Here is a 66,549-nt window from a genome sequence, read left to right as displayed (position 1 = left end):
GGGGAGGGTCCCGGGGAGCTGCACCCCCAGGAGCTGGGCTGAGCCCCCCGAGCAGGGCCAGGACCCCCAGCCCCGTCTCTGCAGGGAAAGCGGCTCCCGAAAACCCCGGCGCCGGGCGGCGGGGAGCCGTCGGCAGCTCCGGGCTGCGGCTCGTTGGCGCGCTCTCCTTTTCGCTTCCTCTGAAAGGATTCGCAGCTCAAACGCCCCCCTGAGACCCGCTAACCTTTGGATAAGGTTTGCCTCGGTTTATCCTGCTCGGGGTAATTAGGAGTTAGGGGGAGCCGGGAGTGACGCGGCCGCATCCCGCATCCCACATCCCGCATCCCGCATCCCGCATCCCGCATCCCGCATCCCCTCCAGCCGCGGGCAGCGATGGGGCAAGCAGCAGAGGTAAATGCCCCAGCCCTCCCCTCCGCCTCTGCGCGCTTCTCTTCTCCTTCTCTTCCTCTGCCTCTTTCCCCTTTTGTTTTCTTTTTTTATTTCATTTTATTGTTGTTGTTGTTGTTATTATTACTATTATTATTATTATTATTATTATTATTATTATTATTATTATTATTATTATTATTATTATTATTATTATTATTATTAATTTCCCCTTCCTCCTGTGCGGTTTGCCTCCGTTTCTGGCCGCTGCTCCAAGTTCAGGGTTGCTTTTCTTTCCAGGCGCTGCCGAAGAAATTCTCCTTCCCCTTCTCCTTCGGGCCCGGGGCAGGAGGGGCGGCAGGGCCGGGGCTTGTGGCTGGGGGGGGGGCCCACAAGGGGGGGGGACGCGGCGGGGAAATGCGGGAGCGTGAACCCAGGGGCACCCCGGGGCCACCTCCAGCACCCCTCGAGTCCCCTGCGCCTCCTGTCCCCTCGGCATCGCTCACACCCCCCCGCATCCCCTGCATCTCCGCTCCCCCCCCACCCCCTGCAGCATTGTCTCGGTGTCCAAGGCTCGGCAAGGGACTTGCCGGGGGGGTCGGGTGAAGATTTTCCCCCCCCGGCACCCCCGCCCCAAGCATCCTCCCCCGGAGGCACGATCCGACGGGGGGGGGGTCGCAGAGCCCGGCCGGGGCAGCCCCCCCGACGGAGCGGGGCTTCTCCCCCAGCTCTGGGGGCTTTCTTTGGTTTTGGTTTTGGTTTGTTCGTTTTTAATCGTTTTTTTCTAAAAAGGTGCCTCCGGAGCCCGACGCATCCTTACCACGCAGTGAGCATCCCAAAGCCCCCCTCCTAAAACCCCCCTCCCAAAGCCCCCCTCCTAAAACCCCCCTCCCCAATCCCCTCTCCCAAAGCCCCTCTCCCCCACCAGGCGCGGTGCCGGGGTCCCCTTCCCCTCCCCGGGACCTGGGGGCGCTGGGGGCTGCGGGGGGCTGCGGCGGAGCCCCCCCGGCTGCAGCAGGGCAGGGCCGAGGGGAGGGCTGGGGGGGTTGCGCCAGGGCGGTTTTAGGGAATATTCACGCACCAGGCGGCGATTTGGGTGAATTTTCGTTTCGATTTTTTTTCCCCCTCCCCGATGCCCCCTGCAGCCCCTAGAAATAGGTCTCCTTCACGTCCTCTTTTGCAATGAACTCGTCCTAGGCTAAATTAAGAACAAAATCAAATCAAAACAAACAAACAAGGAAAACAAAACGAAGAAGCAACGACAACAACAAAATCGTTGAATTAACCCCCGAGGTGCTCATCGTCGCAGCCGTTGGGTTTTTGGGGTTTTGGTTTTTCTTTTTTCTTTTGCTTTCTCGACCTATTTGTGCACTGATATGTGATAATTCCCCCGCACAGCGAAGGCAGGGAGACGCCGTGCCTCGCCGTCTTCTTTTCCCTCGCTTTTATTATTATTTTTTAACATTTTAAAAAATATTTTTTATATTATTTGGGGTCCGGTGTCAGGGGGGAAGCAGCGGCCGAGAGAGCCCCGTGAGAAACCCTCACTGGGGATGTTTCTTTCTGACGCATTTCAGCCGCTTTGCACCCAATTTTCTTCCCCCTTCCGTCAGAAAAAAAAAATAAATAAAAAAAAAAGGGGGGGGTGGAAGAAAAGAAAAAAAGGGGGGTATTCAAGGCGTTTTCTGGAAGCTCTGCTCGATGCCGCATCCCACCTGCATCCGCATCCCTCCCCTCTCCCTGCCCCGATAGTAGGAAATAATTCAGCGCTGGCTTTTCCCTTCTTCTGTAATTCAAAAATAAAACCAAATAAAGCGGAGGCTCCTTTTTACCTTCCAAAAGAAAGAAACTTGCCCGCTGCCCCCCTTTGGGGAAGGGCCCCCTTCCTCTCTCCCGGCTGCGCACCTCGGAAACACGCGAACAAAGAACCGCGGCCAGGCTCCTCCGTGCCAAACCAGCGCGGGCGTTCGGAGGCGAAACGCAAAGACCGAGCTCTGCAGATGTGTTTTGTAGAGGAAAGGGGAATCTCTGCCTGAAGACCGGGGGGAGCGCAAGGAGAACCCGGCTCGGCACCCCGGTGGCGCGTCGGTGCCACTCCGGTGCCACTTTGGCACACGTCGGTGCCACTCCGGTGCCACTTTGGCACGTCGGTGGCACACCGGTGGCACCTTGGCACATCGGCACGCCGGTGGCACCTTGGCACATCGGCACGCCGGTGGCACGCCGGTGGCAAGCCGGCACACCGCTGGCGCTCCGGTGCCCCCCCCCCCCCCCGGCACGCCGTGCCCCGCAGCTGCTGGGGGCTCCCCTGCCCAAGCTGCCCCCAGCCTCCAAAGGGGCCGCGCGTAATTTTGGGTAGGGAAAATAAAAGGGAGGGCTTCTGGGGAGGAAAATTCCGTTAAGGAGCGGTCGGGAACCCCTTTGTCCGCCCCTTCGGGGGGGCCCTTTTGCCTCGGCCGCCCCCGTACCGGAGCGGGGAAGGGGCCGGGGCGCGGCGGCGGGGGCTGGGGGCCGGGGGGGGGCCGCGCTGCGGCGCTGCTGGCGGGGCCCGGCGGGCGTGGGTGTCGCCGTGCCGCGGGGGGGAGGCTGGGCTTGGCCGGGGCCGCTGGTACCTCCCCCAGAACTGCAGCACTCCTCTCCCCTCTCTTCTCCCCGCGAGGTGGGCGCACTGCGATGGAGACGCGGAGCGCTCTGCCAGGGGCTCGCGCTGCCCGTCTGGTGACAGCCGCCCGCTGGTGACAGCCTCCGTCCGGGGACAGCAGCCGTCCGGGGACAGCAGCCGTCCGGGGACAGCCTCCGTCCGGGCACAGCCTCCCGCCGCCGCCCCCCAGCAGAGCCCGGCCGCGGGGACCGGCGGAGGGGCGCGGAGCGGGCGGGGAGCTGCGCTCCCGCACCTGCCCGCCGCGGGGGCATGCCCCAGGGCCGCCCGCAGCGCAGCCGCTCGCACCGCGCCCGGGAGCGGAGGTAGCGGCTCGGCAGAGCCCCCCCGCACCGCCCCCGCCGCCCTTTTCCCGGAGCCCGGCTCCCGGCCGCCCCCCGCCGCCCGCCCTCCCCGTCGGGTCCGTCCGACCGCCGGGTCCGGAGCGGCCACCATGGCCACGCTCCTCCGCAGCAAGCTTTCCAACGTGGCCACCTCCGTGTCCAACAAGTCCCAGGCGAAGATGAGCGGCATGTTCGCCAGGATGGGCTTCCAGGCGGCCACCGACGAGGAGGCGGTGGGCTTCGCCCACTGCGACGACCTGGACATGGAGCACCGGCAGGGGCTGCAGATGGACATCCTCAAGGGCGAGGGAGGCGAGGAGGGCGGCGAGCCGCCCCTGGAGGGGGACATCCACTACCAGAGGGACGGCACCGGCCCCCTGCCGCCCTCTGCCTCCAAGGACGCGGGGGTCTGCTCCGAGCTCTCCGGGCAGGGCAAGCCCAAGATCACGGCGTGGGAGGCGGGCTGGAATGTCACCAACGCCATCCAGGTACGCCCGGGCACCCGCTGCCACCGGCACCGGGACGCGCTGTCCCCCGCTCCCATCCCCGCACCGGGGTGACCGCAACGCCCCTGGGGGAAAAAAGAAAAAAAAAAAAAAGAAATGGAAAAACCCACCTACCCAACCAAAAAAAAAATCAATCAACCAAAAAAAAAAATAATCCAAATCCGCATCTCCTCGTGTTGCCCACCTCCCCTGCAGTGGGTGGGATGGGGAGGCTTTGGTGGGGGGGGACGCGCTGGGGGGGGCTAGGCCACCCCCCCCATGTGTGTCCCCAGCTTTGGGGCAGTGCCAGTGGGTGAAGGGGTCTAGGTGCACCGAGAGGGGCTGGGGACAGACAGGGTGGAGATTTGGGCAAAGCCCAACCGTGCTTGCTTGCTCTGGGCACCCTGGGGTGTGATTATGTGGGTGTGCACGAGGACACGCGTGTGGCTGCGTGGGCAATTGCGTGGGCGGAGAGAAAAAGGGGTTGTGTGTGATCGTGCGTGGCCGTGATTGTGTGGTGTGCGTGTGGGACGGCTGCGTTGGTGTCACCGTGTGTGAGCAAGGCAGCGTGCGCGTGCACGCGCGTGTGCCTGCGGGTGCCTGGGTGCAGGCGCCCGCCTGGTCCCCTCGGTGAGACGAGCAACATGGTTTCCATTTTGTCTCTTTCTAGGGGATGTTTGTTCTGGGCCTGCCCTATGCCATCCTTCATGGTGGATACCTAGGACTCTTTTTAATAATTTTTGCTGCGGTGGTTTGCTGCTACACTGGGAAAATCCTTATTGCCTGTCTTTATGAAGAGAATGAGGATGGGGAGATAGTCAGGGTGAGAGACTCCTACGTGGACATAGCCAACGCGTGCTGTGCGCCCCGCTTCCCCACGCTCGGAGGCAGAATTGTGAACGTGGCTCAGATCATTGAGCTGGTCATGACCTGCATCCTCTATGTGGTGGTCAGTGGGAACCTGATGTACAACAGCTTCCCCAACCTGCCTGTCTCCCAGAAGTCGTGGTCCATCATTGCCACGGCCGTGCTCCTGCCTTGCGCATTCTTGAAGAACCTCAAGGCAGTCTCCAAGTTCAGCTTGCTCTGCACGTTGGCCCACTTTGTGATCAACATCCTGGTGATCGCCTACTGCCTGTCCAGGGCACGCGACTGGGCGTGGGACAAAGTCAAGTTTTACATTGATGTGAAGAAATTCCCCATCTCCATTGGCATCATCGTCTTCAGCTACACCTCTCAGATCTTTCTGCCTTCCTTGGAGGGGAACATGCAGAACCCCAAGGAGTTCCACTGCATGATGAACTGGACTCACATAGCAGCTTGCATCCTTAAGGGACTCTTTGCCTTGGTCGCCTATCTGACCTGGGCTGATGAGACCAAGGAGGTCATCACAGACAACTTGCCATCCACCATTAGGGCAGTAGTCAACATCTTCTTGGTGGCCAAAGCTTTGCTCTCCTACCCCCTGCCGTTCTTTGCAGCTGTGGAAGTCCTGGAGCGATCCCTCTTCCAGGATGGAAACAGGGCGTTCTTCCCCAACTGCTACGGGGGCGACGGGCGGCTCAAGTCCTGGGGACTCACCCTCAGATGTGCCCTGGTAGTCTTCACCCTGCTCATGGCCATCTATGTCCCGCATTTTGCCCTCCTGATGGGTCTTACCGGGAGCCTCACAGGCGCAGGGCTCTGCTTCCTGCTCCCCAGTCTTTTCCACCTCAAACTCTTGTGGAGGAAGCTCTTGTGGCACCATGTCTTCTTCGACGTTGCCATTTTTGTTATAGGTGGTATCTGCAGCGTCTCGGGGTTCATCCACTCTTTGGAAGGCCTCATAGAGGCCTTCAGAACCAACGCGGAAGACTAAGGAAGGGCCAGAGCTGGCTGCAGGAAGAGAATCGCATCGAACATCCGCATAGCCAAAAAAATCCGCATCCCTTGAATGAAGAGAGTCATTATTTTCGTTACGTGCATCCAACAAATTCTATGTCATAGAAATCTGCAAATTAAATGAGATAAGAAGAGAAGACAGTGTTCGCCCTGCCATCTTTTTAAATAAGCTAAGAGTTAAATATATTTTTTTGTTATTTAGAATGTTTTAAAGGAAAATACGTGGTGCCCCATCCCGATCTCCTCACTAGTTGCCTGAAGCTTGGCCCCCCGCGAAGGACCAGTCGGGAACCGATCGCAGCTTTACTGCTCCTCACAGCTCTGCAATTCGGTGCTTCAGGAGGTGAAACAGGCACCGATCCGATGGGACTGGGGCTTTGTGCTAGCAAGCTGCGGGCGCTGGGAACAGGGACCTTCCTTTCTTTTACACCGGTTGAGAGAGAAGTAAATGAGCCCCGGATTGTGTGACCAGCCCAGCAAGCCCACACACCGGCTGATGACCGCAGCGTTTACACCGTGGCCGCGGAGATGCCAGGACTGCTTAATTCTTCCACCCGGACTCACACCGAGGAACGGCGCTGCCCATCGATCACATTTTGCCTCTGGTTGAAATCACAGACCCGGAGTCCATTTCTCGGTGATTTTGTTTTGTTTTGTTTTGTTTCATTTTAACAATTGTTATTTCTAAATTATGAAAAGAAAAATATATATATATATTGTTGGATTTGACGTCGTTCAGGATACAGAAACAAAACTAAGACAAAACTCATTCTGTGCAATCTACCAGATCCGTGGAGCTGTTTCCAATGTATGTGTGGTGTAATTGTGGTAAATAAGATGAAAAATGTATATCAGAAAAAAAAAGTCTATCTTTAACTTATAATGTGGTACGTAAATATATCGAACAATAAAGAGAAAACCTATCCGAGGAGGCTGGCCTGCTTCGCTGAGCAGGGGGCAGGGGAGGGCGGGCTGAGAGGATGGGGAAGGGGGCGCAGGGAGCCAAACCCCAACACGCCCGAGCCCCTTGCAGACGGATAAAGGCAGCGAAACGAAATGCGGGGCTCGGAGCAGCCCTGGCTCGAACCGAGCTGCCCCCGCGCTGCACATGGGCCGTGCCGAGCCGTGCCGAGCCGAGCCGAGCCGTGCCGAGCCGGACCGAGCTGAGCCGTGCCGGGCTGTGCTGAGCCGTGCCGATCCGACCCGACCCGACCCGATCCGATCCGACCTGATCCGATCAGATCCGACCTGATCCCTTCAGATCCGAGCCGAGCCGAGCCGTGCCCCCCCCGCCCCCCCCATCCCCCGAGGGCAGCCCCGCAATGCGGTACCGGGGGCCGGCTGCCGCACGGCCGCGGCTTGCCGCTGCTCTCCGCGCGGTGCTTTTGGGGTCCTTTCCTCCCCACCTCCCCCTCTGCAGGGCCGCAGCTGCCGCCCCGTCCTTGCGGGAGGCTGCGGGACCCGGCCGGGGTGCCCCCGGGCCGTCCTGCCCCTCTCTGTGCCTCGTCACGGGCCAAAGGGGCGCAGGAGGATGGAAAGCATTTTTGGAAGCTTTACCTTTGCGGAGGTTTTACCTTTGCAATTAGGTTTTAAACCTAATTCAGCATATATTTATATTTTTCCTTGTGAGGAAAAAAAAAATCCAGCTCCTGCTTTGAGTGCACTTGGGGCTGTAAGGCGATTTGTGCCTTTTTTCTTTATTTTTTGCTCCGAGCAGCTGAGGGCTCCTCACTCTGCTCGCCCCTCGGGATGCAGAGAAGGGAAGCAGGAGCAGGCAGCACCCCGCCAGGACCCCCCAAACCCCGAGCCCTGCACAGCAGAGGCACCGCCAGGCCCTAAGGGTCCCAGGGGGATCCCACCCAGCTTCTGTCTTGCCGCAGCTTCCAGCTGCAGGATTATTCCCGATCCCCCCGGGCTTTGTCTTGCTGTCGGTTCAGGCACTTTCGCTCTGCCGGGTGCTGCCGCGCGCTCAGGGCTGACGTGCGGTGAGTTTGGGGAAAAACGAGCCCGCTGAGCGAGCCGAGGCAATAAGCAGAGGTTTGTCCTCTCACCGTGCCCATGGCTGTTGGTGTCTGACTTGGGGTGCACCCGCGGGCAGCCCCCCCAGCCCGCTGCAGCAGGCCTTCGGTGCTCTGCTGGTGCCGGGGGAGCTCCCCTGGAGCCGGCCTTGCTGGGGACACGCGGCCTTTACGCAGGGGATGCGGCGGGGTGAGCAAAGCACAGCCCGAAATAGCAGCGGGTTTAAAGCAGGAATAGCCTGGGAAAGCATCGGGATGGGGAAGTACGAACTGCTCCCAATGGCTTCTGTCTGCAGAGCCGCAGCTCCTGGCCGTGTGCTGCAGCAGCCCTCTGGACCTTCTCACTCTGAAAAGGAATGAAACAAAGGCTCCTCGGCACCGGGAGGGAGCATTTCCTCATCGCTCCGTGTCTTCGCAGCTCCTCAGGCACAACGGGGACCTCTGTTTGGGATAGTTCCCGAGACACGAGGGCAATGTCAAATCCCCTTGTCCTCACGGCCATGCCACCAGGCAGGAACACCACGGGGAGCTGGGGAGGCGCGGGGGCTCCGCCTGCTCCTCGCCACATGCTGCTTTCGGTGCTGGGGCACGCGAGGGACACCCGTGGCTCTGTGTGTCCCCATCACATGGACTCGGTGACCTCTCCTGTGCTGTCCTGACCCCCTGAACCTCCAGCACTTCGAGGCACGTGTTTCAGGCTGCTTCAGCATTTCGGGTGAGGAGCTGGAGGCTCTGCCAGTGGCCAGCAGTGACTCCACCAGTGTGCCCAGCCGGCAGAGCCTTACTTAGGTGCCCACTCAGGGATGTGGTGACCCCTCTGGGGACATCCCAGTGCCAGGCACCCACAGAGGGAAAGGGAGAGGGACAGGGAGCGAATGGGGGAAGGCCAGATAGAGGGCAATAGCTCTGATTTCATTTTTTGGCTTGGATCTCCTGTCCAGAGGGATGTCCCTGTCCTGTCCCTGCCCCTGCCCCATGGGGACGAGGCTCCAGGGCGGCTCCACCTCGCTGTGCTCCTGCCTTGCTGCCAAGCCCCATGTGTTGCCGGAGCACCAGCAACGGGTCCTGCCCGTGCCCAGGGGTTCTCCCAGCTGCCTGGTGCTGCTGCTGGCCTTGCAGAGGTGACACACGGCTCGCGGTGACCCGGCACAGCCTGCAGCCAGGAGCACCTTGGTCTCACCTTTTGCACTTTCCCAGGGGCGAGCTGCCCTCTAATCCCCCAGGGAGGGAATTTCTTCTCCCACCCGGCTCCCGGTTCCCCCGTCCCCTCGTGGCCGGGTAATCATTTACTTCCTACCGCAGGCCACTCCTGCAGATTTCTCCTTCGACCTTCAGACCGAATCGCCAAAACAAAAACAAGGGGAGGGAGGGAGGCGAGTGCTGCCTTCTGCAGCTGCTGCCGCCCCGCGCCAGGACTCCTGCTCCGCGCTCCCCGCAGGTAACGCCGGGCTCCTTTCTCCTTCCTCTGTGGCTTTCCCTTCTTTTCACCAGGGCTTGAGGCACTCTGGGAGAAGCAGAGGTTTTGGGAAGGGGTCGTCCCCTGCTGCTGGGCACAAAGTCAGTGGGCGCAGGGGCTCTGGCCCCAGGGCAGCAGCTGGAAGCGGAGGGCTTGCATTTCCTAAATCGGGCTCGCATTTCCTAAATCGGGCTCATTTTCCAGTTGTGGGGGAATCCCAGCAACTCCAGAGAGGAGCACAGCACTGCTGGAAGCAGTGCTCCAGGTGGAAAGGTTTCTTGCTTTAAATGTGCCTGCCCCAGGACAGGGACATGATGGGACAGGGTGGGAAGGAGCCTCCAGCGCTGCTGCCCCCGCAGCCCCCCGCCAGCTCACTCCTGGGCCCTGCGAGGAGCAGCCCCGGGTGCTTTTAGGTCCTGTCCAGCTTCTGGAGCTGGCAGCTCAGCAGAGGCAGCCGGGGACCGAGCGTCCCCGCACCGCCTGCAGCGGGACAGGAGGCTCGGGCAGCACCAGCACCGGGGGCACAGGCACAGAAATGGGGTTTGGGCCCCGCGAGGCTCCGGGTCGCTGTGTCCAGCATCTCTCCAAGGGGGCAGCCCCCAGTCCCCTCCTGAGCAAGATGGGTTTGGGGGGCAGTTTTTGGGAGCTGTGAGCCCCCATACACCTTGCTAACAAAGCCGTGGCAGTGCCAGCAGAGAGGGGCCGGTTTGGGGTCAGTGTGGCTCCAGGAACCGACTCCTGGCTGCTAAACCCTGCTCAATCCGGCCGGGAAACTGCAGCCCTGCCCTTGTCCCCGGTGACACGCTGCCCCGAGCTGGTGGCGGCCCTGGGCGGGCCAGGCTGGCTTCGGGGGGTGCGCTGCGGGGCAAAGACACGCTCATCCCTAAAAGCCAGGTTATTTTGTAAGGAGAGCCTCAACCGTACAGACTGAATGTGTCCTGGGGCGGTGCTGGGAGGAGAGGACGGCAGGCAGGGAGCTGCACCTGCCCCGCACGGGCTGGGCGGGCCGAGGGGCTGCTCCTGGCTCTGGGTTAGCCGGTCCCGAGGCTGTGCTTGGGGCCAAAGCTTGGGAGCAAGAATGTCCCAGCTGAGTAGTTCAATGGCAATAATCCTATCGGGGGTTATAGCCTCGAGGATGCTCAAGCCCATTTAGCTGTCTTTTGGGATAAAAACCAGATCCCAAGTGGTCTCCTCTTGGCTCTTTCATGGCAACATGGGACCCGCCAGGAGGGACTCCCTGCCAAACCAAGGGCAATGCCGGGGGCACAGCCCTGCCTTTATGAAGCTAAAAGAAAAAGGTAAGGGAAAAAAAAAAAAAGATTTTAGAGAACCTGATCACCAAAAGGCTAGTCAGTCCTTACTGAGTCCTGTCAGAAGAAGAAACAGGCTCAGACCTTTTAAATCCTTTCAGATCCTATCCCTATTCCTATCTTATCTTATCCCCATCCTACCCCACCCCATCGCTCCACCAGGGCACAGGTAACTGGGTGGCCAAACATCCCCCAGGTAGCACCTCGGGCACCTCAGGTCACCTTTCGCTGCAGGGCGAGGGCGACTTCTTGGTGCTCTCTGGAGAAATGTGTGTGTTGCTCCTACCTGGACTTTCCCAGCAATTCTGATGGTTCGGGCCCACGCAGGTCCTCTGGCAGTGACACGTTTATGGTTATGGTTATGGATATTGCCTGATAGGGAGATTAAGATAGCACGCCCTATCTTAACCATACACAATCCTGACATAATAGCTGCATAAAACATTTTGAAATGGAATGTACAGGAGAGAGAGAGGGAGAGAGAGAGAGAAAGTTGGGGATCATCCCTTGAAGGGCATCCCCCTTGTGCTGCCGTAGGGATCCGTAGGGATCTGGCAAATACCTAATTGCAGCCGTGGGTTAATCATTAAAGAGCCGAGTTCCTGAGCTGGTACACCGGGGGCACGGCTGGCACATGGGGACACGGCTTGCAGGGGAAGGGGTTTGCATCCCCTGAGCCTGTGGGTCCTGGGTGGGGAGTGGGACAAACCCATTCCTGGTCCCCTGGAGGGATGAGTGCATCATGCCCTGCAGCACCTATAGGGATGTGTGCCCATATAACACACGTGCCCTGCAGCACCTACAGGCAGCAGCTGCCCAGCTCTCCCTCCTGCCCGTTTCTCCTCTCACCGTGCGCCCTTCGCCTTTGCACAGGAGCCGCGCTGCCCGAGGACGCCCGGTGTGGGACTGGGGACGGTTTCGGCTGCCTTTATCTCCGCAGCCTGGATGGAGCCTTCCTCCACCGCCCTGGGGAAGACGAAGGGTAACGGCCTTTGGGGTGGCGAGGGCGGGCACCAGCCCAAGGGCAGCTTCTCTATCGGTACCGGCTGCTAGTGCTGACAGCACTCCAGGTCGGGTATTTTGTCTTCCAGCTGGTGAAACTTTTCCTTCCAGAATGCTTCCGCTCTCTCTTCCTTGGCTACAAAAATTAAGGAGGAAATCCTTCCCTCTGAGGGCGGCGAGGCCCTGCCCAGGCTGCCCCAGGAGCTGGGGGTGCCCCATTCCTGGGGGTGCCCGAGGCCAGGCTGGGTGGGGCTGGGGGCAGCCTGGGCTGGGGTCTTTCCAACCCAACCCATTTTGTGGTTCTGTGAAAATATTTTTTTAGCTAAATATGCTTCTCTGTAGAAAACATGGTCAAGTAGATTTTGACAATAATACTGAGACTTTTATTGAAAAGAAAAAAAGAAGATATTGATTTGCAAATAGCAGTTAGCTGCTGAATGAGTTCTGAAACATGAGCATTTCAGAGCAAGCAGAGGCAGAAAATGTAGGGGAAAAAAATCCTCCATTAAAAACATAACAGGATATTTTTAAAAACGATGTGCTAACAGCTTGAGGATGGTGGCTGAGCAAAGCCATAAGGCTTTGGCCTGAGACAGAACAGCATTCCCAGCCGCGTGCTGCTGCCCCTCTCTCGGGTGGCTTTTGGCTCCCGGCCGCTGCGGTTTGCAGCCCCCAGCACCTCGCTGGCCCTGCACAGAGCCAGGCAGACCCCGCAGCCCGGGCTGCCTTTCCTCCTGCTGCAGCCACGGGCAGGAGATTTTATAGGAAATGACAACAGCAGCAAAAAGAGACTGCTTTATTTTTAATGATGAGAGAGAGAAGACACCAGCCCTTCTACAACATCTCCCTTTGCTCAGAGCTTAATCTCTGCTGTAGCGAATGACTGCATGCCTCCGACACCAGGTTTTCCTCTCCACGTGTGTTTGTGGTTGCGTTTAATGCAGCTGCAAAGCACCGACCCTGCTGCCCTGAGCTGTCACCTCCCCAGGCCACTGGAAGGAGCATCTCTGGGCTTGAGCCGAACCAAAGGGCAGTTTCAACCATCCTCCAAGCCCCATGACCACAGACAAATGAGCAGCTTACTAAAACGTGCAGGAAATTTTTCTGAACCACCCAAAACGCCTGCTAGGATGCAACTGGCTCCGCCCCACCCTCCCCACCCAACCCCATCACCCCCAGCTGAGTTCCCAGTCCCTGGGTATATCCAGCAGGTGCCTTGCCACCTCAGCTGCTGATCAGTTCCTCCTGCTCTCCTGAAAGGGCTGCAGGGAGCCTGCACAAGCATGAGCACCTGGGGGAGGTGCTGGTGTCTGTGCACCAGTGCAGGAGGCAAAGCTGCTCCCTGCTGGGGTTTTGGAGAAAGCCCAGAGCTGCTGGGCTGGTGGGGCAGCTGCTGGCAGCGGGGGATGAGGATGGGGAGCACAGGGAGCGAGGGGTGTCCGTGCTCATCTGCCGTGGGCTGCTTCCAGTGCTTCCCGACACGGGCTCTGCTGGTAGATGTGCTCCCAGGTGCGTTTGAGGCTTTGTTCTTTGTTCTCACAGGTTTTTATTTCTGTGTGCAATGCTGCAAGCTGTAGCTACCTGCTGTTTTTCCAGGCTTACAAACAGCTTTCCAGGTTTACAAATGGCTTTCCAGGTTTGCACGCAGCTCTTCCCCTAAAACCCAGAGGGCTCTGTGTGGGCTCCAGCCTGCTCTGGGCTGGGCTGCTCTGCGGTGCCCCTTGGGTGCAGGGGATGGGGTCCCCAGGAGAAAGCTGGCTGAGCTGGGAGCTCTGCAGGGACAGCTCGGGAAGATTCCCTAGGTGAAGAAGCTCTTAAAGTCCTTCCTAACCTCTTCCTGGGCTTTTTGTGGTGTCTCAATGGGAATGAAGGTGGAGCTCAGTGCGGGCCTGGAGCTCTCTCGTAGCTCTGTAGCAGAGGAAAGCTTGAGCACTTCCTCTGCCAGCAGAAGCATGTGTTTGCAGAAGTCCTCCTCTCCCACCTCCCCCTGTGCTCCTTCTCCGAGCTGAAACTGGGGCATCCCCCCTATGCCGTGCACATAGGCTGGGAGCTGCCGGCTGCCCTAGGTGCTCCCCTGTAAGCCCTGAGCCCCGTCCGTCCTGCTGTCCTGGGGCCGGCCCTGCCTCACCTGCTGCCAGCCCCTGGCATGGGAGAGGACGAGGAGCTCGCTCCGGGGGGGGTTTGCAATCTAGGTTAGGTGGGGAGCGGTGACATCAGGGAGAGGGTGGGAGGCAGCCCGCACATGACGAGTCTATGAGGTTGCTGCTCGGCGAGGTGCGCGTTGCATTAGTAATGTGTTTGTAGCAAATATCGCTGGGCTGGCATGGGAATGTGGGTCACCGCCGGCAGAACTGTTGGAGGAAGAGGGAGCTGCTTCTGCCGTGCTGGGAAGGAAGCGCACGGTACCGAGGGATGTTCCTGGGGGGAGATCGAGCTGCGGTAACTGCTCTGGCTTGTAAGTAGCAGCTCCGCGGCGTGCCCACGGGTGGCTGCTGCTGGGGGCGCCCTGGGCAGTGTGGTGGGGTGAAGCCCTGCGAGGAGGGGGTGTGGGGTGTAGCAGCTGGTGTTCCCGGGGTGTAATAGTCACATCATGCTGTGAAACTCTCAAAGACTCACTTGCTGATGTTGTCAGTGGCCCTGGCCGTGTCTGGAGCATCCCCGTGCCCCAGCAGGCACGCCGAGGGGTGCAGCCGGGCATGGATAACCACGAGCTCGGTGTGTTTCCCTGACCTAGTTCTGCCTCTGTTGTTCTGCATGTGTGCGCCTGGAGAATCTTTGTGCTTCAGGGGGAGTAGGATTTGTTAGTGATAAGGAAAAGCCTGTCTAGCTTCTGACTGCTCGGGAGGCTTAAGCCAGCCTGGCTTTGCAGGTACGCTCAGGCTGGGGAAGAAGGCTCAGAGTCGGAGTTGAAGGTGCTGCGGGATGGGGATGTCAGTGTCCTAAAGCTGTGCCTCGCGCTTCAGTGGGGAGAGAGGCTCTTGTCTCAGAGCAGACGCTTCATGAAACAGCCTGGTTGGAGAACGCTGCAGGTGAAGCTGCTCCACAAGCCCCTGCTGACCACGGGCAGCAAAGGAGCAGCCCGAGCAGGGTAGGGTGCGTGGCTGTGGTCCCGGCAGAGCTCCCGGCTGTTGTTCAGCAGAAATGCTTCTGCCTCGCTGTGGTCCTGGAGACCCCACCAGAGCAGTGCTGTCCGAGCCCCTCAGGCCAGCTGGGGGCTTGTCCTGCATCCTGCACTGCCAGCAGGTGCCTGTGAGGTGAATGGATGTGTTCCCAGGGCTTGCCCATGTGCTCTGCAAGACCCCCAGGCTGCAAAATGTCCACCTGTGCCTGAAAGGAGCGACTTTCCTCCCCGAGTCTGGGATCGGAGCGGTGTCTAACCTGATTCTAGGTCTAAAAACAGGCTTGTGGGGGTTCAGATCTGGCAAGAACAGGCTGCATCAGCTGGTAGAGCTGCGGGCACACACCAGGAGTGAAGAGCTGAGCTGCGTGGGCTTGGCTGGGCTGCTTTACACAGGGGCTGGGAGACCTCACTGCATCACCCTCTGACCGCTGCCGTTTGCAGCTGGGGGCTTGTTCCACATGCATGCTGCTCGCCTCCTGCGCAGCACTGAGCCTTGGGTTAGCTCACCCCTGTGCTGCGAGAGCTGGCCAGCTTGCCCAGCAGTGTGGGACAGGTGTAGCCCCCAGCTCGGGTGACCTCCAGCGGACCTCGGTGATCCAGGCAGACGGCCAGGGAAAGGAGGACTCTGCCCAGTGGGAGGAGATGGGGCTTGACCTGTCTGGGTGCTGTCCCCCTGGGGGTGCCTGTGGGACGAGCCCTTGCAGCTGCTGTGGGGTGAGTTATCAGGCAAGGTCAGCGTGCCGGTGACCAGGCTGACAGAAGCTGAATGGCTGCTGTTTTTTTTCAAATTGCAGCTTTCCCTGCTCGTTCAGAAACTCTGAAGCCATAGCTTGGCTGGTTCCTCACCGGTCCTGTGCTGTTGGAAAAGCGTGTGTTTCTGTGAATGTTTTGAATCTTTCCTTCCCTCCAGAATCAAAACTAGGGCTGAGCCGGAGTGCAGACAAGCCTTTGAATATTTCTGCTATCTCCTGCTAACCAAAACAAGGAACTCCCCGGCTCGGGTTGTGCTCCCGAGGCTGTTCCACTCGCTCCGTGCGGTGGGCTCGGGGCTTTGCTCTTCCTCGGAGGTGATGATGATGGGTGGTGGCAGCAGCCCACGGGGATGCTCCTCGGTGGGAATCCCGGTGCTGGCTCTGGCTGCGCGTCCTCGGGCCGCTCATCGCGATGTGTGTGCTGGCTCACCTCCTGCGGGGCCCTGAAAGGTCTCATTCATGTCCCTAATTACCCGGTCCTGAATGAAAGGGGCAGTGGATGTGCCAAGCGTGTGACGTACCCCAGCACAGCATCGTCCTTGTGAGCGCTCCCCTTGTCCCTCCTGGGGACTCGGGGCGCCTGGCGGAGGCTTGGTGGCGGTGCTGGAGCCCGAGTCCCCTCCCTGCCCTGGCAGAGGGTGCCTGCGTTGGGGCTCCTTCCCTACCGAGGGCTCCAGGTGGGGGCGGGAGGGGAGCCGTCCTGGTTCCTATAACTCCCTGGGTATTTCAGAATGTGGGTGGAAGGGGGAGGAGGGTGGCTGTGGAGAGAGGAGCAAGGTCAGTGAAGAACAAACATGCCTCTGTGCGTTCGTGCTTGCGCCGCCAGCTGATCGGCTCCGCTTCTCCAACTTTCCCCGCAGAACTTATAAAGCACGGCCGCGAAAGGATAGGACAAACCATCAAGGCGTCCGGCTCCAGGCTCTGCTCGTAGTGAGTACCGAAGCCCCTGAGGGGCTGAGAGCCCTTTAAAAGCCCAGCCCCACAACGCCCAGCCCGGCGGTGGATGGAGCGGGCTGGCACGGGCCAGATGTGGGCTGTCCCCGGGGCGGCTGCCAGCGCCCGCTGCCACCCAGCATCTCCGGCCGTGTCCCCTCTGCTGCAGGGCCAGGGGGCTCTGGGATGGCTGTGGATCTGTGTGTGGGGGTGGCGAGGGGCATCGCTCGCAGGTGAGACCCTGGGGGGCTGGTGGGGTCTTCAGGGCCCCTTTTGTACCAGGGAGGCTGAGGCACAGGGGGATAGGAGCCTATAGGGCCTCTCTGTGGGGTCTTGGAGGTTGGTGGGGCCTTGGGGGGATGGACAAAGCTCTCTGGGGCAGGGGAGAAGGGAACAGAGCTCTTCCCCTCCTCCCCTCTATCTCTGACATCTGTTTAATCCTGGCTTTTGCAAGGGCTGTAGGGGAAACCTTAAAACCAAGGGGGATCGCTGGGGTGGTGGGACCCAGCGATGCTCATACGGGGCAGGTCTGAGCCAACAAGTGCTGCTGAAGCCCCATCCCCTTTTCCTTGCAATTTGACAGCCCCGAGCTGCCCTGCATGGGAGCCTGGGTGTGGGGCTGGGGGCTGCAGCATCCCTGCACGGTGGGGTTGGTGCCTGGGACACTGCTCGGGGTGGGTCTGGTCCTGCCTGGAGGGTTGCAGCCCCGTCCAGCCCTCACCCTGTGCTGCTGCTGGGCTTCGTGTGTCAGTGCCCTGAGCATGGCGTTTGGGAAGGCTGTGCTTGTTTGAGCCCCCTGTGCACCCAAGAAGCTTTTCTCCCCGACCTCCTGTTGGCATGCCCAGTGTGCCCCATGTCCCCTGCCCCCCAGCACGTGTGTGCCCCATGTCCCCTGCCCCCCAGCACGTGTGTGCCCCATGTCCCCTGCCTCCCAGCACACGTGCCCCTACCCCTGGGGGTAGCAGTGCTGCTGGGGGATATCTGGGGAGCTCAGCTGGGATCTTCTCTGATAAGGGGAGCATGCACTGGTCCCTGGTAGGTTAATGGTGGGAAGCTGCCTTTTATTTTATTTTTTTTTAAGTTCTTGTTGTCAATACTTCCTTGCTCTTCTCTTCCCCAGTGCTGAACGAGTTGCTTTTTTAATGGATCGTTCCCGGAGCCCAGACACCAGCGCTCAGGTGAGATCGTGGGTCTGAGCTGGCAAGTCATCCTCACTGGGATGAAGAGGGGGCTGGCCCTGTGGGAGAGGCAAGGAAGAGAGCCTGTGTTAGCATGCTGGGGGGTCTAGTCCTCTCTTGTCCCTGTGGGTGATGCTGGGTGGAGAAAAAGTAGAAGAGGTCCTATACAGATCTTGGGAAAGGCGTAATGCTCCCGGAGTCTGGGGAGAGGAAGCTTCCTGGGGACTGGGAACAGGAGGAAGGCTACGTGCATGTGTGCATAGGTACCGAACTCCTCACTGGAAGAGGGAGGCCGTGATACTGCTGTAGTGCGTAGTTCTCTCCTCCCTTTCCCCTCAATTAGCTTAACGAAGCACCCATCCAATCTCTCACTGATGGGTGTTTCTTGAGGGTGGGGGATGCTGTGCTGAGGCCAGGCAAGCACAACCAGCGGCGTGCTCCTTGTGACTAATACCAAACACCCCTGTCCTCCTCTCCAGCCTCCAACGCCAACTGACAACATCAACCTCGGACCTTCTGCTAACCCAAAGTAAGCTCCCTGCAGCAGCCAGGTAGGGTGTGGAGCTTGCTGTGAAGAGATCTGGCAGGGGAAAGCAGTCAGCTCCTGTGCCTCGGGTGGGTGGCGGTCACGAAGGACCGAACAACTGCATTAACTCTGCCTTTAACCCCGTGGGTAACACCAACCTGCTGGCTTGAGACATCCAGCTGCAGGTCATCCTTGTATTACAATTGTTCTTCAGTCCTCTGTCCCGTCCCTCTCTTCTGAGGGATACTAGGGGAAGACTTTTCTTATTTCTGTTTGCTCCCTCACTAACTTTTTCTCTGGAAATGAGGATAAACTGTGTTAGCAGGTGGGTTGCTGAGAGGTTCCTTGTCATTTTCTCAGCGCACTGGCATATGCGGTGTGAGTCCCCAGCTGGCTGGCCGTGAGGATCACCTGCCCAGTGCCCTTTAATCCCTTTCACAAAAGCTCCTGTTTCCCAGAAGGACCACTGCTCCCACAGAAGTGTCGCTGTTGCATGTTTTTTCTCCCAGAAACATTAACTTGCTTCGCTCTTGCTCAACAGTGCCAAGCCAACAGACTTTGACTTCCTGAAGGTTATTGGCAAAGGAAGCTTTGGAAAGGTAAGTGGGTTTGTGCCGGTGGGCTGGAGCTCTCTGCAGGCAGCTTGGAAGATGTCCTAGCTGAAGGAATTTGTCCTTCGCTTGCACCTCTCCCGAGGAACGTGGCCATGTTCGGAGGGGGACTGAGACCAGATGGGACCTGAGAGAGGTTTTCATTGTCCATTCGTACTTGGAGCTGTCCTGCCATCTCTCTAGACAGAAGCATGGGGGTGTTTCATGCTCAAGGCGGTGATAGCGACCAGCAGTACTTCTTGTTTTTTAAAGTCTCAGATGCTTTAAGTTGATAGAGGATGCCCAGACAAAGCTGTGCTTTGTAAAACGGTAATGATCATCTTTAAATGAGTCTCTCTGAATGCTCCCAAACCACCTTCTTTTGGGTGTGTAAGAGATATTCAGGGATGCTGCGTACCTCTTTCTGGCATTGTGAAAGTCCTGAGTGTGGGGAGTCAGTGGGCTAGAGCCTGGGCTTCAAGCCTTTGTACCTGACCCTCCAAAGTCGTAGTCTCAGTATAATCACTGACAAGAGCGTTCAGCCGGTGAGGAAACACTAACAGCGGCAGAAGATGAGACTCAAACCTGTGTCTGTGACTCTGTTCCAGGTTCTCCTGGCCAAACGCAAGTGTGATGGGACTTTTTATGCTGTGAAAGTCTTGCATAAGAAAACTATCCTGAAGAAAAAGGAGGTATGTCTGCTATCCCCAGCTGCTTCCGCAGGCAGTGGTCAGTGTGTGAGCAATCCTGGTAATGTAATCGAGGCAAGCATTCATGTAGACAGCTCACATGTTAACCATGGATTTCTCTGTGCCATGGGAATATGGAGAAAGGACTGAGATGAATCCAGCTGAGAGCAGAGTGCTTCCCTTCCTGGGGCTGGAGATGATCCACAGGGCTCTCAGCTCCTTTCAAAACAGGGGTGAGCCTGTGCAGCAGGCTGGACTGGAGTTTTGCCTGAAAATCTAATGTCTTGCGTGCTTTTTGCTAGCAAAACCACATCATGGCAGAACGCAATGTGCTCCTGAAAAATGTCAAGCACCCCTTCCTTGTGGGACTCCATTACTCCTTCCAGACCTCGGAGAAGCTTTACTTTGTCCTTGACTATGTAAACGGGGGGGAGGTGAGTACAAGCTTTATTTTTAATCTTCTATTTGGTCCTTCCCAGTCATTCTGCTTTACTGCCTACAACTGTTTCTTGTCAGAAGATAATGATGTTGAAGCATAACATTATTTGCTGGAAAGCACCAGCTAGGAGCTGTACAACTTACCTCACTTATAAACTAAGTGAAGATATTGATGAATAGGACCTGTGCCAGCTAATTTTCATGGCAAGGATGCTGAAAAAAATGTTAGGGAACACTTTAATATCCCCTGGAGAATATGGTAAATGCTGATGTTGGTGATCTTCACAGAAACTCCACTTGTGGCCCAGCTCTAAACTCTAGTCTTGTGCTTAGGTGATGCCTCTGCACTGTGTCAGGCTTCTCTTTCTGACCTGCACAAGCTGCTCTCCTCAGCTGCCTCTTTCTGTGCTACCAGAAACTGGCTGGGAGATGCTGTTAACATGGATGCCTTGTTTATATAGGGGGCCCTAATCCATATAGGGGTCTCTGGGTGGTTCAGCTCTGTATGGGTACTACTCTTCATTGCTCCAGTACAGCTATAATGTGCTTTGTAGCAAGCAAAGAGTCTGAACTAGACCAGGAGATGGCCAGGTTTGGGGCAAAGAGCTCTTAAGTGAGATGGTGATATAAGAAGAGGGCAAATGAAGCTGTTTCTGGAAAGGTGCTTAGAGAGCTAAATAAGACAGCATGATTTGGGCTTATTTGGTGCTGTTCATGTGCCACTTGCTGCAGATCAGTTTTCACTTGAGCAGCTGGCTTCCAGGCTTGCTCCAGATACCCTTCAGCTTCTAGAGAAGACATGATCAACCCACTCATTTGTTTTTAGCTCTTCTTCCACTTGCAAAGAGAGCGCTGCTTCCGTGAACCCCGGGCACGATTCTATGCCGCGGAAGTTGCCAGCGCGATTGGGTACCTGCATTCCTTAAACATCATCTACAGGTGAGGCACGTGCCCCTGCTGGGGGGAGCAGGGGTGGTGAGCCTGCCAGCCAGGCTGAGTGCAGGGCTGCAGGGGGAAAGGAGGTCTTGGGGAACTGCAAACACCGGGACTAGGGTAGCTGAAGTTTCCTATCGGACAAAAAGGTGCGCTGCTGGCATTTTACCCTGCAAGAGGCGTGTGACTGCATGGGGCCTGCTGGGCAGTAAGCACTTCTAGACCAATAGTGGGGAGGAGAGAAAATGGTTGGGTGAGAAGATCTACAACACACCTTCTTAAAGAAGTAAGAAACTCAGTGACAGCTTCTGCATGAATGCACAGAGAAATACAGGCTCACAGCTCACCCTGTGTGACGAGGGCAGCCTTTCAGTGTTAACATATGTATGTTAATATCCAACAGTGATGGGAGGTTGCACTTTGGGAAGGTCCTGGTGAGATGGACTGTGAAGTCTTGGTAGCTCCTGTTCTCAGCTGATGCTGTATCAGATTAGGCTTTTCTGAACATCTAGCCAAATCTGCTCAAGCACCCCTTCTTGTCTTGCAGGGATTTAAAACCTGAGAACATCCTTCTGGATTGCCAGGTATGCTCAGCTCTTATGCTGCCTTCCTTTTTGTTTTTAGAAGTGTTTGGATCATAAACAGAGGGCTACAGTCCTGCAAGCCAAGCTATTTCTCCACTGCATGGGTCTTGTGTGTATGTACCACTGTGTTTCTGTGCAGATCTTGTGACTGGGAGCGAGCATTGCCCCTGCACAGCTGTGTGCAGATCTCTGCTTGTACCCAAGAGCTGGGACCTGGTTTGTGGGGTCTGGGGCTGGGGTGCTAGGAGCAAGTCGCTGCTTCTCTGCTGGTGACCCTATGCAAACTGGCTCTGGGATAAAGCAGTGTCAGAGCACAGCAGTGCTGAATGTCTCTCCAGCTATGTAGTTGTAGAGAAACCTGTGTGGGAAAAAGTCTGGATTTATTTTATGTATTTTCTCTATAGGCTCAGGTATGTGCATGGTAGGATGCCCAGAAGGTGAGGGAGGGGAGATGTGTATTTTGGTGCCCCAGTTCATTCATTAGATGCTGTGTTAAGGCCAGTGCCTGGAAATGCTGTTTCTTTTTTAGAAAGAGTGGGCTGGGCTGAAATTCCTCTCTTCTCAGGGCCATGTAGTATTGACAGACTTTGGACTCTGCAAAGAAGGAATGGAGCAAGAGGAGACTACTTCCACATTTTGTGGCACTCCTGAGGTATGGCCTGTGCTGCAGCTTCCCTGTGACCTGGGGGCTGGAAGCCTTCTGGATCCCATAAAGACCCCGTGGCTGCCCAGCATCTCTGAAAACATGAGCTGTGAGAGCTGGCCAGCCCTCAGTTCCTGAGGTTGTCAGCCTGAAGCTGGAGTAGAGATGAGGCCTTTCCTACTCAGCAGGGACTGTTCTACCTCTAATGGCTGGCTAGTACTTTGAATTTGCTGCATTATCAGGGCAGGGATCCCTGCTCTTGGAATGGCACCGGGGCTGCTCCAGGTGGTTGTGGAGACAACCTTGACCCTGGGAGCCTGGCCCGTGGCAGCTGCAAGCAGGCTGCTTACCTGCGCCGATACCCGGAGCTGCAGAACATGGAACATGCTGGTACTGACACACACAGGCCTTGCTGTACCCTTCGGTGTGTCCTGGGTACTCAGCAGCTGCAAAAATCTCATGTCCTGAGTTGAGGATCTGGCTGTGGGGAGTGCCCCCTTGCTGGGGAGAACTTTTCCTGCTCCTTACTGAGCTGGGGATTCTGGCAGCACTTTGCTCTAGGTATTATCCCTGTCCTGCTGCCCTTCAGATGTCTTGAAGAAGGGTCTGTAACCAAGACACTTTGGTATTCAAGCTCAGTAGAAGGGGCAGGGATTTGCTGGTGGCAGACCTTGGTTTACAGTTGGGACAAACTTATGCAATAGTACAGCATGAACCAAGTGGGACTGTCTGAGCTTTGTTTATTTTTTTTCCTGCCTGAGATAGGGAGCCTGATAGCACTTGGACTAATGCATGAGAGCAGGATTGATGTGCTGCTTGCTCTGCAGGTCACTTAAATTCTTGCCTGTCGCTCCTGGGCAGCGGTTATCAGTAGTGTCACTGCTTTGGACAAACCTACTGGGTCTGAAAATTGCACATTTCTCAAAATTACATGAGCCCGTTACAAATGTAATATGTCAGTGCAGGACAGGTTTGCTGGTTGAGTTGGGGTCAATGGCCAATCCTTGTACAAGCCTTTCCTAGGAAGGGAGCACTCCAGCCCAGAAAAACTCTTGTGGTTGTAGGGGGTAGGTGCCTTTCAAACACGTTATTATGAGGGATGTGGAGAGTCTATCACAGCCTAGTAGGAGATGCAGTGCAGTTGTGTGCTTCCTAGTGTATTTGACTGCAACCAGGTTTGTATGCTTATGAAGGCAAAGCCCTTCCTTTATAATTTGACCCCAATATTTACTCCTGATTCTCCCCAGTACTTAGCTCCCGAGGTGCTAAAGAAGCAGCCGTATGACAGGACAGTAGACTGGTGGTGCCTGGGAGCTGTCCTCTATGAGATGCTCTTTGGACTGGTAAGTTTGGGAGCTGTCTGTTTTATTCTACGAGGTAGAGAACTTAAGTTATTTTCAAGCCTTATGATGTGACATCAGCCTGGTGTGCCTATGGTACCTGATATGGACAACTGAATTCTGAATGAAATTACCTGGTTCAACACCTGGATCAATCATACCCTTGCCCTTGGAACAGCTAGATGGCAGGTTTCCGTCTTCTCCCTGTGGGACTCATTTGGACCTGTCCTTGGTGGTTCCTTATGCTTGTGTTTTGTCTGGCTGCTTCTCTTCTCTTTCATATTAGCCACCTTTTTATAGTCGGGATGTGTCTCAGATGTATGACAACATTCTGCACAAGCCACTCCAGATCCAAGGAAGCAAGACTGTGGCAGCTTGTGACATCCTCCAGGGACTTCTCCATAAGGACCAGAAGAGGAGGCTGGGTGCCAAAACAGACTTTGTAGGTGGCCTCTCTTATGACTGAGGGGAGGATGGATAGGAAGCCTTTCTACTGAGTCTCTTTCATGCTAAGAGCACTGCCTTGGGAAAAGCTTTCTATGCACATTGATCAATTTCCAGCCCCCTAAAAGGGGGCATGTGAGGTTGACTCCTTTCCAAAGGGAAATGCTGTGGTTCCAGATGTGGTGGCAAGCTAGGACATGACATGTAATGGTATCATCCCTTCAAGGGATTACAGGGCCATGACCCTTATGCATTAAGGACTTGTTACATCACTCCTACATGGACACGTTAGCTCCAAATCTTGTTTCCAAAACTTACTGCTATGAAAGCAGGTGGCAGTTGCTGGAAAAGAAAGGTTTATAGACTGACGCTCCCTCCCCTCTTTCTATACAGCTTGAGATAAAGAACCATGTATTCTTCAGCCCAATAAACTGGGATGACTTGTACAACAAGAGGATTACCCCTCCATTCAACCCCAATGTGGTAAGTGGGTATTTCTGTTGGTATCTACTTTAAATACAAAAGGAATTGGGCCTGTGAAGTCTGAGGCACTTCTCTTACATTGACACTGAGGGATGCTGAAGTGTAGGTTATGCACTGCAAATGTGGTGGTGGTGACTGGAAGAGCGGCTGTGTTAGATTGCATACAGGTAGGAGGTTGGGGTCTGATCACTCAGTGATGTGGCTCTCTGCTCCCTGGTTTAGGCTGGTCCAGCTGATCTGCGACACTTTGATCCAGAGTTCACCCAAGAAGCGATCTCTGCCTCCATCACCCACACGCCTGACTTGGCAGCCAGCAGCTCCAGTGCCTCAGATGCTTTTTTAGGATTTTCTTATGCACCAACTGAAGAGGACTTCTAAGTTTTATAAAGGCTTTGAGAAGCCAGATTTTAACTGAGTGGGTTTTATTCTTATTTTTTTTTTTCCTTTTTGAAAGGAATGGCACTGTCCTTTGCTCATGGTTTATGGGAAGGGGGACTAATACACTAACTGGCTGGGATGGAACAGAGCTCTTAATTTGTGCTGATTGGATTTCCCTCCATATGTGTGTTTCCCTGGCAGGGAAAGTGGGACACCAGTTATTATTATTTTCCCCTGAGTGTCTTGTACTACTTGGCAGAATTGTATTCACTGTGGTTGTATTTATGGTTGAGGTATGTATCGTCATTCACGTCACAGCCATATCTGCGTGTGGAACTAATGCTGCCCAGCTATGTATGACTGCTTTGCTTTCCTATAACAAAGGGAAACTCTTCACCCTACATGCAGCACTGGCTTCCTTCAAGTGGAAGTGCTTATTTAAGTGGTTGGGGAACAAGTAGTCTTGTTGCTAGTGGCCAGGCTGGAGTTAAACTGGGGTAGTTCAGTAGGTATGCCACCCAAGCCATTAAAAATCTGGTAGCAGCAGAGGTGTGTGTTAGATTTTAATGCTCTGGAGCAGAAATGCTGGGTTCAGTGGGTGCTGCTGAAGAAGCAGAGCTGCCCCAGCAGCTGGGATGAGCACTGCTACTTGTGGAAGGAAGCCATTTCCTCATCCTGGGCTCAGACACTGTTCATCTTTTACCGCTCCAAAGGCAGCTTATGCGTTTGTAAATTCTGAAGTGGGCTGTAGCCTTTCATAAGAGCCAGTTTTTGCCACTGATCACTGGCTCTCCCTCTGATTCAGGACTGGGGTGCTGTATGTAAAAATCCCAGATAAAAATTGATGTAAAAGGGGCTGTGTTGCTTGCCAAAATAAAGATTTGGTAGGGGGGAGTGGAGGGTGGGAATCCTTTCACAGCATGTGCTTGACTTCTCTGAGGAACACAAACACTGACGTGAGCAGGGGGAACATGGGGCAGTGGGTGCTGGATGGTGGAGCCCCGCAGGAGAGCTGCTTCTCTCCTCTCCACACCACTGCAATGTTGGCTTCCATGCTCCTGGGGTGCTCTGAAACCGCCTGTCACAGTTGATCATAGATGTAGAAGAGTTATTTATTCTGCCTTAATTTAAATGCTGGTGTACTTATTGAATGTCACTTCCTGGTCTTTTTTTTTTTCCGTCCAAGTATTTGTCCTCCTGTGGGGAGGAGGAAGGGGGAGAAGAAATTGTAACTTATGTACAATGCAGGGATAAACAAGGGCATTTCTAAAATTGGGGTAATGCTCACACCGTTGGGAAGCTTGTCTTGAAACTTTTTTAAGTACCAGCCTCTACCTTGTACATGCTGGAGTCATTAGAAAAATGACATGGTTTATATTAAAGTGCATACACGGATGTGTTTCCCTCTCTTGGGCCTGTGTATAAACAAATGCTGGGGTGTGAGGAGAGGAGGGAGGCACGTGGAGGGGTGCTGTGGAGTGGTTAATTTTTAATTATAAGTCCTTATTTGGGCTCGGGGGGCAGCCCCTCGGGGTGCGCAAGCCTCCCTGACTGGGCTGCCTCCCCGTCCCGGCTTGCCCGGCGCCAGAGCTCCCCTCAGTGGGCGGCGGGGCGGAGGGCGGCTCCCCCCGGCCCGCCGCAGTGGTACGGCCCCGCCCCCTGGTTTCCCGAGGAACGGAGCAAACCACCGCAACGGCCCCCGGCGCGGAGGGGGGGCGGCGCGTGCGCGTTGCTGGGCGGCGGGGAACTGCCGGGCCTGGGGCGGCCCCGCTGCGGCTGCGGCCCCTGCCCCCTGCCCCGGCCGGCGGGGCGCGGAGGGTGGCTCCGCTCGGCCGCTGCTCCCGGCCGCTCCTCCCGGCCTTCCCGCAGCTTAACCCCGGGTCGCCGTATGGAGAAGGGCCCGCGGAGCGGGAACGCCATCGTCTTCAACGCGTCCAAGGGGGAGGCCTTCACTCTCACCGGCAGCTACAAGGCCTGGCGCAAAAGGCTGCGGGGGAGCTGGAGGATCCTGAGGTGAGGGCGGCGGGGCCGCCCCGGTGGGGGCCGTGATGGCACCGAGGGTTTCCTCCGGCCGCGGGTCTCCTCCCGAGGGCGCCCCGTAGCCCGGTGCCCGCTTATCGCGCCGGCGGCAGGCTGGGGCAGGAGCTTTGCGGCCGCACCCGGCGCCCGGCTGCCTTCGTGTGGAGCTCTCGGGTGGCCCAGCCGTGGGAGGGAGGCCTTGGCTTGCGCGGGGGGCATTGCGGAGGCACGGTTTAGAGGTTGGGATAAAAAGAAATCGGCCCTGGGGCATGTGGTTATCGCCCGTCTGTCCGCGACGGAGTAAGTCCAGAGGGAAAAGGAAGAAGGAGGAGACCTACGTGGTACAAATTTTAGCAGCAGTTGTGGCAGTCTGTACCAGTTCTGGAGCAAAAAAAAAAAAAAAAAAGTATATCTTTAGAGATTCTTTGCGATTTGATAGGTTCAGATTTCTAAGGATTATTGTCGCTTGAGTTATCAGTTTTATACCAAGATAAAAGGATGTGAGGCAACTGAAGTAGTTTGCTTTATGTTTGTTTGCTGGTTCTTATTTAAAAAAAAAAAAAGTTGTGGTTCAGGACCGTATCCCCAAATAACGTGTTTTCTTACTGATCTATTCGTAGCTTAAAAGATGAGATCACATCTGAGAAACTGTTTGGGGTAAAACTGTGGATAACGGCTGGTCCAAGAGAAAAGTTCAGTGCTGCTGAGGTAAGAAGTCAGTGATTGTTTGCAAGTTTGTTGTATTTAAGATTGGCTTAATGTGAAATAGAAAAGAACAGCAAAGAAGACTTTACAATATTACTACTTTATCCGAATTTACACAAATTAAGATTTGAATGCTTTTCTCATAGGATCATTCAAGTTCATGGCAAATAGTCAGAATCCTTTACCTTCCTTCATCCCAGCACAACTTCTTGCAGTCTTGCTTTTAGCTTCTTTCATGTATGTTTTTCTGGATGTTTGTTGTCTTTTAGTTTTTGGTTCTGAAGAAATTCCTGGAGGATGGTGGAGCCATCCTGGTGATGCTAAGAGAAGGTGGAGAGTCCCGATCTGGCACCAATATTAACTTTTTGTTAGAAGAATATGGAATCGTTTTCAATAATGGTAATGGGGCTTACTGATACCTTTTATTCTTACATTTTCAGCAAAATCAAAAGGGCAGGTTCAGTCTTTGTAGGTATGAGCCTTGCAGATCCCTCTCACAAAGTATGTTTTTTATCTTTTTGAGATACTGTCTTCCGAAATCAGTATGTGCATGGAAGCCTAGTAATGAAACACACCAAGAGGTTTCCATTGGCGTGGAAACTTGACAGCAACAAGTGGCTTGGTAGCAACTCAGTCATCTCTGTGCCTTTGCTATATTTGACAACGTTGATGGTATTTACTAAAATAAAATTACTACTAATGACATTTATTGGTTAAAAGGCCTTTCACTTCAGAAATTTGTTTCCACATGTTTTAATGAGTTGAATCACTCCATGCTCACCCTAAATCAACAGTGGCACTTTCCTTTAGCAGACCAGTAAAATGCCATTTCTTAGGTTTTGTACAGCCAAAGTATATAAATCAGCTGTGTGTCTCAGTGTACATGAAATATTTTTAGGCTCTTTGGTGGTATTTGGTCCCTTAGACTCTGTTTTTTGTTTGTTTGAATCAACACTATGAGCTTCGTGCTTTTGAAAGGTAGATAAAAATAGATAGATTAAAAAATAATTTGAACTTGACAAACTTGATATGTATTCTTTTAATTTGATCCTTTTTTTTTTAATCTGTAGAAATGTGGAAGACATGGAGATGTTTATTTTTCATATTTTTATTTGAACTTGCAAATGTATTCCTGTTCTAACCCCTTAAGTGCAAAAGGAAGTGGTAGTGAAGGCTGATCTGAATGCTGGTCTGAATTCTTTTGAGAGCTGCATGCCAGTGTTGTGGTGTTAGAAGCAAACATCCAGGGAAGCCAAGAACTATACTCATTTTACATTGCTGTGTCTGGCATATTGATCAGTGAAGATGTAAATTTACTGTTTTTTATTTTTTTTAATCCAAGATGCTGTTGTACGAAACGTATACTACAAGTACCACCACCCAAAAGAAGCTCTTATCTCTGATGGAGTTCTGAATAGGTAAATATTTTGGCTATATGGACCTTTACAATGAACTCTGTTAATCCATCGTTTGTTCACTAGGTTCTGCTTTTCAATATGTTTTAGGGGAATCAGTGAAGCTGCAAGAAAAACAGCACTTGAGACAACAGATGAAGATGGAAGCGGACACGACTTGCAGTGAGTGTTTTCCTTTCAGGTAGCTGGTGTGAAAAGATTTAGCCTAATTCAATTAGCAGACTCATAATCTAGCAGGAGTTTATTTGAGTTGTGTTGAAGTTTTCTAATGTGTTTATGTCAGCTTCTTGCTCTTCAAGGTTATATCTGGAAAGGAGACTGTTTAGTAACTCTTGATAGCCACTTAAGGAGCAGGAGTGATAGATTTTGGGGTGAATTATTACTCTCCTGACTAGATCCTTTTTTTTTTTTTCCCCCTCATCTGTAGATTTGAATTTTATTAAACAGCATAAATGTGAATAAGCTCTAGATAGTGGGTGGTCTGGCTGTAGACAAAGGAACCCTACAATTTTTAGAGAGTTTTACTCCAGGGTAAGATAGACATCTGTTATGATTTTTAACTTTCTGTCCGTACTGCTCTATTCTGCAGAGAAGTGAGGAGGCATTGAGAAGAATACAGTTTTTCCATAAATAATTTCAGATGTTTGTATTCTTTCTTGCTGCTGGTTTATAGACTAATAAGTAACTGCGTGGTTGTTTACAAGGAAAAATGTAAGTGTAAAAACATTTAATATAGTTTTGTTTCAGAATATATATTTGTCTATGAGTTAAGTAGCCCTGCACTTCTCTCGGATACAGGAGTAGGCAAACAGAAATCAAAAGCAATCTTTGTTATGTGAGATGAGTTGTCAACCTGGGAATGCCTGTAGAAGGAGACTAAAATGTCATTTTAATGATCTGAATTTTTCAAACCATGGCTTTTGACATTCCACCACCAGTGTACAATTAAACTGTTCAGTTTAGGCAGATAAACTGAGTCTTATAAATATGTCCAGCCTACCTGATACGTGCAGGTACTTCAGGATGTTTTGTATTTCTTTGCAGAGCTCTCACTTTTGTGTATCCGTTTGGTGCCACGTTGAATGTGATGAAGCCAGCGGTGGCTGTTTTGTCAACAGGATCTGTCTGCTTCCCGCTCAACAGGCCTATTCTTGCTTTCTATCAGCATGAGGTATGATTCTTCATGAAACGAACCATGTATTCTGCCCCCGCTCCCCGCAAAAATTGTGATTTTTTTTTTTTTTTCTGGGAGCACTAGGGAAGACTATTTGGATGCCAGAGTGGTATTTTTAGTTCTTCTGTAATGTTTCATTGTTTGTTTTTTTCATAGTTTTAGTGACTGTTTGATGAGATTATTAGTTTCATTAATACTAAGTTAACGAAGAGGATCTGTCCTTTGTTAGCTTATTAAAAATAAATAAATTTTGAAAACTAAGTAGTAGTTGATGGGTACAACAAATTAATATTACTCCTGGATATAATTACGTTAGCACACATTTTACTGTGCAGATGAGTTGCTAACACAACTGTGTTTTTTGATATCTTAGGCAGGAAGGTGATTTTTTTTTTCTGAGGATGCCTTTATTCATTTTTCATTGTTGTTGCTGGAATGCACCCTGTAAATCAAAGACCATGCAGCAGCGTGAAGTGAATTTACAAGTACGCTTACCGTTTGCATTTTATCTGCAGTTGTCAGAAGATAAAATCCCTCTCCGCACACAATATTTGTACATAGATCGAATGGGCCTGTAGGCTCATGCCTAACCTTGCACCCGTGATAATCTTGAAATGATTTGCATTACTGTAAAAAAGCTGTCTTTGTAATGTAAGTCATCTAGGTTATGTAAAGCCATAACTTTTGAAGTGTTACTAAAAAAAACTTTAGAAGTGTTAGAAGAAAGTGTTTTCTTCTGAGAATTGTAACAACTACATTAGTCTGAAAGTCAAATCCACATAACTCGTTTGTACCTTCAAGAGGTCTTTTGCATGGGTTGATCACTGAAATGGAAACCATTACACATCATGCAGGTAGTTCTTCCTGTAATAAAATACTATGATGTGAACATCAAATAGATGGCATCATTTTTCCTTGTCTAGTTTGTGGAAGTTGTAGACAAAAAGGTAGAAGATGAAGCCAGAGACAGAGGTTCTCTTTCAGGCAGAGCAGAGAAACTTAACAGAAGGAAAACAAAATCTCTTGGAGCAAAGAAGAGATACGGTAAAGAACAGCAACAGAAAGTGAAGGAGTGGAAAGGAAGAGCAGAGGATGCTGTCCAGTTATGCTGTTGTGGATAAAGTGTGTAGAATTCAAGTTAAAACTTTGCGAAACATGGAGTAAGAAACATCAGAAATTGTTAGACAGGCTGGAGCTCTGTTTGAGGTATCTTCGAACTCATTACAGCGGTCTTTATGGTTATATTATGCTGCGAGTTTCACAGTTGGTGCGGGGAGCATACAGGCTTTTTGGTTCTGTTGAAAACTTACTATTTTTTGTGTGTGTCCTTGTGGAAGGATTAAGGGATAATCTGGTTAGAGAAGAATTCCAAAGATGTTTCATGAATGCATTTTCATGCATGTTTGATTTAGCTAAATGAAAATATAACAACCAGAATATTTTGCATTTTCATATTAGAAATAGTGAAATTACCAAACTCTTCTCTCATTAACTGATGTGCATATGTGCTATATTGATGTGCACGTGTCACTGTCCTTCAGGTTTGCATTCATTTACTTAATTCTTTTTTGCTTCATGGAAAAAAAAATATTTTTTTTCTGCAAAAATAACCTCTGTGCGGCTACTGTTGATGATACTGGGATTTTGTTGATTGCCAGCCAGTTGTCTTTCTAATGTTATGAAATGCAGATCAGTATTTTTTGTAATTTGATGAGCCTTAAGAGCATATGCTCTTTTAATAATGCTGTGCTCCTGTGAGTGTGCCACGTTTGAAACTGCCTTTGGCACTACTTATTCCAAAATTTCTTATTTCTTTAAATTGCTTTGTAATTGGATGCCATTAACAATTGCCTCGAAAACTATGATTTGGAAGGATTTTTTTGCTATATTGTATTCTTTATTGATAGAGTCAAGGTGGAAAGATGGCAGCATTGGGATCTTGCCACATGTTCAGTGATCAATATTTAGATAAAGAAGAAAACGGTAAGATCATGGTAAGTTTAAAAAGAAGAAAAAGTTTTCACAGCAGTTCTAAAGAAATCCAAGCTTACCAGGTTCCTCTTAAAGCTTAGAGCAAGACAGCTATGAAATTGATTCAGTGCGGAGATTCTGACCCTGTGCTAACATCCTGGGGACTTGGTCAGAGCACAAGTAACAGGAGGAGTTTTTAAAGACACAGCTTATGTTATAGGACTCTGGAAAACTTTTTCTATTTCTGTTCACCACTTTATTGTTATTAAAATGGTCAGTAGATCTTTTTATTTATTTATTTATTACTTTTTCATAGTTTTTTAGTGCTCGATTATTGCGTTATGATTAATAAACCTTTGCGTGTATAGCTCCTGATACGTGGCGATCACAATGCACTTTCCAAAGTGCACTGTATACCATTATGTGTAAGAAGGGTGTTCTCCTGAAAGCGTACATCTCACACAAAGTGTGCTCGTTGTCACGACTCATTGCTTCCCTAAGTAAATACATATAAAGTTTGTATTTTATCCCTAGATATTATTTGACTTATTACCCATTTTTTCTTTTTCACTGTATTTAATTTATTAAATTAAATTACGAGTGTTTAAGTATTATAGTAGATTACTCAGACCTTCCTGAAATTAAAGTTTTACCCTTCCCCAGGACGTGCTTTTCCAATGGCTCACAACATCAGATATCCATTTAAACCAGATGGATATGGAGGACCCTGAGGTAAGAGAGATCCGTCACATGGAAGTAAATAATAGTGTAAGCCAGCAGCACCTGTTTTGCCAAAACATGCATTTAGAGCAAAATGGCTAACAGCTAGGTGAATACTGTTGTTGTTACACACCCCTTATTCAAGGTATGAGGTTGAGTAGACAGATGGACTGGGCATAAAATATAAATTGAAAAAATGTGTGTGTTAGACTTAGATTGGTGCTTATTCGTACAGTTTCAATTGTGAAAGGCTCTTCCCAATTTGCCTGTGTTTATGAGATTATTTGCTGTTCCAGGTTAGTAAGTATGCACTTGAGTTTATATCAAATTTAGTTTAGGTTAGTGTTTTTTTTTACTGGCATATGCAAATGTTATTTTTATTTGGAAATACAAAAAAATGTATACTCTTTATGCATAAAAAGAACAAGTCTTGCACAGTTGACTAGTAAGGTGTCTTTTTTTACTTTAACAAGAATTAACAGAAATTCAGACGCTCCATTCATGTGGCAAGTGGCTCTACAGCTAATACAGCAGAATTTGCACAGTTTCCTGATCTAGTAATCTGCACTGCAAAGGGTCATACCTGGCAAAGAGTGAAATAATTACTTATGGATGAGATTTTAGGTGAGGTATAAACTAGAAAGAGGCTATGTAAATGGATTGCTCTTTTTAAATCATAATGGTGTGTGTCTGTGCGTATGTTCAGATTTCAGACTATACCATGCTCCCAGATACAGCTGCGCTGTCTGAACAACTGCGAGTCTGTCTGCAAGAAGGAGATGAGAACCCAAGAGACTTCACAAAGCTGTTTGATACATCCCTTTATCAGCTGGATACAACTGCCCTCCCTGCAGTTATCAAGTCAGCAGCTGTGAATTTTTTATTTAATTATTCTTGCATTCTGTATTCTGCATTTTCCGCTTGTGTGTACTGTGTCTGCTTAGGAGCAGAAGAGACTGAGCTGTAGGCAGCATTCTGAATATGGATATACCAGGGGTTTGAGCATGACATTGGTTTGCTTCTTCTCTTAGCTGTAGTTTCTGATGTTCTTTTTTTCCTTTTTCTTACTATTGCTGACTCAGTGAACTGATATTTTTAGTAGAACTGTCTGCAGCGACGTTGGGTACTTTCTGGAGTGATAACTGAGAGCTAGTAGTTTTTCCACGTATGTATTACTTGGCATTGACTGAAGCTGAGTTTCATTCACCTTTGCATTTCCCAATAATTCCGGCTTGAGATTTATCTGTTGCTGAGTTTTATCAGTTTTGTAGCACTAGCAGCTTTGTCCCTTATAACTCACGTTATCTAGGTCACATATGAGCACGTTGAATAATAGCAGGCTTAACACAGATTTCATGAAACTCCACTCTTGCAGACACTTTCTTCCTGCTCCATATTTCTTGTATTTTCAGTAGATGCGAATTCATCGTGAGATGTTTCTTCTGATCCCATAACACATAATTTTTAATGGCTTTTGGTTAGGGACTTTCTGTAAAACTTCTTTGAAATCCCCAATCAGCTTTTTTTGAACTGGATTACTTTTTCCTCATGCACGTTCATCTCTTTAAAAGTTGTTTGAAGAATCGAGAGGTGTGACTTCCTTCTTTTTCCTCATCTGATATATCCAGCTATCATTAATGTCTTCTCAGTCGTAATTTTAACTAACTTGTTTGCTTTAGAAGTCAGTTATTACCGATATGTAGTTCTCTGGGGTCCTTCAAAAATTATACGTCCCAGTTTTATGCTATTACTTTGTGCAAAATGTTGACCCTGGTGTTTTGTAAAAATTAACTTCTATAGCCTTTAATGCGTGCAAATGGAAACAGATGGTGTGTTATTTCTCCTGTCATGCTGTGTCGTCTTCTGTGCTGCAGAGCTTATGAACAGCTGAATGTGAAGCATGAACCTCTCCAACTTATTCAGCCTCAGTTTGAGACTCCACTACCCGTCCTCCAGCCAGCTGTAAGTAAAATCTCCATGCTGATAAAGGATATGGAGAGTCTTTGTTTAATATAAAAACTCTCATTTCCGTATTTCTTTTAAACAAGAGAGGGAGAGAAATGCTGTAGTAATAATTAATGACTTCGGAGATGAATACATTGCAAAATCTTTTAAGGAGTTCTTAATTATGCTTTTCAAGTTCTGTTGCTAAGAATTCAAATGTAGCATCTGGTACCATAGCTTAACTTTCCTAGAGAGCTCAGAATGCCTTGCATGTATAATCCCTTCAGCCAACTAGCTGCTCCCAGTCCTGTGAGCCACTGGGGTTTGGCTTTTACCTTTTACTGTGAAAACAGAAGGTGGCATTTCAGAAAGCGATGTATTGTGAGCAATACACTGACTGCTGCCAGGGGAGGTGCCAGTCTGTCCTGCTATTCTTCGATCTTCTGCATCTGTTCAAGAAGCAGAAAGTGAAATAGCTTTTTTACAGCAAAGGCTGGCCAACCTTTTACCAGCAGAGATTAGTGCTGGCAGCAACGGGAGCTAGTGCAGTGTCGAACTTTTCTCAAAATGCAGGTATCTGCCTTTTGCCATCATGGCTCCAACCTTTTTTGGCTTGGCCACTGAGGAAACGTTACTGTGATGCTGACAGCTGCAGGGATGCAACTGAAAGTAGTGTCTCGTGCTGCTTTTTTAAAATGTGTTCATTTAGAAATAAAGTACTCTTTTAAGCACCTGTAAGCCCTGTTAATTGCACAGTTACACTTGTGGCATAAGTGGTGACTGCATAAAAAAGAAAATACCCTTACCAGAATTAATGTAGATACGTTTCAGTGTGAGTTGTTATGGCCTGCTTAGTGCCTTGACTATCTGAATACTAAACTGAATCACCCGTATCTCCTGGGACAAAATTAAAAACAAACCGTGCAAATGCAGTATGTCTAGTTGTGATGCTAGGTGATAACTCTAGCATACTCATGACTAAATTCTTTTGGAATATTCAGTTATTTTTATGAAATACAAACGGAATTTTTAAAAGGTTGTACCTTTGTACTCTGGGCTTTGGAGTTGCTTTTGACTTTATAATAGGTTTCTTGAAGTCCAGTCTAAAACTGTTATCTTAGAGATTTGTGAAGTATAAGAAAAATAATTGGCAATAAATTGTGCTGATTCTCTTCAAGGTTTTTCCACCTGCTTTCAGAGAGTTGCCTCCTCCCCCTCTGGAGCTGTTTGACTTGGATGAAACCTTTTCATCTGAGAAAGCTCGTCTTGCAGAGATTACAAACAAATGTAAGCGGAGCAAACTGATTGTTTACACACACAGTTTTTGGAGGGAAATAGGTGTTTCATGGAAATCCACAGTTGTAATTCTGGGCCAAGATTGCTCTGAGCCTTGGAAGTTGATACATGGTTTACTGGTCTTGAAAACATCGGTTAGCAGCAGTGCAGTTTCATTTTCCTTTCTGTCTATTGTTTTCCTCGTTTAAGTAGACATATGAGTTGGAAGGCGTGCTGTTAGAGAGTTGCTGGCTTCCTTTTCAGTTATTTTGGGGAATGCTTTTTGAAGTTAGCAGTGCAATATCTCGTACTATCGGTAAGTACCTGTTAAGATTATGCTTAACACACCTTAAATTGGAACAAGGAGAGAAAGTACTAGCTGCAGAAATACATCACGGCTAGTCCTCTGAACTTACTTGTAAGATTCCCCAGGATACGAAAAATGAACGGAGATTGGTATTTAGTGTATTTTTGCCCAGGCAGCATGGGTATGTGTGATGTTCACCTGCCTCCTTCCTTGGGATGCTTTTTTAGGTACTGATGATGACCTGGAGTTTTATATACGAAAATGTGGCGATATCCTAGGAGTAACAAGTAAACTCCCAAAGGAGAAGCAAGATGCCAAAAATATATTGGAGCATATCTTCTTCCAAGTGGTTGAGTTTAAGAAACTGAATCAGGTATTTTTAATAACAGAATTACAAGTGAATTATTAGTAGCATCAGCCAGCACTGTGAAGCTGATGCGTCTTCGTAGCACCTGTGCTTGTTACGCTCAGGCGGCACAGCAGTGTGTTGAAGCATTTGATGTATGATAAAGTAAGCCAGTGAAGTTTGATCCAGTACGCTTATGTCTGGTAATCTGTATAGAATGCTCAATTTATTAAGTCTCCCATTTATTTTAATCGGGGGATTAATACATGCAAGTGTAGTTTGGGTAATTTCAGCTAAATACAGTTCATTTTAATTGTGCAGTATGATAAAGCAATGTGGCCTCACCGATGTTTGCAGTGCTTGCTAATGCTACAATGTAGATGTGAAAGCAGCATTGTTACTCCCAGGGAGCATTGTGTCACGCAGTCAGTTTGATGCTTCTGTTTGGCAGGTCAGATGTTTTTGCTGAGTATTCTCAGCTTCTCAAATAGTCTATTTAAGGTGAAAATCTGAATTTTTATAGTTACACTTATTGTATACAAATTATTATATACAATTTCTATAGTTAAAATTCTTCTGGTTTTGTTTCTGCTTTTCCCTTCCCTAAGGAACACGATACTGACACGAGTGAAGCTGGATTCCAGAACGGGAACTGAGACCTGGCTTTCCTCAGATTGAGATAGATCTAGTACAAACATGCTTATCACCTTTCTTCAACCTCTGTGTTCAGTGCATTGATTGGACTGTCTCGGTAGTTCACGGAAAGTTTGGATCAGTTCTGTGTGGTAGTTTGGACAACTAATGCCTTTTGAGGAGGTGTTTGTATTTTACAAGCACTTTCCAAATAATTCCTTATTTTTCTACTTCTTTATTTAAACTGTAATTTTGTACTATATATATATATAAAAATCTTGTGCTAAGAACATAGTTTTGGTCCTTCTTTTATTTTTTTTTTTTTGTAGCAGGGCTTACTGTGGGTTCTTTTGGCGTACAAGAAGCCATTAGTTGCACTGTGGGGAAAGTTTGTTGGTTTGACTTGTGAACTGGAGAAGAAAATACAGCATTAAATTCAGGAGATGCTGAAAAGATGCTGCTCTGTCACCCCGTGGCAGTCACCTTTTGGCTCTCTGCCAAAGTCAACCAAGGTGGGTTTGTTACTGTAGGAGGAAAATATTTCTTGCCAGGGAGGGGAGGACTTGAAATTCAGCACTGATGACATTGCTGCACATCACTGCCTCATGCAAGATTGGAAAAACATCGTGAAAAGGAGGGACAGTGTTTGCATTAAAAAGACTTTAAGATTTGACAGCTCACTATTACAAAAGTGTGATACTGTGCAGAAAACTCAGGAATATTTTTTCTTAAAATTATTCCCAGAGACAGTGAGCCAGGTATTGCATAAAAATGGAAACTCAAGTGAAATTCATTGACCATGCCATGTTGAAGCTCAGTGCACGGCAAAAATAGAGCCAAGGGTATGAGTGGTGAGAGGAACACATTTGGTGTTAATAATATTGACAAGTCTCTTTGTTGCTAAGGTTTTTTTTCTATCAGCACTGCGAGATTGGCCTTTGGCATCCAAAAAAAATTGTATTTAATCTGAACCCAAACTGTGAAACTTGAATTTTTCCTCCACTCAGGCTTTCCATGCAACTTTTGTGAGACTGTGCCTTATATTGCTCGGCCATGTTTTTTAATGTCAAAGCTGCTTTTTTTTTTTTTCCCAGAAGATATGTACATCTTTTTTTCCCCTTAAAACCCACACTTACATTTTACATTCTTTCATGTTTTGGATGCCAACGTGGTACAGACATTCCTAGAGCAGGTTCCCCAAAGCATCTACTCAGTCATTAATGAGATGTGCCAATGTAATATTGACAGAAGTGGTTGTATCTCTGCATACTTTGCAGACATTCCTTTGTCAAAACAGCATGTTTGAAATTTTTCATTTCTTCCTCTTTCATTTATTTTTCTTTAGTGACATGGTTGTGCTTTTCACACACAGCAGCACTTCGTACATTCCAGCTACAGATTTACATAATAAGCTTTATCTTTCCCCTACAGTATCAATACCAACCAGTCAACCGGCACAGACTGCAGTTGAACCAAACAACTGTGTGATCTTCTTGCTAATTATAGATCTGGTTTGTACTGTTCTTTGGTGTTTAGACTTCAAACTGTAAATACATTCTCTCTCTATGTCCCTTTTCAGAGTTGTTTTGTCACCTGTTCCTGATGTCGTAACATGTTTTTTTTAGAAAAAAGTCGTCTGAGCAGCCAGAGAAGACAAGCAGCTCCCTGTTTACTGTTTGTTGTGCTGTTCTAACAGTGAAGTAGAAGAACAGCATTTTTCAGTGAATGAAGGTTTTTTTGGGGGGCCAAAACCTCTAGGGTGAAATATGTGCAGAGGCAATAGCAAGCAGCCTTCTCTCTTTCAAAACCGTCCCTTTGGCCCTCTGGAGGTGTTTAAACTGTTATTCTGAAAACAGAAGTGCTTGCTTTGCTCATGAAAATATGACACACACTCCTTGCTGAGTGACAGAATTTTGAAGGAGTTTAAACAGGTGAAGGCTGTCAAGAAGTGAAGTTGGGCCAAGGGTGAGTTAGGCACCCAGCTCGCCACAGGCTTAACATATTAATGAAATTATCGCTGCACTTCAGAGAAGTTGGGTGCAAGTTACTTTCCCCTTTTTCCTGTATTCTCTCATGGAGTGTTTTATCACTTCGCCTTTAATTTATCCCTGAAAGAAGAGGGAAGAAGAAAAGACTGTATATTGTTTTCTTCAGCAACCTCTAAATGCCCCGGAAAGCTGGTTTTGACAAGAAATTCTCCAGGTCTCCTGTAAGCAGCTAGCGGAGAAGGGAAAAAAAAGACAGAAGTGGACGTGTAAGGTGGGGGCAAGAACACCTTTGGGAGGGGGGCGATGGGTGCGCTTCTTCCCCGGGGACGTGGAAGCGACCGAGCGCGGGCACAGCAGCTCCGGGCTCGCCGGGCTGTGCTTCTCCCCGCGTGCCAGAAGAGGGATCCCCAGCCCCGCCGCCGCCTCCCTCGCCCGAGCTCCCCGCGGGCAGCGGCCGGCCCCGGGCCGGGCTGCGGGGCCGGGCCCCGGCCGCCGCTCCCCTCCTTGTCCGGCCGCCCCCGGGCCCGGCAGCCAGGTAACGGCGGGGGCGGGCGGGCGGGCTCGGCCCCGGCCCCGGCCATTTTGTGGGCGCCGCGCCCCTCCTCGGCCGCCGGGCCCGGCCTTGGGGCGGGGAGGGAAGCGGCCGGGCCGCGGCCCGCTGGGGGAAGGAGGAAGCGATGGAGCCGGGCCCAGGGCCCTCGGCCTGCCCCGGGATGAGCCCCGCGGGCTGGGGGCGAGGGTCGGAGGGGGTCTGGGTGCGCTCGGTGCGAGGCTCGGCGGGCAGGCGGAGCTCGCCGGGCACAGAGAGACAGAGACCACGCGGAGGAGGAAACTTAAATCTTTATTGCGTTAATACAAAAAACAACCGTAGGGGAGGAACGGGGAGTCAGGCTGAGTACCGGCAACAGCAGCTCGTAAGGTGCTGCCACCTGGTAGCGCCCCCAGCCCTTTCCCCTAAAATCTGGCTCCAGCTGGGGGATGCCGAGCTTCACCTCGGTGCCTCACCAGCAAGCAGCAAGCCGGCCCCAGCCATGTGGCTCCCGTTGTCCAGCACAAGCTGCCCACATCCCGCAGAACTCACTGGAGCCGCCAGTGGGGCAGCTCACGGCAGCGTCTCGGGTCTGGAGCCTTGGCAGCAGCAGCAGCACAGGGCTTGGTGCGCAAACGCAGAGACGGGCTCGAGATCGCTCAGCTGGGCCTCGTGGGTGGCAGACCCGTGGGGCAGAGCAGGGTGCCTCTTGAAGGTGCAGGGCCAGGTCAGAGGAATGACGACAGAGGTCTCCAGGGATGGCGTGTCTGGCTTGGAGCACCCCAGCAACCTCAGCTCCTCGGTGCTTGTGTCAAGGGACAGGCTGGTATCCAGGGGGGCTTTTATTTCTGAGATCTCCCATCGGGGTCCTGGAGGCTTCCCAGGGGTTGGGAAGTCGCTCAGGTGCTCAGTGCTCTTGGAAAGCAGGCTCTCCAGCGGCTTGGGGTGCTTTTCTTTCTTGCATGGTGTGGAAGTGTTGCGTGATGCCACATCCATCAGGCAGCCAGCTTGGCTGGGCAGCCCAGAGAGTTCGGAGGCAGCGTGGCCGTAGGGAGTCTTGCAGAAGCAGACGAGGCTGATATCGGAGCTACCCTGGGTCAGGCTCTGCAGCTCGGCCTTCACGCAGCTGCCCAGCACCTCTGGCTGCTTCAGGACACACAGAGAGCTGCCTTTTGTCACGCTCTCCAAGTCCACCAGAAGCTCCCAGGTGCTTGGTCTTGAGGCAGTGCCGGAGTCCGCATAGTAACTGCGGACAGGAGAAGAGTGGGTACAGCCGGGGGCCGCCGCCACAAACCCATTTTCCAGGATTTCCTTTACGGTCAGGATGCTGGCGCTGCGCCTCTTGGTGGACAGCATGGTGCGGCGTCCCGCCGGTGCCGGGTGTCGCTGTTAGAATAAAGCGTTCGTGTTCGCTAGGGAGCTGCAGGACAGCCGTGGGGCTGCGTCACTGCTCCCACTGCCAAACCCATCCCCTGGTCCCACTGAGGGGCTGTGGTGGGTCGGGGCAGGTGGGCACCCGGCCTGTCCTTACCTCGTGGTGTGACACCACCGCACCACAGCCCGTTTATCGGGTCCGTAACTGTGTCAGCCATGGGGGAGCGGCTCACCCTGGCCCTATGTCCTCCTCCTCACCGGGCTGGGGTTGGGGGAAGCACCCCCAGAGCTGCTTTTTAGCAGCTTCAGCCTGTGTGGCGCTGCTCTTAGCGGCCTTTTCTCGGGTGGAGGGGCCTCCGTAAGCCTCCCCATGCGCTGGAGGTGCTGGGCCGGGGGCGAAGGGCACTTTGTGGGGCCAGGGCAGCGCTGAGCCCCCCGGCAGGGCGCAGGGCGCTGCGTGACCGCGCCACCCGCTGAGGGGACGGAGGCGGTCAGAAGACACCCTCTGCACCAGCCGCTTTAAAAACTGAGGCGGAAAGCGCCCGAATTGGCTTTAAGGAGGTCAGCCTAGAGAAGAAGCCGCCTCCGAGCGGCTAAAGCCCTCCGCCCGCAAGCACTGCCGGCAACCCGCCGCGGAGAAAACGCCCGGGAAATACAAAGCGCCACTTGCCTTCAGCGCAGCCTCCCTCGATCCGGGCCTGCCGCCCTCGCCTCTAACGATTTTATACCCCTGCTAATTAATTAATTAATAATTAATTAACCCCCCCCCAGCGGGTGCCGTTCGGTTTCTGCCCGCCCGGGGGCGCGGACACGCGTGGGGGGGGGGGGGGGGCGCCCTCCCGCGCGCGCCTCTTTGTGAGGCGGCGGCGCGCAGGCGCGGCCCGGCCCCGCGCGGGGGGGGGCCGCCGTTGGCGCGAGATAGGAAAAAAAAAAAAAAAAAAAAGAGGGAAAAAGGGGAGAGAAAAAAAAAAAAAAGTAAAAACCGAGAGCCGCCGGGCCCGGCCCGAGCCCGCCATGGCGCGCCGCAGCCGCGGGTGAGTGGTGCCCCCCCGCCGTGTCCCTGTCCTTGCCCCCCCCCCCGCCCCGTGTCCCTGTGGGGGCCGCCTTCCCGCCGGGCTCGGGGAGCGGCCTGCCGCTGCTGGCACGGGCGGATGGACGGGCGGACGGAGCCGCCGACGGACAGAGGGACCGGGCCCCCCCCCGCCCGCCCGGGGTCCCTCGGCGGCGCGGCGTGGGTCTATGAGGGGGAACTGGGGGGGGGGGGAATGGGTGAGGGGGAATGGGGGGAGTTGGGGGGGATGGGGGGGGATGTGAGGTAAATGGGGGGAATGTGAGGTAAATGGGGGGAATGAGGGGCAAATGTGAGGTAAAGAGGGGATCTGGGCCCGGGTTTTGCCCCCCTGTTGGCAGCACGGTGACAGCGGCTGCCTGCTGCTGCCTCCCCCCCCCCCCCAGGAGCGGAGCGGTGCCAGCCCCTGGGCACGGCCCTCACGCAGGGACAGGGGCTGGGAGAAGCCCCCCGACTCCTTGGTGAGTGGCAAAGCGCGGGCTGGGGTCTGCAGGGTGCCCTCCGCCACCTGGGGAAGGCCTGAGGTGACAGGGCTCGGCTCGGGGGGGGGTCTGGAAGAGGGTCTGGGGCTCTGCGTGCTGTGGCCGCTCCGTCCGCTGCGGTTCTCTGAGCAGCGCCCTGTTTGTTTCGGCAGCGAGGACCAAGATGAGCTGCACTGCCAGGACACCGACTCGGACGTGCCGGAGCAGCGGGACGGCAGGTGCAAAGTCAAGTGGACGCAAGAAGAGGTGAGTGAGAGCCTGGCGCTCGCCGAGGGCAGGTGTTTGGGGCAGGCTGCTGGCGTGGCTCCTGCAGCTGTACTCCTCCAGCCCAGTCCTCACCCGCTGGCTGCAGCCCCAGCTCGCGTTGTCTCGCTGCTGGAGAAGGCTGTGTGCCTGAGGTCTTAGTGAGAAGAAGCTCAGGTGAGTTTGAAGTACAGCCTGGAGAGCAAGGGCTCCCACTGCTTCCACACCTCAGCCTTGAGCGAGGCGTCTGCTGCCTGTAGCTCTCTAGTGGGGCCCTGGAGGATGGCCGAGGTCTTCAGCAAGCTGACTCACACAGTGGACGTGCCCTCCCTTTTCTGCAGCTAAAGCAGGGAATGTTGAGACTGTTAGGGTCGTGGCTTAGTTGTTCTGGCTGAAAGCCTGAAACGGTTTGGGGTGTTTTCTGCCCTCCTCCCACTTCCTCCATAATCCTTGTGTTTTGTGTGAAAACTACAAAATGGTCTATCTCCTTTGGAGGCTGAACATGTGTGAGAGTGGTCTTTGTGCAGAGATCAAAGCCTTAGGCTCCTTTGGACAGGGAATTATTTCTTACCTTTGCCCAGCCAGAACACACAGGGAAGGAAGCCTGTAGCAGGCTTTGTGTGAGCGGTAAGAGTAGGCAAACCTGGGCTGTGACAGGGTGTACGAGAGAGAAGATGTAGAGACTCTCAGCGCAGGAAAGCAGTAGGCTGTCTGGCCAGTGGTGATGCACTTCCAGTGGTTGGTTTTCTTGGCCAGGCAAAAACAGTGTCTGAGTTGGGAGATGGGCTGCCTGGTCAGGGGCGTACCGGGGCTGGATAAGCCCTGGCCATGTAGTTTGAGCCAAACTGCCCTGGGATGGAGATGAGGTGGGCCTGGGTGTGGCCACAGCGACTGAGCTCATGTTTTGTGCTCAGCTCTTGTTGTGCACACACTCGTTCAGAGCCCTGAACCAAACAGCTGGGCTCCATGCACCAAGGTGCCGCGAAAGGGCAGTGAGAGCCACGTTCCTCCCTGTAATGCAGACGTACACACCTTGACAGTTAAAAATACCGAGATTGTTCTTGATGCTGTCAGCCCAGGAGTGCCTGTGGCATGTTTTGCCTCAGTGTATGTGAAAGTGGATGTCTTTGTTCTTTGCAGGATGAGCAGCTGAAGATGTTAGTAAGACATTATGGGCAGAATGACTGGAAGTTCCTGGCCAGTCACTTTCCTGTAAGTGACCCCTTGCCCGGTTGGGAATCGTAGTGTTTGCATGTTGTTTCTTGTGCTCAGGGCGCTGGTTCTCTGTGTGCAATGCCTTTTGCAGTGGGACTCTGTGCTGCGGCTGCTACTGTCAAAGAAATCGGTGCTCCTTCAGGGCAGGGAGACATTTCTTGCTTAGAGGACTTTCAAGGGCACGTCTGTTGGAGCCGGGACGAGAAACTGAGGTTCCTGTCCCTGTCTTCCATGCCTAGTGCCCTAGTCATAGTATGCGTTCTCTGTGCATTTGCAGGTTTTCCAGGGGGCAGGCTGCGTGTGTGGGGAATGCTGTTACAGGGGCTTGCGGAGCCTCCAGTCTGATGCATGGCTACTCTGATTCCTTTCCCCAGAACCGCAGCGACCAGCAGTGCCAGTACCGGTGGCTGAGGGTGTTGAATCCAGACTTGGTTAAGGGCCCTTGGACCAAAGAGGAGGACCAAAAGGTAAGTCCAGGAAGGACAGGGTCTGAGCTGGGACCCTCCGTGGAGAGGGCGGAGGTATCAGACCCGCAAGTCTTCCTTGAAAACAGCGGGTGGTTCTTCCCAGTGGTGGTACCCACAGGAGCAGTACTCTGAGCTGTTCTGAGCAGCTGTGGCCGTGATGAGCAGAAGCAGCCCCTTCTAGGCCTCTTCAGCTAAATCATAGAATGGCTCGGGTTGGAAGGGACCTCAGAGATCATCTAACTCCAACCCCCTGCCGTGGGCAGGGACACCACCCGCTGCATCAGGTTGGCCACGGCCCCGCCAGGCTGGCCTTGAACACCTCCAGGGGTGGGGCACCCACAGCGTCTCTGGGCAGCCTGTGCCAGGGCCTCACCGCCCTCTGAGTGAAGAGGCTCCTCCTAAACTCTCTCTGTTTCACGCTGTGCTGCTGTAGTAGGCTGGCAAGGGAGAGAGCAGAAAAGGGAATTAATTCATCCGGCTGCTGGTAGATTTCTGCCTGACCTGGCCATGTTGGGCCTGAGAGACAATAAAACTGGCTTTTTGTGTGCCACAGTAGACAGCCTAAAGTGGATCTCTGATACGGGCCAGGTGAATTGTGACTTCTGAGTGTTCCTCCCTGCTGATTTGGGAGTGAACCGGGAGTGGCTAGCTTAGACACACATCGTCTTTATGTGCCTAAGAAAATTTGAAAATAATTCCTAGTCATGTGCTTCCTGATGCAAGATTTCCTAGTTTATCAGTTTTCCTGCAACGCTTCTGCTCTCCCATTTCTTTCTGTTTTGCTCCTGCTACAGGCTGTTGTGGTCCCTTCTGCAGCCCGGGCTTCCTATCCACGTGTTACATCAAATGCTTCTTGAGGAAGCTTATCATGATGCCCTCCCACCTTCCGACAGCAGAGCAGCTGCTGCCTGCTCTCCCCTTGCCCTGTCGTGTCCCAACTGCCACGCAACTTATTCTTGATGCCCCCTACCATCGTGGCAGGGCTGGGCTCCAGCTTTCTCCTGCTCAACCTGAAACAGCCTAGAGCTTTTCTCTGCAGCCTCTCCAGCTCCTTGGACAGTGCCGCATCTCGGTATCTTTGGCCTGTTTGTCTGCCCCGGACAGTCAGTCTGCAGCAGGGTTAGTTACGAACCCTGCGGGTGTGATCCGTGAGCCGCCTGCTACCAGCACCTCTCAGCTAAGCTCAGCTGGGCAGGGTGAAAATGCCCCTTTAGAGCCGTCTGGCCTCCTCTGTGAGATTTTGGCAGGCTCAGCGTTGCAGGCAGCAGGTTATGTTGTAGCGATTTTCCCCGACTGTTGTGTGGGTGTATTTCAGGGCAACCAGAACAGGTTCCCCTCCCAGAAACATTTGCAGTGAACCTCAGGCAGAAGTTACAAAGCCCTAGGTGAAGGGGAAGTAGCAAAGTGGATGGTTTTTAAGTGAATATTGCCCATTTCTGCTCTGGAGCTTGCACTGTGCGTCCCGATGTACAGCATGTAGCTGTGGGCCCTGGCATGTCCCGAGGGTGGCACCTTCTGTTACAGGGGGGCTGTGCCACGCTGTCCCTGCAGGCAGAGCAGTGCGGAGCTGATGGGGACTCCCTCCACGCGGCCAAGGTCTCGGGAGGAGGGAGCGCAGAGGAGCCTTGGAGCATGCGTGTGGGACTTGACCCTTGCTCTGCACCCACTGCACCTGCCCGTCTCCATCCCAGTTCTCTGCGAGCTGTCGCCTGCGTTCATAGGCGTCGTGTGGCAAAGGGGCTGCACGAAAACAGCCTCCTTCAGAAACACGGCTAGATTTTGCTCACAGAAGTGTTCACCTGACTATCAGTGCTGGATCCCTCCAGCTTTTTTCCTAAGGGGTCCTCCTCTGTCTGCCCTTACCTGGTCCCCATACAGGTGAAAAGCAAAGCCTGAAGGTGACTGTATTGACCCTCCCCTCCTTTGTTCCATTCCCTTATTTCCCTCCCGCTCTTTTCAAAGGTAATTGAACTGGTTAAAAAATATGGCACCAAACAGTGGACTCTGATAGCCAAGCACCTGAAAGGGCGGTTAGGGAAGCAGTGCCGGGAACGCTGGCACAACCACCTGAACCCTGAGGTGAAGAAGTCCTCATGGACAGAGGAGGAGGATCGCATCATCTTTGAGGCCCACAAGGTCCTGGGGAATCGCTGGGCTGAGATTGCCAAGCTGCTGCCTGGCAGGTAGGACCTCTTTGCTCACTGGTACCTTCACAGCTGGGTGGCCGGTGGAGATCCACGTGCTGGGCTCACCGGCTGGGGCTGGGGAGCTCCCGGGAGCTCTTAGGTGTGCTTTAAAGCTGTGCTTAACGGTGGTTTGTTTTCTTCTGCTCGCTTTGCAGGACCGACAATGCTGTGAAGAATCACTGGAACTCCACCATCAAGCGGAAGGTGGACACGGGCGGCTTCCTCAACGAAACGAAGGAGTCCAAGCCTCTGTACTTGCTGGTGGAGGTGGATGACAAGGAGAGCCAAAGTGGATCGAGAGCTGGGAGCCAGGTACTCCAGCAGCACGTGGGCACTCGGGTCTGTCCTCAGCTCCACTGATGTGCGTCAGAGCAGTTCAGCCACCCTTCCGCTGCCTCTAAAGCTGCCTTCACCACAGCCTGGTGTTTGTGTAGAGTCCGTGCCTTCCCCCAGCCTTCTCCAAGACACTGACTCTTGACAGATCTCCCCCTCCGGGAGCTAGAGGTATAACGTGTGCCCGAGCGTGTTATCCAAGCGGAGGACGGCAGGCTGCTAGTGCTGTCGTTATCTTGCCACCCCCAGCGTCAAGGCTGTTGGAGAGGCTGAAGATTTTTTTTTTTTGGCTCCATTGCGCTGTTGCTGGTGGGAGAGGCTGCTCCAGACAGTGCAGTGAGGGGGGCGTGGAGAAGAGGGGTTGTGTTCCCTTCCTCTAAAGCAGAGAGCCGGGATTACACATAACTATTTGTGTGAAGAAAGCATGCAGTTTTTAAAGGTGGGCTCTCGGGAAGTAGGAAATGCAGAACTACTGCTACCTGCTCAGCCTTCATTTGACTTCCCCCTGAGATGCTGTTGAGAGGAATATTCAATTAAACACTTCTGTGCTTATTAAGGCGGATAGAGTCCTGTTTCAGGTGGTGTATGGGACAGAGCGCTGAGGGAGAACAGGGATGTGAGACGAGCCAAATGGTTGGTGTGAAAGCAGGAGGAGATGAATGGCTCCCAGGATCTGTGCTCTCGTCCCCAGGCCTTGACCTTGTTTGCTCGCTTCCTGCTAACGGCTGGGCTTTCTTTCTTGTTTGTGAGAAGAGCGTCCTGCCCAACTGGCCGGTCGATGTCTCTGAAATAAAGGAAGAGGACGTCAGCGACGAGGAGGTGACGGGCGTGCAGGAGCTGCCCTCGGAGCTGCCAGCTGCTGACCTGGCAGAGCACAACGGCGAGGGGACCCCAGATGACATGGTGCCTGAGGAGGACCCGGCGTGCGTCCCGTCACCGTACAAGTGGGTTGTCGAAGCTACCAACTACTTGTGCCCGACGTCTGTGCCCGCCTTCAGTGAAGCTCTGGACATGATTGAATCTGTAAGTAACACACCCTTGCTCCTCTGGCTAATGGAGGGGGGCTGTGGTAGGGCCTGATTTCCACAACGTTCCCATTGAGTGAACTTACTGCGTCCCCTTGCTCGTCGCCATGGGCGTCCTGAGCAGGGCTGGCTGGATTCCTTTAGGCCCGCCTTCAGCTCGATGGCAGCAAAACGCTCTGGTGATGTATAAAAGGGCAGTGTCCCTGCAGCCGGGTTTATGAGATGATTATCAGGGAAGGATTCACTTTGCAGGTGTAAAGGAGATCAAAGACTGTGCCCGAGGCTTAATGGCCCATTTGTGGGTCCTTAGAGGCCTGCCTGTAGGGTAGTTTGGGTATTGATGGGGCTGAGCTGTGAGGGGGTCTGGCTATTTTTAATCGGGTTCCAGCAGCGTGCTTTGCAGCAGGGCCCTGTCTGCACGGTATTGCTGTGACCAAGCCTGTAGTTTGGTGTCGGTTGTGCCATTCAGCCCCTGTCCCTAGCCACCTCTGGGCTGTCCCCTGTGCGCAGATGCAGCTGTAAGTGCAGCTGTGCTGTGAACTGAGCTGAGAAACCAGCCTAGCATAAATAGAAAAACCTGCCCCGTGCAAACAACGACTTTCAGCCGGTTCCCCGCCCTGGCTCTCAGCTGTGCTGACGGCAGAGGGGAGGAGGGCTTGGGCTCTCCTCTAGCCAGGCTCCTTGCAAAAGCTGCTGGGGTCTCGCACACCTGCTTATTTCGCCTCCTGGTTGGTCTCTGCATCTGCACCACTCAGCTGCTTGGCCTTCCTCCCCGGGCGGTTGCTGAGGGCTTCCTCTGTGTGCAGGACCCAGACGGGTGGTGCGACCTGACCCAGTTTGACCTGCCCGAGGAGCCCTCCGCTGGCAGCAGCAGCAGCAGCAACAGCCCCGTGAGGCAGACGCCCAGCAAGCCAACGCCGTCCCTGCCCAACGTGACCGAGTACCGCCTGGACGGCCACACCATCTCCGACCTGAGCAAGAGCAGCAAGGGGGAGCTCATCCCCATCTCCCCGCACGCGGAGGTGAGCTTTGGCACGCCGCCCTCCGTGCTGAAGAGGCAGAAGAAGAGGAAGATCTCCCTCTCCCCCGTCACGGAGAACGCCCCCAGCACCAGCCTCTCCTTCCTCGACTCCTGCAACAGCATGACGCCCAAGAGCACCCCTGTCAAGACTCTGCCCTTCTCTCCATCTCAGGTACGGAGCAACGGCACAGGCCAGCCCGTGCTCCTCTGCGTGGGCTTGTTTGTGACCCAGTAAGCGTGTCAGTACTTCATCTGCTTGCCTCAGTGCTGTGTGTTCCCCTCAGCTCTGTCAGCTTTGTGTTTCTCCTCCCTGGGAGGAGGCAGTGCCAGTGCACGGGGTGCGTGCGCCTGCCTGGTAAAGCAAGGTGCAGAGCTGCCTGCTGGCACCGCGTGTCTCCGGCACTGCCCTTTCCCTGGGCGCAGCAGCCCACGTTGGCCTCAGCAGGAGCACTTGCAGCACAGGGCAAGCCCTGCTGGCCTGAGCGATGGACAGGGCCGCTGCAAGGACGGAGCAGCACTGTGCAGATCCGCGCCTGCCTGCTGCAGGGGACAGCGTGGTGCTTCTGTCCCTGGGCTGCTCTGTGCAGGGCATTACTGCCCTGGCAGGGGGGTGGCAGTGTGGCAACAGTGCGGGTGGCTGTCCCAGGGTATTTCCAGTTAAATCATCCACCTGGGCTGGGCAGCGCATGCTGGTGCACGTCTTTGAGTTGCTGTGCTTGGGAAAATGCTGCTGGGCCTTATCTTTGTTGCAAAACAAACTCAGAACGGTTCCATTTTACCATCGTTCTTACAATGTCTGCACACGTGCATGCATGGTTTCCCAAAAAACACCTTGCTGGAGCGCTGTGGCGTTCAAACACCCTGACTTCTGCGTTGATGTGACGGAGTTCTGCCTGTAAAACAGGATAAGTCACCCAGCGCAGCTCCCACAGCTGCTGTCGTTCAGAACCCATCTCCCTGTGCCACTCGCTGGCTAAGCCGTTGTATTTCTGCTGTTTCTGCAGCCCTTGGTGGCACATGGGAGAGCCCCGCAGGACACTGACACCCAAGTTCAGGTGGACCTTGAATGCAGGGCCGGCAAGAACAGGGAAATCAGAGTAGGGCCTGAAATGTGCAGTTGTGCAGAGCGAGAAGCCGAGAGGCCTGGAATCAATCCGAGAAGACAAACTGCATCTCCTGTCTCTCAGACTGAACTCCAGCCATCAGTGAACGTAACACTAACAGCTCTTCTCTCGCAGTAGGTTTTTGGGTACAAACCTCATTCCTTGTGGGAGGAAAGCTGTCATTTATTAGCTGTCACGAAATAAAATCCCAGCAGAGATGAGGCAGTCAGTGGTTTTCTTTCAGTTTAGCTTGAGGACAGCTCAGTACAAAACCTGTCAGCTTTTATGCAGCCGACAGACTGTTGTGTTACTTGGACTGACCTTGTGTTTGCTGACCTGAGCTCAGAGCAGAAGTTTGGTGTGCAGGCAGTACCCTTCCTTCTCCACTTCTCTTGGCGTTATCTGGACCAGTGCAAGCAGAGACCTCCCTCCACCTTGTAGCTGCCCAGAGTTGTATCTGCTTTTCCCTCTTGGGAATTGAATAAACTTCCTAGGTGTGAGGCACCCTCATGCACGTGCCCGCGTACAGGACGGTACCACAGTAAGTCCCAGCTCATACAAGAGTCGTCCTGGTTCCTTCTGGAACAGATCTGCCGGTGCCACTTGGTATGGGAGGGTTGTCCCTCTGTCAGGCTTTCCGCTTTGTTTAAGTAAAGATAATGACTGGTGATTTCATGTTAGGAAGTTTGAGACTGACTGTGCGACTCTTTCTTTCCTGTGCTGTGCAGTTCCTAAATTTTTGGACCAAACAGGATACGCTAGAACTGGAGAACCCATCTCTGACCTCCACGCCTGTGTGCAGTCAGAAGGTGATTGTCACCACCCCTCTGCACAGGGACAAGACCCCTCTGCTCCAGAAAAACTCAGCGTAAGTCCTTTCTTTCTCCTCACCCGTTCCCTGATACCTGGACATTGTCCTTTCTCACACACGAGTTTGATCCAAATCAAGCGTACCTCCCACGGTACTTGTACCGGCAGCACTGAGAGAGTGGCAGGGCGGTCTGGGGACTTCCTGAAATCAGTGTTGTACCAGCCAGGTGAGGGAGGGTGGCCTGCACAGTGAGTGTTTTTGTCTCTGCACGTCACTACACTGGCGTGTGGAGGTGCTGGCTGTGGTTCCAAACCTGGCGTGACCCGGAGCAGCTCCCACATCCCGGTGGTACGACCTGGCTGCTCGAAGTGGGTGCGCCCCAGGGACTTCCACCGGTCCAGCTGTGACGGGCACCAAGCCCCGGCTGGCCCTGAGGAGCTCCGCCAGCAGAAGCGCTGCGGAGTAGTGCTGGGCTGCAGGGCTCTGCGATGCCTGTGTCACAGGCGTTGTACTGCTTGCTGACAAGGGTGCTGGAGCAGCATAGCTGGTACTTCTGAAGGACATTTTCCCTACTGAAGGCTCCTCAGTGCCTGTTTGCCCTGCTTATGCCCCAGGAATGCTCCAGCCAGGCAGACGGTTCTGCTGTCACTGTGTGAGGCTCTGCAGGTGGCTCGTGTAATAAGAGGGTTTGGAAGGACGGGCTTTACTTAGTGGTTTATACCACGTTAATCCTTCTTTTTTTTTTTTTTTTTCCCCTATTTTCCACTGCCAGGTTTGTCACGCCAGATCAGAAGTATGTGGTGGACAACACTCCGCACACCCCCACGCCTTTCAAAAACGCTCTGGAGAAATACGGACCAATAAGGCCTCTGGTACGTCACAGACAGGTCTGCGGCTCGCTGCTGGCGGTGCTTTGCTCCCAGGGCACGTGGTGAATACAAAAGGGGTGTGGGGTAGGTTGCAGCCAAGCTGTGAGCCAGCTGTCGTCTGTGTGGTAACACGGTACGGTCTGGTAGTGCCAGGCTGAGATGAGAGGGATGAAGGAGACCTTGTCAGCGCGAATATGGCGTGGTGGGGTAGCAGCAGGACTTCCGGCTCCTCTGCAGAGCTGCCAAAATAGCAAAAACTGCCCTTGAGTCAGGCTGCAGTGGCTGGCTGCTGATGAGGAAGAGGAAATGCTCTGCCTTTGTGTCTGGGTCTCTGACATGGACTTAACACAGGTGCTGGGGGCTGGCAGCTTCAGTATGCCACACCTTCAGTGAGCCTCTTGATGGCATATTTGGGATGCAGCTGGTCAGACATTCTCCCGTGTATGGAGATCTTGTAAATCTGTTAGGCTAACAGAAATCTCGTCATGTCTTTTCCTGCTGGGAAGTAAATCCTTCGCAATGTCTGTCTTCCCACTGGGAGCTCCCGTGGGCTGCTCTGGCCCTATTGTCTGTGGAGGGAATACTAGGAAGTCTGCTCAGTGTGCGGATGTTGACTGTCCTATGCTCTGTCTTCGTGCCTCCTCACACCAGCCCCAGACTCCTCACCTGGAAGAAGACTTGAAAGAAGTTCTCCGAAGTGAGGCTGGCATCGAACTGATCATAGAGGACGACGTGAAGCCTGAGAAACAGAAGAGAAAACAAGGGGTGAGCTGGTTTAACATCCAGTATCTGCTTTCGGGCTGTCCTGTGCTGTTGAGGGGTGTCTTTGCTGGTTGAGTTCATCCTACTGTTGATGCCAAAAAGCTTTTCAGCATGTGGCTGCTACCTTTTAGTCAGTGAGGCTGCTTATGTGCCTGAAGTTAAGACCTGCTTAAAATACTGCCAGCTGTGGCCTGGTTTATGCAGAACTCATGTCTGTGCTAGGAGATGCTGTCTCCTAACGTACAGGAGAGACTCGTGAAGCATTTGTGGCAAGCTGGGCTCCCCAGAGGCTGAGGACTGGTGCACAAAGGCTCTTGGCTCGGTTGCCAAAGGTGGTGTGGCCTTCCCTTCCTGCTGGAAGGGGCTTTCCCTTCTAAATCAGTGGCTCTCGGTGCCAGCGAGGAGAGCCCTAGAAGCTGCTGTGCCCTGTGGTGGGGAAGGATGCAATACATCTTCCTGAGGTGCTGGTACAGCACAGATGTGGGGTGACGTGGGCTTGCTCTGCACCGTGGCCCTTAGGATGGGAGGTCACTGAGTTGATTCGTGCTGACGCGTGTGTTTCTGTGTCCCCCAGCTGCGCAGGAGTCCCATCAAGAAGGTCCGGAAGTCGCTGGCCCTGGATATTGTGGATGAAGATATGACACAGAACGTGCCTGCCCTCCCCAAGAATATCTGTTTCAAAAGAACCCAGGTGAGGGGTGCTGTGAGCAGAGCAGGGAGAGGTCTGGCTGAAATGGGGCTGAGAGGTGACCTTGGCTGCTGAGCTGCTTTAGCAGGGGATCTCTGGCTAGGGATCTGGGCTGGCTGGATCTGTGATCCTTGTTCAGGATCCTCCACAAGCTTTCTGGAGAGCTGTGGGGGGAGGGTGCCTGCCCAAGAGGTTAGGATGGGTTTTTAGAAGGAACTGTCCAGAAGGCAGCAAGGTGGGCTTGGTACCAGTACCGTACCATTTCTCCTCCTTGCTTGGCTGCCTGCAGAACCTGCTGCTCTGCTTCTTGCTGCTGTCAAGCTCTGCGTGTAGGTGAGGAAGCGAGGGCCTGTTATAAATCTGTGTTCTCCAATACCAAAGCACAAGCATTTCACCGACATGCCACGTGCCCACAACTCTAAGCATATTGTGGCCCTCTCCATTCTCATCCCACCACATACATTTGAGTCTCAAGAGTCTGGTTTAGTGAGCTGATCCTGCAGACCAGTATCAGAAGGGGAAGATGATTACTTGCTCTTGGCCACTTTGGCTCCCTAAATTGAGTGGCCAAGGGAGAGGATGAACCCTTGATGCAGCGCTGTTGCGAGGAAGGAGGAAGCAGATTGCTCCTCTTCCACCAGCGGCTGTTCTGTAGCATCAGGCTGTTACTGAGAGCATTCCCAGGCATCTGCGTCTCAGTGCTGCTGAAGCAGAGGGCTTATTCTGCTCTTCCAGCACTTCCCTGGGCTTGGCTGTAGGCTTCTTCCCACCACCGCTGATGCTTTTGTTTGCTGACTTTAGTGACCGTGGGACCTCTAGCCCCTGAAAGCAACAGGAAGACTTTTCATTTTTTTCTCCTGACAGTAGCAACTTAACATAGGGTCTACAGGGTCCAGAGCCCAGGCATGGTGTGGGACTGTAGGTGAAATGAATCACAGCACGAAGGGGAAAGACACTAGGTGAATAGAAACCCTGGTGAAAAAGCTGCCTGCAGAAGTAGGTGTGAATTCCCTTCTCGTTTGACCACGGCCCCGCTGCTTTTCTGCCTGTGAGATGGGAGAAGCCTTACGTGCCCTCAGGCTGCCCTTGCCGAGGCTGGCCGTAGCGGGGAGAGGCACCTTCCTGCCTGGAGAAGACGAAGGCTGTATTTGAGCACAGCCGCTTGTTTCTTGCATCATAGCCATTTGTGGTTTTTTCTTTCTCTGCAAGCCTGGCATGGTTAGTAAGCTCTCCAAAGGAACCCCGTGCAAAGCAGTGGTGGCTCGGCCACCTGCCTTTGGACACGTGGATGAAGCGGTGGATTTGTTAGCTGGCCTTTTGGCCAGGCCAAATAGCAGCATTGTTGGGGCAAACCGACTTCTTTCCTCATACAGTTTTCTCTGCCTTCGCAGCCTGTGAATTTCCTGTCGAGGTCCCTGAACCTTTCCTCCTCGAGCAGGAAGAACGACTGCGGCTTGCTCAATAGAGCCTTCGTGCAAGTGCAGTCGGAGAAAATGTCCTACAGGAAAATGCCAAGCCATTTCAGACCGCCGGCACCGGTAAGCCCTGCAGCCTCTCCCGCCCGTCAGCGGGTGAGCTGGTGCTGCAGCCCTTGTCCCTCCTCGCGACCAAGCTCAGGAGGAACACCGAGCGCTCTTGCGTTGGGCGTCTGTGTGCTGTCAGGTCTCTTTGCACCCAGCTTTGGGGATGCTGAACCAGTAGCGTCACGCTACCGCTCCCTGCCCTCTCCCTGCAAGCCTGCCCTTCTGCTGGGGCTCAAAGCCCCGTGGCTCATCAGAACTGTGGCCTACGCAGCATGGTTGGCCCTGGATTTCCTCCTGGGAACCCGCATCCTGTCCCAGTCCGTCCAGGAATTTAGATGAGGAACCCAGTAGTGAAGTAAACCTTCCTCTTCCCAGTGAACGCTCCTCGTGTGGACAGCAGCAGGTTAATCTCTTGTTTCTCTGACCATAGCAGCTCTGTGAGGTGCTATATAAGTGCTAAACAAAAAGGTACTTTCCGCCCCTGTGATTTTAGGGTATTTCTGAGTTGTGGTGAAGGCTGTGTGACACAGCCAGCATAGGCTGCGTTTATCCTGCTGTTTACCTGAGCGGAGGCATTGCAGAGCTCCAGGGGATGGTGTTTTCTTGCCCCTCAAGCATCCCCTGTGCTGAGGGGCTGGTGCCCTTATGGGTATTTGACTCTGTGCGGCATAAATGGTTTCTTGTGACCTCTGTAAAACCCCAGGGTATCAGTTGCTGTACTTGCAGGCAGAGTGCAGAGGTGCATCCCCACTTTGTTTGGGTAGGGTGTCTTACATGAGAAGGGCATGATTTTTGCAGGTGTTTGCCTGGGCCAAGCCATGAGAGCTCCCTGGTAGCTCGGATGAGGATGGAAGTACGTGTTTTCCCTGGTGAGGGGTGAAACTGCAGCTGGGGGCTGGTGTGGGGCAGGTTTCAGATCCTGGGAAGGGCTCAGGTGCAGCGTTGTCTTTTCAGAACGGCCTTGGCTCTGTCTTCAGCTAAACGCAGCATCCATCCCTGGATTAGAGCTGTCTGTTGTGAAAGCTTTCTTCTGACAAATAAGTACTCCTCAGCCAGAGTAATTCCTTCCCCTTCTCAAAGTAAACCCTACTTAAACACTTCCATTTCTCCTGCTGTCCTAGGCAGGGTCGCACTGCTCGGAGTGCTAATAGATCCATATAAATAAAGCTCTGCAAGTGACTTGAGGGTGACAGTAAGGCAGCTTGTGCGGTGACAGAGTACAGGTGTGCAGTGAAATCCCGTTGCCCGAAGACAGCAGAGCTGCCCGTGGCGTTCCGGGGCTCTTGGGATTTATTGTACCACCCTAGTGCTGCCAGCAGTGGCAGTTATTTATTATTCCCACTTAGCTGTGGGCTGAACCTAAATCAGCCCCGAAGCCGTGCTGTGGCTGTGTGGGGCGTTACTGTTAGCAAGCACTGCACGTCAAGCTCTGGCTCTTTGCAGCGCACGTGAGGGGATATTTCCAGTTCAGGGCACTGTCCGTCTTCTGGCTGCATTTATCAGAGCGTTTGCAGAGGCTAGGAAAGCCAAAGCACCTCACGGGAGCCCCTCTTACACACAGTGACCGAGGCCCACCTGATTTTCAGCTCTTCCTGCGTGCTGGGAGGCCAGGCAGTGCTGAAGCTCCAGGCACCGATTACTGCTGAGGACGGACGGGCTTTCTGACCAACCTAACCCTTCAAGGTCTGGGGCTGAGCAGCTCCTGTAGGAACCGAGCTGATTGGGAATAAACCCCAAAGCTGGTCTTGAATTCCTTTCATCCCTCTGGGCTCCACGGTGAAGCTCAGTGGGGTTGTGCTTTGGGGTTTTGGTCTCAACTCGAGCAAGGGAAAGCCCTCAAGGGGTCCGTGGGTGGTTCTGCAGCGGAGCACTTACCTGGGAAACTGCTTAACATGGTCCCCGTGCTAGAGGTTTTTATTTTCCATTGGGTAGCAGGTAGTTTTATTTATTTTCACATGCTGTTTTAAAACAGGTGTTTGTCCCACTAGGACATAAAGAGTAGGGTGCCCAGCCCCCTCCTCTCCCTTGACCGTGTTCTACACCTGCTTTCTCTTCCCTCCGTAGATGACCAGAGCTTGGAAAGCGGTGGCCTGCGGTGGAACTCGAGACCAACTCTTCATGCAGGAGAAAGCACGCCAATTTTTGGGCATGTTGAAACAAAGTCACACATCAAGGACCTTAATCTTATCATGAAGGATTGTTCTGCTCTTTTTATTTTATTTTTTAAATTTTTTTTATGAGTGGAGGGGAGGGAACCACAGAGGGGCGAGGAAAATGAAATCCTCTGCAAGGCCGTAGCCTTTAGGGGTGAATTTTTCCCCTCTGTTCCCAGGTAGATCTGCGTTGTATTAAATGGGGCTAACTGCTGGCTAAAGTGTGGGATGCGAGTTCTGGAATCATTATGGAAAGGCAAACGAGGGAGGGGTGGAGAGCTGAGAGCAGGAGCGCTCTGCAGGACCTGGGCTCTGCAGAAGCAGAAAGCTGCGCTCCGCCTTGGAGCCGCGCGTGCACTGGGCGCCGGACGCGGACCTTGTCGGCTGCCTGGATTTCGTGCTGCCTGCTCTGGTGCTTTGGGAATGGCTTTTGTTAAGGTTCCTGCACGCCTCACATCCCACTTCTGTCTTTCTCCAGGGGATGGAGGGGTTCTCCTGTGTGCCAGGACAGGGGAGGTGTTGTGCTCTCGTGGGGGCCGTGCTTTGGGGTGACCCGCAGCTGGAGCCGGCCGCCCGCTCCCCGCGGGGCTGCTTTGTGCCGCCGTGCTGCAGGGCGGGAGCGGCGGGTGCCTCTTCCCAGGGATGTGCTCCTCTTGAAATAAACGATGGTGCTAACAACACCCTGCCTGACCCTGTCGTTCAGATTCGCTTCGACTCTGCCTTGAGGCCTCAGGACGCCCGGAGGGAGGCGGTGCTGTGCCGGGGTGGTGCTGGGTAGCACGCTGTGGACTGCAGCGTTTTGGGGGCTCCTGAGAAGGGGAGGGAGCGGAGAGGGGCAGCTCAGGGCGACTGCAGCCCTCGGGCAGCTGCTGGGTGCCGCCGGCCCAGAGGAGCCTCTGCAAACCTCGGCTCCTGGGCGGTGGTACCTGGCTCTGTGCCCCCTGGGGAGGGGGGAGGCTGGTCCAGCTGACCAAAATGCTCAAAAATTAGAAACTGGTGGGGCTTAACGCTGGAGACTGGGCCTGTGCGAGACCCGAGGGACAGTGCTGCTGCTTACATGTGGCGTTTGAGATAGGCTGAGGTCAACTGGTGAGCAGGGCTTGTTACGGAGGCGGGAAAGCCAAGATAGCAGGAAACACATTTTTGTGTGGGATCTGTTTCCTGTGGGATTTCTTCTCCCCATGTGGGGGAGAAAGGGATGGCTTCTTCTCACCCCCAGAAGTTTCATCAGTTTAGGAATATATTTTGCTGCTTTATGGGAAAGTGAAAGAGTGGACGGAGGCTGCAGGGAGCGTGGCTGGAGAACAGCACACGGAGCACCTGGTGGAGCAGAGCCTCTTCTGTCCTCCTTCCTTCAGGGGCCGGAGCCGCGTGGGTGCAGCCGTTGCGGTGAATTTTCTTTTGATGTAGCCGGGGATGAAATGCAGCGATGAGACCAGCACGCGACTGCAGTGGGAAGCTGCTGGAAACACTGACGAGCAGCTCACTGGTCAGACTGGCACACGAACGGCTCTGTGAGAGGGCCGCTGGGTCTCTGTTGGGATGTGCTGTCCTTTGGGAGCCAGCAGCGGCCTCGTGGCAGATGTGCCTCGGGTGGGTGGCAGCACAGCAAGGGTGTCCGCGCACCCCTTCCCCTCTTCAGCAGGGGCGCTCTCCGTAGTCCCTTTGCAGGCTGGACAAACAGGGGAGCGCTGTGTATGTCTTGTTTTAGGCTGTCGTTGACGTTGGAAATACAGAGCCAAAAAATCCTTGCTGACAAACTTGTTAATAAAACCTTGGATCCTGGGAAACAAGGGAGTGTTCAGAGCCTGGCTCATTTTTCATTTCTACAAGCTCTGGGCCAAAGCGAATTCATGAAGTCATTTTTATTTCTGTTTCTCAGTGCTGCAATGTTTGCTTTGGAAATACGGCTGGGACCACTTGTCTGAAAGCCTGGCTGTGGCTGTTTGAATTTTCTTGTTATTTTAACAGAAATCATCACAAAACCATCCATCCCTGTTTGGCTTTGGGGGGCGAGCGGAGAAGCAGCCTTTGGGCACCTCCCAGGTATTTTTTTCCTAATTGTCTTGGACGCATCCCAAGCTGATTCTTATTTTCTTTCAAGCCCTTAGCGTTGTGAATTTTGATTGAGATCACCCACAGAACTGCTCTCCGTGAGGACTGCCTTGTCCCAACGACTCTGCCGCGTGGCCAGAGCTCTGGCATCTCCGAATGGCGTTTGGCTTTCCTCTGTGGGAACAGAGGACGCTGCTCTCCGGGTTTAGAGGTCTTGCTCATTCCTGTCCTGGGTGTCTTTTAAAATAATATTAAAAAAAAAAAAAAAATTGCATTTGCTTTCCTGTGCTGACGTGAGCTGAGAGTGGGTGCTGCCAGCCGCCACTGCAGGATAAATCAGCGCACGAACCTGGCGCGTTCGTTTCAGAGCTGCCCCTAAATTAAAGGATTATGAGGCTGAGAAGTATTAACTGCTGCCCGAACGCTGTAAATCCAAATGGAGCTGGGTGTCCTGCTTTGCAGATGGCTTATTAAGAAAGATCGAGGGGCGGAAAAATAGAGAGGAAAATGAGTAAAGCTAGCATGTTTAATGAGTAAAGAGACAATTAGCTTTTAATTGGAAAATGGAGCTCCTTGCGTGGATGTTCCCAGCCTGCCTTGGCCATCCTTGGACCTGGGGCCGCTGCTGTGCAGCTGGGGAAAAAAGCCAGACTTGCTTTAATTCAGATGCTCCGGTTTATTTCCAGTAAAAACCAGTTCAACTCCCCCCTGGCTGCCTGGGCCCACCGGGGCAGCTCTGGGCAGGGTGGCTCGGAGATGGGGATTCCTCTGTCCCGCGGCGCTGGTCCCAGCAGTGTCCCCAGGGCTGCTGTCCCTTCGAAGTCTCTGCAGCAGTGCGGCCACCTTGGGCCACACAACCCTCATTCACAGAGACCTGGAGATTTAATTCAGCTTTAAACGAAAGACCAGGAGGGCAGTGTCCCAGGAGGCATGGTGCTGGAGGGGATTTCTTCCCCTCTGCAGTCCTACTGCCTGGGAAAGTGTAAAACCGCAGGGCGCTGTGGGCTTTTTTTTTTGTCAGTTTTGTATTTGCTTTGGGTTTTGCGTTCCTGACTTGAGGCAGATGCCACCCTTGTTCGAGTCTGGGCTTGGAAAAGGGATTGATTGTAGCGGGGTGAGAGGGGAATACCAGAGCTGGCACTCCTGGGGTGACGGCAGTGCTCAGACTGCCGCCGGGACATCGTGTCCAGCCAGGACAAGCCCTGGCAAAGCTGAGGAGAGCAAAAATATCAGGGTAAGGAGAAAAAAAAGAGGGCAGTAAGACTTTTAATTGCCAGGGTCTTTTGGGGATGGACCTGGGTAGGCAGCATGGCCCGTGGATGCCGGTGGCCACCAAAGGGCTCTCAGGTCCAGGCCTCATTCCTGCTGGCCGGGGGTGTCGCGGTTTGTCCTGTGCTGCAGCTGATGGTGCTGCAGCGAGCAGCACCTTGGGTAGGGGGGGACCCTCGGTGCAACCTGCTGCTTGCACAGAGCTCGTCCCTGCGTGCAGACGAGGAGGGATGCAAAGGGTCTTTTTTCCTCTTTCAGGTATTACCTGTAACCAAAGGAATTAAATTTTATGCAAGTACACAGCAGGTGTGGTGCTGCCAGAGAGCCTGAACTGCGTGCTGAGCACACATCACCCATGGAGCCTGGGCAGGGCTGAATTACCCTGGAGTTGGAGGGGGAAAAAAGATAGAATTTCCTATTGGTGGCTAAATCTGACTTGCACACCTCCAGTGCCTGCAGGAAGGGCGGCTGTGTTAGACCCCAAATGGGATCTTGCGATGGAAAAAAGCCTGGGGGTAAATGTGGGGAGCTGGGCGGGTGGGGGACTCAGCATCGCGCTGCTTCAGCCCCAGGGATCGCTCAAAGCAGCGCTGTGCCTCCCCTCCCGCCCTGCTTGGGTTATTTATTGATGTTATTTCCCACGTGCCTTTTTTTTTTTTTTTGACACTCTAACCTGTGGGTTTAGAGGCTTAGGAAATTAAAAGGACAGTTTTAGGCTGGGAGATGCATGCTGAGGATTAGCTGAGTAGCTCCTGGATTTTGAGGGAGCTGGAGCCCACTCGAGTCAAGGCTGGCTGTAACCAGACGGGAAGCTAATTGTGCTTTGCAAAGTGCAATTTTTTTCCCCCTGTTTCTGGACCAAGGAAACTGCGATTTCTCATCTCTGCTAGTTGAGAATAATGAAAAGTTTAAAAAATGGCGCAACGTCAGGGAAAACATTTTTCTGTGGAAGCTGAAGGGATCACAGTGAAGAAACGTGTTCTCATTTGGAAAACACTAGAAAAGAGAAACTTGGGGGTATTGGAAGCCCCTGCTGTAACAAGCCTCAGCACAAGTGCCTGCAGGACGAGCTCCATGCGGCTGCGGAGGTGAGCGCTGCCGGAGAGCCTGGCTGCCATCCGCTGGGCACTGATGGGCACGCAGCAGGTCTTTGGGTCTTTAAATACATATTTTGGGTCTTTAAATACATATTTTTCTTCACAGGCAGACTGCTTTAGTGTTTATGGGGAGGGGGGTTATTTGTAAATGTGTTACCTGTGCCTTGGGCAAAGACGCGGGCAGCACCTCGCTGCTCCAGCGCCTTGTGGCACCGCCGACCGTCATCGTGGCGGTGAGCGGAGCCAACTCTGTGTCCACTGCTTTCTGGATCTCAGGGGCGAACTTGGTCTGGTAAAGCTGTGTTTTTACCATCCTGCATTTGCAAAGCTGTCACGGCGGGGGCCTGGGGGCACGGGCAGCAGCGGATGGCGCTGGGGGAGTGCCTGCGCCGGGGAGACCCCGGCCGTGGGGTTAGGATCTGCGGCGCTGGAGAAATGAGGGCTGCCAGCTGTGATTGTGCAGCAGGTAACGGGCACCAAAATCGGTGTCAGATCTGCCCAAAAGCACTAGATAAAGGAGTGGGAGGGGGGAGGGAGAAAGTAATAATTTTAGATTCAATTCGGCTGATGCACTCGTCTATTCCCAGCGTTAGTGTAAATCAGGGTTTGAATTAAGCCCAAACAGCCACGGTTGCTGTCTGAATCTGCCATTTCTCAGGCCCTGCAGAAGCAGACAAACACAAAATCGATATTTCTTCTAACTGTTGCTAAATTTTCCTTACAGATTATTTTCTGCCTAATAATCCCTGCAGCTGCTGCCCTCCAGAGCCCTCCTGCCCGGGGCCAGATCCTGCCCCACACTACCTCCCGATTCCCAGCCCGGGGCGTGCAGGACTCCTCTCTGCTCCCAGGGCTGCAAGAAAACACCCTGCTTTAAGTCGAGGGGAGCACAGCACCCTTCCCTGCAAGGAGGAATGCCTTTTTTTCCTCCTTTCTTGATGCCAAGCTTCATTTCAGGGAAGCCTGGGAGAAGCTGGGGCTGTAAGCCACATGTGCCGCTAGCTCCGTGGGTGTGAGGTGGCTCCTGCCCCACGCTGGGGAGCAAAGGGGAGAGTGACCTGAATTTCAGAGTCGCTTTGGGCAATGAGGGCAGGTATTTGCCTTCCCTTCCGACCAAATGCATCTGATGATTTGGATGGAGAGACGGATTGACCCAAGGAGCTGTGAGGCCTGAGGAGGTGAGGAAGAGCAGGCCGAGGATGCCGGCTGGTGGATGAGCGCACAGCACTCTGGTGGGACGGCCTTTCCTGCTGTAGGAGCACGTGGATCAAGAATAGAATAAGTACTCCAAAATCTGAGATGAAGTTGGTTGCTCCCAGCCCGGAGAAGAGGCGTAAATGGCTCTTAGTCACCTGCTAGGGAGGTGCAGCTCAGGATCTCCGCTTTGAGTGCTTTCGGGTGAGGTAAGTGTTCTGCTGTAGGTGTCGGGTGGGATGATATTTTCTCCTTGTCCTGGGAACTGATAAGAGAGCCCCTGCGCCACCTCCCAGAACAGCCACCCCGTCTCGCCTCACCGGTTGCCCCGAAGGAGATGCGATACAAAGGAGGCTGCCTTTGCCTTGCTGAGGTCACTTAGACCAGGGGGTAATTCGGCTCTTTCCCTGGTTAGGACCACACTCCCTTTGCCTATGAAATGCAGATAAACCCATTTATCTAATTTATTTATATATTTGTACCCCTCCCTACAAAGGGTTTGGGGATCCACAAATGCCAAGCATGCTTGTTTATAGCTTGCTAGATTTAGGGTTGTGAGTTTTCTTCCAAAAAATATGTTCTGTTTTCTGTTTTTTATTTCATTTCAAATGTCATCCTTTTTTTTTCTTCTTCTTCCAGGGCCACCCAGGGATTTTATTCACAGAATTGGAATGAGCTGCAAAAGGGATAAAGATCATTCACTGGAGCCTTGAAAGAATTGCCTGAGCTCCATGAAACGGAGATTAGAAATAAAGCAGGGAGGTGAGGGCCAGACTGCAGCACGGACACCTTACAAATGCCTGGCTGTGGAAGTGAGAGCGCTGCCCCCCGGGCCTTCTGTGAGCATGGCAGGAGGCGGCTCACGGTGGAATCTGGAGCACAGCCTGGGGCAGGTCAAAAACGGGGGACAGCGGGTTCTGCCACGGCTTATTTTGAAGTTGGTGCATGCCCCCAGGAGGACATTGTGAGGAATGCCCTCGCCTTGCCCGAATTGCCACTCTGGCGCGGCCTCTCCCTGCCCATGGGCCTGGAGGCCGGCGAGAGGCCTGGGGCACCTCCAGAGCGAGCAGTGGTACCGGCAGCAGGGCCGTACCCCTGGGCTGCCTTCGAGCACGTCCTTCTGGTGGTTTTGGGCATAAAATGAAGGCTGACCATGATGGCTGCTGCCCTGCATGAATGGGAGACCTCAGCAGTGGCTGGGCTTTGTGTTGGCCTTTGCCTGGTGCTGCTGGTATTTTGGGGTGGGCTGGCTGCATCTGGCTTGCTTCTGGGTCTGAGAACCCTGAGAGTTCTGAGAGGCTTTCTTTTTTTTTTTTTAATTCTTTTTACTTTTACAGGGTTGCTTGTGAGCAGCCCTGGCAGGGCTCTGGCTTGCCTTCCCCTTTGTGCCTGCACAGCTGTGTGCGGTTATATACGTGATGTGCCCAGGAGCCCACTGTATATGGGCTGAGGACCTGGGTCTGATGACTGCCAATGCCTGTCCTATGTCTGGGCTGGAACCGATGGCTCTTGTTTTTCCTATCCCATCAGCTATGTTCCTATAAAGCACTTTCCTCTGGACTGGCACTGCTGGTATTTGCCCCCTCGAACCCATGCAGAACCCGGACCTCCTGCACTTCGGCATCCAACCCCCATGCAGGTGGCGATGTCTGCTCATGGCTTGGTCCTGGCCCTGGATGTTTATTTAGGTAATTTCTGCTGCTCCAGCACAGTTTGCCTTGAGGTTAAACCAAATAAAAGGTCTTGTTGGAGGGTGCAGGGGTGGCCAGTCCCTGTGGCTCTGGTCACAGTGGGGTGCGGTATCCTATGTCCTCTGCCAAAAGCTCTTCTGTGTTGACGAACTTAGTTAAAAGTCAAGAATTGTGTATGGCACAGCCGAGCAGCTCCGGCTTTGGGTGTCTCTGGCTTGTGCCTCTCAGCATGACGCATGGCAGAAGGCCTGGAGATCTGATTTCTTCCCTGTCCTCCTCCTCTCTACCCCCAGGCAACCGGAGGGAGGACGTGGAACTGGAGGGGAAGGCTCAGGGGAGGGTGGGTGCTGCCACGTGCTGCTCTCGGCTCCCCTCGAGGTGCTGGGCTGCAAATGTCGGAGGCTTCTGAGATCCTCCCTGGGTCCCTGGTCACAGACCTGGTGACAGATCTGCTGCTTGTCCCCAGACAATTCGCTCTGGCTTTGTGTTAGAGGCGAGGCATTCGCATGTGGTGATTATATTAGAAAAGATGCACTTAAGCATCAAATGTGTGTCTTGTTCCTTCTGTTGCTTTTTCTGGGTGTGTAGATGACCCGGAGAGGTGTTTTTAAGATAAAGTAAGGGGAGAGGACCCCTCTTTTTGCTTGATTTTGCTTGATCAGTCAATCCGTGTCTCGTGGGTGTTTTGGAGTGTTCTGTGGTCTGCTGGAGAACTGCTAGGCCTCTGATCTCTGTTGGCAGAACCAGCTGTAATGAAATACGAAGCTTTCCCCATCTCTCTCCCTTATCTCGTCTCAGGCTGGAGTTTTATCAGTGCCCTTCTGGCTCTGGGCTGGCTGCTTTCCTCTCCCACCCTCGGGGCCGTGTCTGTGGGACAAAGGTGATGCCAGGACATCAGAAGGCCGTGGGGAGGTGGAGATGACCAAAGGCCGGGTGGTGGTGGGAAGCTGGTGAGAGTGCACCAAAGTGGCTCAGTACAGACACAGGGCTCCAGCTCTGCACCAGCCAGCAAAGGGGAGGAAGGCAAAGCTGCTGTTTCTGAGGATAAGCAGAGTCTTGGTCCTCCTTCTGAACAGACGAAAAATAAAAGTCATTTTGGGCATCACTGGTAAGGAGCCAACTAAATATGTCCTTTCTTGCCCCCATCCTCAGCTAGGGGCTGGCACACAGGGCTTCTGCAAGCATCTTGGTGGAAGTGCTTGGAAAACGCTGTCCTTGAAATCCTGAATAGCTCTGTTTAGGAATCATGCCCCAGGCGTGGTGTGCAGGCGTGTGATCCAGCTGTCCTCCCCAGCTGGAGCTGCCTCCAGTAACGCTCCGTTATCACCCAAAGTGCTCCCTTATCACCCAGACCGTGAGTAATGCGAACCAGACGCAGCACCAGCCTGCCTGGGCTCACAGGCAGCCTCGGACCACGGGGTGAAAAGTGGCCCCACACATCCTGGGGGGCTCCCCATGGGGACGGGGCTGCGTGACAGAGCCTGGTGCAGGTGGGACAACCTTCCAGGCCAGCTTTGCATCTGCCTGCTCCTGGTGGGCCTGCTCGTCCCCTGGGACTTCTCCCTTGGGTGAGGTGAGGTGGAGAGGTATGGGTGTGTTGTCAGCTCAGAAAAAAGGAAATTAATTTCCAGAAGCAAAGCTGGGAAAATATGGAATTGCAAGATTGTTAAAGGTCTGCCGCGGTTGCTGAAGCGCTTTTCTGTCATGTAGGGCTTGCTTCTGCCCACACACGCTTCTGAATAATCACAAGTTTCTTCTATAACCGTGTTTATTGCATGCTTGCCATGGTGACGTGCTGTCCTGTGCTGCAGACATGACAGCACCCAAGCTGCAATTCGGGCCTGAGGGAGCGGCTGGTTCCTGGGGGTGCTGATGGGGCATGGGAGGGAAATCCTCCGGCAGTCTTCTGCCCAGCTCCTCAGCCCCAGGCGGCGATGCAGTAGATGTACAGAAATTACTAGCACGATCATCTTGTATGTTTTGGTAACTGAGCTAATTAATAGTGATGGGTCAACAATTTTTAGGCTTTTAGGATTAGCACCAGGTTTAGAAGAGGGTCACACGTGTCTGAGCAGCAGTGCACAGATGTAGGCAGAGAGGTTGCAGTAAGTGATGCATGATTTATTTCCTGAAGTGTTTTTTTTTTTTTTTTCAGGTTTATTTCTTGTTTATGAAGGTTACAGACTTAATCCTCTTCTTTCCTAGCTGCTCCAACTTATTCAATCTCTCTTATTTAGGCCAAAATAAAGACCTTTGCTTTTTCAGGTAAATGATTACTTTGGGGTGAGTTGACCCAGCTCCCTAAATGTCACGTTATTGTGTGAATCGCCTCCTTGATGCATTGCAGGGGGAACTGGTGGC

The 66,549-nt window shown here is 52.8% G+C and overlaps 5 protein-coding genes across 15 annotated transcripts in view; 4 read left to right on the top strand and 1 right to left on the bottom strand.

The window, feature by feature from the left end:
- The window catches only part of SLC32A1 (solute carrier family 32 member 1), a 7,948-nt gene extending 1,306 nt beyond the window's left edge, over positions 1 to 6,642 (top strand). Inside the window, exons 1-4 of one of the 2 annotated variants that reach the window (XM_080558808.1) lie at positions 1 to 390; positions 1,159 to 1,192; positions 3,026 to 3,836; positions 4,504 to 6,642. The exon at positions 1 to 390 is cut by the window's left edge and continues 1,306 nt beyond it. In XM_080558808.1, coding sequence (XP_080414934.1) covers positions 3,459 to 3,836; positions 4,504 to 5,691 — 1,566 coding nt within the window. In that variant the 5' untranslated portion in view covers positions 1 to 390; positions 1,159 to 1,192; positions 3,026 to 3,458 and the 3' untranslated portion in view covers positions 5,692 to 6,642. The remainder of the gene's footprint in view (positions 391 to 1,158; positions 1,193 to 3,025; positions 3,837 to 4,503) is intronic. The other variant, XM_080558809.1, reaches the window with a different exon arrangement.
- A 2,385-nt stretch (positions 6,643 to 9,027) lies between these two features.
- On the top strand, positions 9,028 to 25,924 carry SGK2 (serum/glucocorticoid regulated kinase 2). 5 transcript variants are annotated; one of them, XM_080558112.1, is made up of 15 exons: positions 9,028 to 9,170; positions 11,372 to 11,480; positions 16,234 to 16,303; positions 17,427 to 17,484; positions 17,964 to 18,013; positions 18,552 to 18,609; positions 19,209 to 19,292; positions 19,592 to 19,723; positions 20,554 to 20,666; positions 21,208 to 21,244; positions 21,810 to 21,896; positions 23,135 to 23,230; positions 23,514 to 23,669; positions 24,065 to 24,154; positions 24,377 to 25,924. In XM_080558112.1, exons 2-15 carry the CDS (start codon positions 11,444 to 11,446, stop codon positions 24,530 to 24,532), a joined length of 1,224 nt encoding a protein of 407 aa, XP_080414238.1. In that variant the 5' UTR covers positions 9,028 to 9,170; positions 11,372 to 11,443; the 3' UTR covers positions 24,533 to 25,924. The 5 variants fall into 5 exon arrangements, with proteins under 5 accessions (XP_080414238.1, XP_080414240.1, XP_080414236.1 ...); XM_080558114.1 differs by lacking the exon at positions 11,372 to 11,480 and having other exon boundaries at positions 9,105 to 9,170; XM_080558110.1 differs by lacking the exons at positions 9,028 to 9,170; positions 11,372 to 11,480 and adding an exon at positions 12,721 to 13,009.
- A 288-nt stretch (positions 25,925 to 26,212) lies between these two features.
- Positions 26,213 to 37,331, top strand: IFT52 (intraflagellar transport 52). Of its 2 annotated transcripts, XM_080558116.1 has the most exons (14): positions 26,213 to 26,545; positions 27,172 to 27,259; positions 27,526 to 27,655; positions 28,599 to 28,674; positions 28,762 to 28,833; positions 29,716 to 29,842; positions 30,769 to 30,924; positions 31,753 to 31,839; positions 32,480 to 32,548; positions 33,243 to 33,397; positions 34,411 to 34,498; positions 35,659 to 35,767; positions 36,290 to 36,435; positions 37,017 to 37,331. In XM_080558116.1, the coding sequence occupies exons 1-14, from the start codon at positions 26,421 to 26,423 to the stop codon at positions 37,062 to 37,064; spliced, it is 1,476 nt and encodes a 491-aa protein (XP_080414242.1). In that variant the 5' UTR covers positions 26,213 to 26,420; the 3' UTR covers positions 37,065 to 37,331. The 2 variants fall into 2 exon arrangements, with proteins under 2 accessions (XP_080414242.1, XP_080414241.1); XM_080558115.1 differs by lacking the exon at positions 30,769 to 30,924 and having other exon boundaries at positions 26,220 to 26,545.
- A 2,456-nt stretch (positions 37,332 to 39,787) lies between these two features.
- LOC308178901 (uncharacterized protein) lies at positions 39,788 to 41,755 on the bottom strand. Of its 2 annotated transcripts, none has more exons than XM_080558117.1 (2): positions 41,603 to 41,755; positions 39,788 to 40,944 (listed from the first exon to the last, which is right to left on the bottom strand). In XM_080558117.1, the coding sequence occupies exon 2, from the start codon at positions 40,912 to 40,914 to the stop codon at positions 40,132 to 40,134; it is 783 nt and encodes a 260-aa protein (XP_080414243.1). In that variant the 5' UTR covers positions 40,915 to 40,944; positions 41,603 to 41,755; the 3' UTR covers positions 39,788 to 40,131. The 2 variants fall into 2 exon arrangements, with proteins under 2 accessions (XP_080414243.1, XP_080414244.1); XM_080558118.1 differs by lacking the exon at positions 41,603 to 41,755 and adding an exon at positions 41,090 to 41,588.
- A 52-nt stretch (positions 41,756 to 41,807) lies between these two features.
- On the top strand, positions 41,808 to 57,572 carry MYBL2 (MYB proto-oncogene like 2). 4 transcript variants are annotated; one of them, XM_080558105.1, is made up of 14 exons: positions 41,808 to 41,966; positions 42,636 to 42,729; positions 43,867 to 43,938; positions 44,316 to 44,408; positions 46,371 to 46,591; positions 46,750 to 46,906; positions 47,681 to 47,950; positions 48,759 to 49,145; positions 50,805 to 50,944; positions 51,660 to 51,759; positions 52,408 to 52,521; positions 53,093 to 53,209; positions 54,598 to 54,744; positions 56,794 to 57,572. In XM_080558105.1, exons 1-14 carry the CDS (start codon positions 41,947 to 41,949, stop codon positions 56,920 to 56,922), a joined length of 2,061 nt encoding a protein of 686 aa, XP_080414231.1. In that variant the 5' UTR covers positions 41,808 to 41,946; the 3' UTR covers positions 56,923 to 57,572. The 4 variants fall into 4 exon arrangements, with proteins under 4 accessions (XP_080414231.1, XP_080414233.1, XP_080414232.1 ...); XM_080558104.1 differs by lacking the exon at positions 41,808 to 41,966 and adding an exon at positions 42,022 to 42,163; XM_080558107.1 differs by lacking the exon at positions 43,867 to 43,938.
- The last annotated feature ends 8,977 nt before the right edge of the window (positions 57,573 to 66,549 follow it).

The sequence above is a fragment of the Anser brachyrhynchus genome, assembly GCF_964034855.1.
Source record: "Anser brachyrhynchus genome assembly, chromosome: 16".
Taxonomy (NCBI): domain Eukaryota; kingdom Metazoa; phylum Chordata; class Aves; order Anseriformes; family Anatidae; genus Anser; species Anser brachyrhynchus.
Note: the sequence above shows the minus strand (reverse complement) of the source record. Positions and strands in the feature narration are given on the sequence as shown.

Coding starts and splice junctions, on each gene's coding strand:
- SGK2 (XM_080558110.1), top strand. CDS start 12,784: ATGAGCACCTGGGGGAGGTGCTGGTGTCTGTGCACCAGTGCAGGAGGC. Junction 13,010..16,233: donor GCTGGTAGATGTGCTCCCAG/GTGCGTTTGAGG, acceptor CTTTCCCCGCAG/AACTTATAAAGCACGGCCGC. Junction 20,667..21,207: donor TCCTTAAACATCATCTACAG/GTGAGGCACGTG, acceptor CTTGTCTTGCAG/GGATTTAAAACCTGAGAACA.
- LOC308178901 (XM_080558117.1), bottom strand. CDS start 40,914: ATGCTGTCCACCAAGAGGCGCAGCGCCAGCATCCTGACCGTAAAGGAA.
- MYBL2 (XM_080558104.1), top strand. CDS start 42,084: ATGGACGGGCGGACGGAGCCGCCGACGGACAGAGGGACCGGGCCCCCC. Junction 42,730..43,866: donor TCAAGTGGACGCAAGAAGAG/GTGAGTGAGAGC, acceptor TGTTCTTTGCAG/GATGAGCAGCTGAAGATGTT. Junction 43,939..44,315: donor TCCTGGCCAGTCACTTTCCT/GTAAGTGACCCC, acceptor TCCTTTCCCCAG/AACCGCAGCGACCAGCAGTG.
- IFT52 (XM_080558116.1), top strand. CDS start 26,421: ATGGAGAAGGGCCCGCGGAGCGGGAACGCCATCGTCTTCAACGCGTCC. Junction 35,768..36,289: donor TGCAGAGATTACAAACAAAT/GTAAGCGGAGCA, acceptor ATGCTTTTTTAG/GTACTGATGATGACCTGGAG. Junction 36,436..37,016: donor AGTTTAAGAAACTGAATCAG/GTATTTTTAATA, acceptor CCCTTCCCTAAG/GAACACGATACTGACACGAG.